Genomic DNA, 72089 nt, shown 5'->3' with positions numbered 1-72089 from the left:
AACTATAAAACTTTTTAGAGCAAACAGGAGAAAATCGTAAGGACGTAGGTCTTGGTGAAAGTCCTTAGAAATAACACGAAAAGCATGACCCATAAAAGAAAAATTGACAAATTGGACTTCATCAAAATTAAAAACTTTTGCTCTTTAAAAAGGTCTAAGATAAAAAGACAAGCTACGGACTGGGAGAAAATATTTGCAAACCATCTGACAAAGGACTTGTATCTAGAATGTAGAAAAAAAACCTCTCAGAACTCAGCAGTTTAAAAAGAATCCAACTATAAAATGTACAAAAGGCATGAACGGACATTTCATCAAAGAGGATATATGGATAGCAGATAAGCACATGAAGAGACAGTCAACATCATTAGAGAAATGGAAACAAGCAAACAAAAACTAGAAAAAAAAACACAACAAAATAGAAAACCACTACATACCTATTAGAAAAGTGAAAATAAAAACTAGTGACAACCCCAAATCCTGACAACAATGCAGAGAAACTGGATCCCTTACATACAGTTGGTGAGAATGTAAAATAATACAGCAACTCGGGGAAAGTTTGGCAGTTCCTTATAAAATAAAACATATACTTACCATATTACTCACCAATCACCACAGTCCTAGGTATTTATCCCAGAGAAATGAAAACTTACGTTCACAAAAACTCATATACAAATACTCATAGCAGCTTTATTAGTAATAGCCCAAACTGGAAACACCCCGAATGTCCTTCTTTTTTTTGAGGAAGATTAGCCCTGAGCTAACTACTGCCAGTCCTCCTCTTTTTGCTGAGGAAGCCTGGCCGTGAGCTAACATTGTGCCCATCTTCCTCTACTTTATACATGGGACGCCTACCACAGCATGGCGTGCCAAGCGGTGCCATGTCCGCACCCGGGATCCGAACTGGCGAACCCCTGGGCCGCCAAGAAGCAGAAAGTGCAAACTTAACCACTGTGCCACCAGGCTGGCCCCGTCCTTCAACAGATGAATGGTTGAACAAACTGGTACATCCATAGTAATAAAAAGCAAAAAGGAACATGTAATAACTTGGATGGAATCCAAGGGATTATGCTGTGGGGTGGGGAGGCCATTCTCAAAAGGTTACATACTGTATGATGCCATTTATATAACTTCTTGAAATGGCAAACTTACAGTGATGAAGAGATTAGTGGTTTCCAGGGGTTAGGGACAGTAATGGGAGGATGGGGGACATGGTGTGACAAGGGTTCTTTTGTGGTCATGGGACAGTTCTGCATATTGATTGTGCTGGTGGTTACATGAATTTATACATATGATAAAGTTGTGCAGAACCACACACACACGAGCGCATGTAGAAACTGGTGCAATCTGAATAAGGTCTGGAGTTTATTAGTAATGTACCAGTGTTTTGACAAATGTACCACGGTAGTGTTAAGATGTTAATATTAGGGGAAACTGGATGAGAAGTATACAAGGAGCTCTCTGTACTCTCTTTGCAACTTTTCTGTAAACCTAACATTGTTCCAACATTAAAAGGTTATTTAAAAAAAGCAAAACACATTTTCTTCATGTGACATCATTGCACATCTACTAGAATGGCTAAAATTAGAAAATAGCAGGTAGGCAAGGGTGTGGTGTAATACCAAGGGTGTGGTGTATATCTTTATCCCAGTAATTTCATTCTTAGTTTTATACTCAACAGAAATAGACACATATGTTTAAAAAAAGACATACTCTAGAAGGTTCATAGCAGCTTTATTCATAATAGTCAAAACTGAAAACAGCCCAAATGCCTATTCACAGAATGAATAAATTGCAGTATATTTATACAATGTAATACTATCCAACAGTATGAATGAACAAACTACAACATGCAACAATATAGATGAATTGCACGGACATATGTTGAATCGAAGAAGCCAGACACAAAACACTACATATTATTCTATCTATTTGAAGTTTTAAAACAGGCAAAAAGAATTTATGGTGTAGGGTAACAGATGTCCCTGGGATGGTGGCAGAGTGTGACAGAAGAGGGCATGCATGCATGGGGCTTCTAGTGCTGGTGATTTTCCACGTCTTGCTTTCTTGCTATTTTGTGCACGTATGTGTTGTGTGTGTGAAAGTAACAGCTGTACACATGATTTGTGCACTTTTCTGTATGTAAATATTTAAAGTTTACCAAAAGGCAAACAAACACAAAGTGAGATACCACTACACACTCATTTAAAAACCTAAAATTAAAAGGATGGCGCTGGAAAGGATGTGGAGCAACTGAAAACTTCATTTACAGCTAGTGAGAATATAAATTAGTACAATCACTTTGGAAAAGTATTTGGCAATATCTATTAAAGCTGAATATATACATATCCTATGACCCAACAACTCCACCTGATTATACACCCAACAGAAATGTGTACAAACGTGTTCTCAAAAGACATGTTTAAGAATGTTCATAGCGGTATTATCCTCAATTGAGAATAATCCAAATGTCCTTCAGTGTTGCTGGAGCCTTGTAAGATCAGTTACAGCCCGGAAGTGCAGGGAAGTTAACCTCCTTGCGGCATCCCTCAGTCAATGGGGAACGAGAGCCAGTGGATAAATAGTCCAGCCTCCTGCTCTCCCACCCTTCAGACAATTCTGACAAGTATCATGAACCCAATCTCAATAACACACCTTTATATTGGCTTTTCCTCCTTAACTGTCCCTCTCTTCCCACTTCCTTACTCCTGTCTCCTGGAATCATCCCCCAAATACACTACTGCATCCAGGTATTTCTCTCAGGGGGAGCCCAAACTGCAACAATATGATACTATTCCATCTACATATAGTTCAAAAACAGACAAAAACTTTTATGGTGATAGAAGCCAGAGTAGTGGTTACCTAGTGAGGTAATGATTGGAGGGGGCAAGGCTTCTGGGGTGCTTGTAATGTTCCATATCCTGATCAGGGTGGTGCTTAAACAGGTATGTTCACTTTGTAAATCTTCATCACCCTGTATGCTCAGACTATATGCATTTTGTAGTACATGTGTATATTTTCATTTTAAAAATTAAAGAATTCAGGTGTTGAGGAGTAGGAGAGCTGCTCACTAAGGGGAGAGTGGGCTTTGTAAGAGAAATTGGACTTGAAGGTATTGACAAACAGGTTAATTGCAAAGACCACACCCATCTTTTGTGACTAAAGCCCTCTCTCTCTCATCCTTGGCATCAGACACAGATTACTGAGGGATCTGTTGGAGGCTGACATTGGTAGAGGATTGTGAAACATTACAGTGAAGGTAGGGGCGCTGAAATCCACCTATAAGAATGCACCCCTTGAGATGGGCACAAGGCATTACATTTCTCCAGGTGTATTGTGAGGAATCAGTTCTTCAGCCTTGTGTGGCATTCCTGCTGCCTGCTTCCAAGACTGTCTTACCCACACTAACCCTTCCCCACTTCTTCCTTTCCCTTTCCCACTCATTCATTCAACATATATTTATGTTTCAGACACTATTTTTAAGCACTTGGGATATATTGGTGAACAGTAATAGATGTGGTTCCTGCTCTCATTGAGTTCCACTATAATAAGAAAAACATATTAATCAAATAATCATACAAATTCATAAGTGTGACTGTAATTAGTGCTACAAAGAGATCCCTGGTTCAATGAAAGCATGCTGGCCTACCTAAGAAAGGCAGGGGAGGATTCCTGGAGGAAGCAACACTTGAGCTGAACTCTAAGGATGAATAGAAGTTAACCAGGGAGCCCAATGAGCAGAGATAGAGGAGAGCCTGGGGAGTAGGAGGGACGAAGAAAGGTCCAATACGGTTGCAACAGGAAGCATAAGGTAGAGGCTGGACAGATGGGCAAGAGAAGACCACTTATGGCCATGTACACTGTGTTAAGAAGTTTTGTCGTCATGCTAAGGGCAAGTAAAGCCAGAAGGATTTTAAGCTGAGAAGTGCCATGATTGTGTATATTTTGAAAAGATCACTATGGCTGTTGTGTGGAGAAGTGATTAAAAAAGGATCACTGTGAATGTGGGTATACAGGAGGGTATTGCACTAGGCTAGGAGCAAGGTGATGGTAGCTTGGACTGGGATGGTGGCAGTCAAGACAGAAATAAAACAACTGAAGATATTTAGGAGGCACATGAACTTCAACAGTAGCTATAAAACATGGCATCATCTTTATTTCTGAACAGAGCAAGTATAATCATGTGTTTCATCAGTTAGATACAGGAGGATGCATTTTGTTAACCTTGGTTGTTGTTATTTCACTAGCACATTTCTTCTTAGGGAAAAAGGTATGTGGCCACGTTGCAACTAAAAGATGCCTGGGATATTCTGAAGCTGCTAAGTACAAATGTTGCTCAAGGAGAGAACTGAAGCTTGCCATGAAGTTGCCAAACGGGAGAGGGGCATAGCTATGGAATTACCAATGGGAAAACACACCAAAACAGGGCTCTTCAGATACACCAAAGCTAAGACAAAGCTTCCCAAGGTCTGGAGCGATCTAGGGAAAATGAACCTTTGAGTTGTTTGCACAAAGACTGCAGATCCCTCGGAAAAGTGAGGGACTCCGCTGGGGGGTTAATATTTTGAAGGAAAAATGTGTATCCTTACACTCAGGTGGTGCTTAAGAGGACAAGACAGCATAAACTTTAGAGTGCTGCCAAGTGCCTGATTCACGGGCTGAGGGGGAGATGGTAGGACCCTGCGTATGTGTGTACTCAGGTAGTTGGGCCCCACCAGGAGAATGGATCAGGATTGTATGTTCAGGTAAGAGGGAATGAAAACACCGACAGTAAACACTGAGGCCGTCTCCAGAGGCAGTCAGATAACACTGAAAACTCACTTTCTAGTGAGCATGCTGCTAGACTTTCCCTGGGAGAACAGATTCTACCAAGGACTGCTCCTCCCTTTGCCCAAGTCAGAGAGAGCTGGAAGACCTCTAGCGGGAAAAACGCTGAGGGTCAGTCCATGATGGAGGACCTAGCAAAGACAGCGGAGACTACTGCATCATTTCCAGCAGTTATGCAGACAACTTTCTGGCAACTAAACCCCAGCAGCTCCTGGAACAGCTTTTGTGGAGAGTGCAGAGAAAGTTCTAGGAAAAGGGGAGGTTAGGCTGGATGAGGAAATTAACAAAAAATGGTAACAGGTTTCAACTAGAGAGAATATTGTGGGTGAGGTTGGGCAGGCAGTTGGCTCTAGCTAGCTATTTAGCAGACCACCTGGCCCCACTATAAACCCTCTGATTGGGATAATTTCCCACAGCATGGCCAAGAAGGGCTTTGAAGTATCTCATTCACACCTCTGGAGCAAGTATCCTTTAGGGCAGGGGAAAAACAGACAAACAAAATGCATCAGACACCAAGGCTTCACGGGCCATCGGACGATTTCTAAGTCTGAATGGGAACTAGTAAAGCGGTTAACCAAGGACGAGGCTGGAAATGGGTGGGATTTTTCTGAGTCATTGAACTTGACAGGTAGAGTTTTTTGTTTTGCCCCCAACTTAGGTCCCAAATTCACACCAGAAATTCATTATTGTGGCTTGTGTGAGTCTGCAAAGGTGACTCAATCTGTGTCACTGAACCCCTTTCACATTAATAAGTCCTTTTGGGAAAGACCAGTCTTTCTTTCTTAGGACACTCTTGCAAGGACGCTACCAGGTGCTTCTAATGGGCCAGGCAGACATCAAGGTAGTACCAGAGTCGTGTCATCAAGGGTAACATCCTGAGCCAATCCTTGACATCCTAGTGATTAAAGTTCGGCACTCACTGCTTCAGTGGCCCAGGTTCACTTCCTGGTCAAAGAACCACACCACCTGTCTGTTGGTCGCCATGCTGTGGTGGTGGTTCAGAGAACTAAAACCACTTAAAACTAGCATGTGGAATCATGTACCGGGGCTTTGGGGAGCAAAAACCCGAAAGATTGGCAACAGATATTAGCTCAAGGTGAATCTTGAAAACAACAAAGTAATGTCCCACTAAAGAGTGATTTTTACAAGATTTTTGTGAAGTTTATGTTTGAGGTGGAAAAATGGTTTAAAATAGGGGATCTGGGTGCCCTAGAAAGAACTAAGGAAAATGAGTGGAAGACTGTCTTCCTTCTACATTTCCAAAGCCCAACCACGTTGCATGAAACAGCAGCATTCCAGCTTCTAGCCAGGCATTCTTCAGTGTGCTTTGCCACTATTAGTTCTACGAACCACTCTAGTATTCAGTGTACAGAATGGAAGGAAAAATGGTAAAGGTATTTTTCCTCTTTTGGTAGGAGAGAAGGTGCTGTAATCATAGTCTGTTACCATAGTTTGGAAATAGTTTTGTCACTTTCTAGGATTAAGGATGTGGATTTAAAGACACCATTTCCTCTCCCAAGGTCAAAAATCCATGGATGTTAAGTCAGATCATAGGTTGAAACATTAACTCAACCATTTAATAACTATGGGGCTTTAAGGAAGATACTTAGTCCTTCTGAAACTCTTAGAAGAATTACTACTTCCATATGTATGTAATAGAATTGTGTGAGAATCAAATAAGATTGGTATATGTTAAATGTTTGCCCAACATAACGCCAGACGCAGAGAAAACCTTCTGTAAATGGTAATATTTGCATGAGCCTTGGGCACCCAACTGACAAGATGGGTTCCCACTTAAAAATGTATTTTATCCTGCAGGAAGCATTGCTAAATGAAGGCGTGAGCCAAATGGAATAGGCCGGCAGTTGTAGATGTCCTCATACTAGGGAAGTCTTCAATGTTAGGATCTAGGACCTAGAAACACATATTTTCAATGAACTGAGAACATGAAACATTTTGGAAAGAGTCACATTTGTTCACATAAGTTTCAGTTAGTAATCAGTATCTGTACATGTTTAGAAATTGCTCAGTATTCACTACTACTACACTATCCAATAAGGTAGCCATATGCTACATGTGACTATTTAAACTTAAATTAAAAATAAAATTTAAAATCTAATTCTTCAGTTCACATTAGCCACATTTTAAGGGCTCAGTAGCCACAGGGCTACCATATTGGTCAATGCATTATGAAACATTTCTATCATCATAGAAAGTTCTGTTGACAGTGTAGTTTTAAGAGTGGTAGGCAAATCAAGTTTGGCTTACTTTAACAAGCTTTCTGGCAACCTCAGAGAACAAGATTTTGCCTCTCCCTCAACCTTAGATTATTTTTTTCCTGAGGAATATTGGCACTGAGCTAACATCTGTGCCTATCTTCCTCTATTTTATATGTGGGACCCCTGCCACAGCATGTCTCAATAAGCAGTGTATAGGTCCACTCTCAGGATCCAAACCTGCAATCCTCCAGCTGCTGAAACAGAGCACACAAACCCAACCACTACACCACTGGGCCAGCCCCTCTCTCACTTTTTAACCCAGATGCCTCGGAAGGTGCTTTTCCTATCTTGGCCATAGATTTCAATGTAGATTACACCCTCACCCTTTCACCAGATGCTTGTTTTTTAACTAGAGCATACCACCATGCTTTCCTCTCTTATTGCAACTGCAAGCACTTGTCTTAACCTACTCAACACTGGCATTCTTTTGCTAACTTCCTTATTAGCCAGTCACCCAGACACCCTCTCTGAAAACTGTCCTTTCATAACCCTTCCACTTTATTTAGCACTTTTGCCTCTTGGTGCAGTGGCTCTCCATGCTAGTAGCAAACTGAAATTAAGGAAGCTTGAAAAAGACTGATGCCAGAGTCCCAACTGCAAAGACTTAATTGGTCTCAAGTGCACACCTGGGCATCAGGATTTCTAAAAGCTCCCTTGGTAGTTCTAATGCATAACTAAGATTGAGAACCACTTGACAACTAATTCGGTAATATACTAATAATTATTGTAATTACAATTTTCAGGTTTGTGAAAGGCCTGTAGGAGTTACTTTTGCACAAACAAATTTTTGTCAGACCTTCGGAACATCTTACTTCCCTCAACCTCTTTTATTTGTATGACACCTTAAAAAATAATCCGGCATGCTCAGGACTGGAACTGAGAGCAACATGCCTTTTTATTCCCATTCACCTTGGGCTTCAACTCCTCCATGTTAACTGCTGTCTTTTTGACACTCACCCCATTACACTATCCCTTCTCTATTTCCGTAACGTTTTGTAGTTCTAATTTGAGCAGTGGGGGAAAGAGTCCCACCCTAGCTCACAACAGGGCTCTAACTCTTTAATACTCTGAACAGGTCCTGCTTTTCATAGTTGGGTTAAAAAACCTTTTCTTTTTATTAACTTGAAAGTTACCAATACAACCACATATTGTTTTGAGGCTTTCTCCTTATTTACTTCATTAGAATTGATTTGATTAACAAAAATTTAAAATTCTCCAACATAGTGCTCCTTATTAGTGTAATAAACACCACAGTATGATACCTGTTCTCTGTGAGGTACAGCACTACTGATGTAGCCAAGCGGGGTTCTTTAAAGTCACTTAGGTAACCCATATTCTGTATACTATATGTAACTCATTTACTGATCACTACCATTTCTATGTCATATCTATGTTTACTACTGTAAATTGGTTTCCTCGAGTTATAGGGGTCTTTTTCTTTGATCCCTCTAAATTCAGCATTTTCTTGGTCAAGGTGATCTGAAGTTTCCTCATATTAAACTTAAAAGGTTGACTGTCAGTAGGAAAGATTATGTGGCTAAGTCCCTCCTTTTCTCAGACAAAGTCAATAATGATGCTTTCTGGTTCTCTCCTGAAAATAAAATTAGTGCACTGGTGGTCAGTCAATGATGTCCAGGACAGCCACATGTTCTCAGAACAAAGTACATCTTTCAACTGGTCTCACTAAACACATAGCTATTTCCTATTCCCCAACGTACCCCATCATTTCACCTAGGTTACCTAAAAACACTAGTACTTGTGATGTATTATTTGTCATCTGTTTCTTTACTTTCCATATCATGCCCCTTGGCTTTGCTTCCCCTAGCTACTCAGTCTTTTGAACGAACATATTGCCGCTAAGTTGTCCAGTAAATTCTTTCACTGACATTTTATAGTTACCGTATGACTCGAATAATGGTAATTTTTGTTCTACTCCTTCCACTATATTCTCATTCCTCATTTGACTTGTTCATTCCTTTGCAATTTACCATAATCTTACTGTTCCACTTTGTATTATTTTCCTTTTCTGTTATACCTAGTTCCCTGTAAAACAAAGGCTTTAAAACACTCTGGTACTAATCTTATAATCCTTGCAAGTTTAAGATGTTGGGGTAACATCTGAAGTGAAATCTAGTGGGAACCCTACTTTCAAGCACTCCAAATTTGTCATCCATTCCAACCTGATACGTTTAAGTTAGCTCCTTTCATTGGTGAGATAGTAGCAATTTAGAAAGTACCCCAGCCAGTGAGCTCCAAATGTTCCATCAAAATTATATAGCATCAGAAAGAAATGTTTCAAAGTGATTTTTTTAATCATCCACCTTATCATTTGCCTTCCAATATTCACTCGAAACTGCATTCTTGAAAGCCTCCAGGCTATTTTCTTAGATTCATGGAATATTGAGAGAAAATCCATTGTCCTGAATTTTATATCTAATAAATGCATTCACCATTTTTCACTTTAAACCTTACTTCCACTGAATCGTGTATACAAGGCCCCTGTCTTTGAGATTGTCAAGTTACCCAGAATTCCCTCTAAACAATTATTAGCTACTCCAAAACTGCCAGGCCTAATCCTCTGCCTCTGTAATTTCTATTGGACCTACTCTAATCTCATTTCTCAGAGCCCAGGGTTAAGTAACACAATAGTGACTATAAGTCTACCATTTGATCAATGTCTTTAAGAACATTACCCTCTTTTTAAAAGCCTGTAATATCTGCGTTTGATTAGATTTCAAAAGACACGTAACTATACACTATTCACTTTGCTATAGTTTTGGCCTAGGGGCCTGAATTTCAAAGTACCTGTGACTATGCAAAGATAGAGTACTGTTCTCTTAGTTACAAGGAGATGGTTAATTCATAGTAGCCTGAGACCTAGAGTGTGAAATGACTCTTCCCAATCAAGACAAACTAGAGATATCTTGATATTTTATCAATAACCCTGTGTGTGTATATACAGATTTTCTAAGAGCATGTATCTTTTCTTTAGCTATTAAAACGGGTTTACCAGTTTCTGTCGATACTTGGTTTCATATGGAATTAAAATTAAACACTTTCAGGCCTAGACTAATTGGTCCAGTATCTTTTAAATACTGATGGCTAACATTATAATTTTAAACATGTTTTATTAGCATTTTAGAACTCTGACCCTTTCCTATAGGCATCCAGTTTATATTCCCGCCATGAATTACAAGCTAAAAGTGACTTTCTGTAACATATGAGATCACATAAACTCAGAAAACAGGGTAGGTAGAACTATTTTTGACCAAACTAACACACAAAAGCTACTTTTATACTGTAGATCTGGGATCCAAGGGTAGTCCGATAGTTCAGTCTCTTCTATTCTGCTCTGTTATCTGTTACATAAAATGACTTAGGAGATCCTTATAAATAGGACATGATTTCTGCCCATAGGAGGCTAGATATAAATGCCTTTGCTGCATGCTATGAAACAGCAGCAATGTTCTGGAGAATCCAAGGTTTTTGTAAATGATAAGAGTTCAATTCAAACTAAACTAACTATGTTTTTGTCCTGCTCTGGTAGAAAAACTGAAGTATAAAACAAATAAACTGGACCTTCTCAGACTAGGCAAGCATCACAAATCTGGAAGCTGTTTAATAAATCCATTGTTACAAGTTTGGGTGCTAACTAGTACCATGCCTAAAAATCACTGCTATTAATCAAGTGGGGGGGGGGAGATATCAAAAAGTAGTTCATATGGATTAACTAACTGAAAGTAAACTAAGTGTATAACCCTCACTATGTTCTCAGTTACCTGGGAAGGCACAGACTATATAGGAGACCAGGAAAGAAAGAGCTTTCCTATTTTCAGTAATGTTGTTGAGGCATGGACTCAGAATCCAGAAGGTAACTGGGGCTATAAATAGCAATTAAGAGAAGAAAATAGAAGTTTCCTTCTCTAGTTGTTTCAATTTTCCGAAAATCTCAACATGTTTGTGCCTCTTCTATTTAAGGACAAAACAATTTAGCACATAACCAAAGTCTCAAAAAGGGTGCCAACTGGACCACAAAGCATTGATGAGAAGGCTTAAGTAGTTCTTGAACTTTTTCATTTGGGTATAAAAGCCCTTCTGCAAAAGAATCTCCACTCCACATCAAAGTTCTTGTCTCCTTAATGCAACACCCACCCCAATGAAATATAATTTGAGTAATGTATGTTGGTATGCATAATGATTATGACTCAAGGAAAAATACATCTACTACATTCTAGGGGTTTTGTAGAGGCCGCTGTGAAACAAAGAACTTGAAGTAAACAATTATAAAATACAAAAATAAAAAACCAGGGTTTTTTTTCTCCAAATTCCTGGTTTAATAAGGACTTGTTTATTTTGAGAAAAAAAGGTCTCAAACATCAGGCTGTTCACAAAAATAACCCACAGTATCAACTTTAGAAAACAAATCTTAAGACTATTACACTAATTATTTTTCTAGAGGATGCATTTGACATGCCAACTCTCATTCACAAAAATACATTGTTACATTTGTGTTGAACAGCCCCACACAGCACTCTTGTGTGGGGTATAACACACATACCTCTAACTCAAAGCTGCTCTCAAGGTGCTACTCAACTAATGAGATTGCCTTTGTAGTTAGGGAAGCAACTACTGAACTCATGTATGAATGGAAAGAACTGTACTCCCTGCATAACAAGAGATTATTTTGGAGACAGTTGATAAAAACCATACATCCTTTTTATTGTTAAGTCATAAAGAGGTATCAAAATTAAAAGCAAAAATTACAGGGTAAGACTTAACATAACTACTAGGAGCGTCAAAGGAAGTGAAAATGGGACTAGGCGCAGGGCAATATGAATTAATGAACATGGGAAGGACAAGGATGGGGAGAACAGTGAGCATGTGCTGAAGATACTAGGGGAGAGGATCTGGTGAAAATTTTGATCTTAGACAAGCGCCTAGGTAAAGAAATAATGGGACAAGATTTCTAAACCCCACTATGTGCTTAAGAGTCATCCTCGCCATTGGCGCTGTCTCTGTCATCCTCTCCTTCCTCAGCCTCTTTTTCATCATCCTTGATCAACTCCAGCTGTGAGAAACAGACACAAATAGGATGGAGTTAGAGGCACTCCATGTGTCCCTGATCCCCCCTCCACCACCTCTTTCTTTCCTTTCCCGTGGTTTTCACCTGGTCATCCCCCCGATCTTCATTATCATCATCATCCAGTAGGTCCCCCTCCTCAGCAGAGTCATCTGCACCCCCCTCAGACTCCATCTTCACATTAGTCTCATCTTTCTTCAGGGAGCTGCTGCTCTGCTCCTCTTCTGACTTATCATTCTTCATCTCTACTGGGGATGAGAAGGACAAGTCTGTCTAGGGGCCAAGTAATGTCCACAGGATGTAGACAATCCCCACTAATGATCATAGAACTGCAGCACAAGTCTAAATCCTCCCACACAAATGCCCTTCCCAATTCAAACTTCCCAAGTTTCATAATCAATTGCCTTATATCCCAGTATTCCAACATACACTTTCAACTAACTTAGGTAACTAACCCAACTTTACACCCAACAAGCAGCAGAACTATTTACCTGCTTGTTTGCTCTGCTCCTTTTCAATTTTTTCCAGGCTTTCCAGCAGAGAATCCACCTTTTGTTTTATCTGGGTCAACTCCTTCTTAATGGCCTGAAGGTCATCTCCTTTCACTTTAATACAAAAAAAATCCAAGATTAGAATCAAATGTACCAGAAGCTACCAGTTACCAAACACATTCCCACTAGACTATATAACCAGCAGCCAATGTCTCTGGGGAGAAATGGAGCCAGTCCCGGACTGTCCCAGTAATGAGGACCTTCGATCTTTTAGTTGGTAGTCAAAAACTGAACCTAATGTGCTTACTCCCTCAGCAGCAGTGTTCTGACTTCTGTAGACCTCAATTCTATTTTTAAGCACTTTCTGTACTGCTTTACTGACTAACATTATTTCATAAATTTAGTAAGGTGCCTCAACTCCCTAAAGTCTAATGACTTTTCCCAAATTACCAAAGTCTTAGGGATAGAAGGGAGTTAAGCGTTGGCCCCTTAATCACTATCTTCTCTTCCATTATTTTGATTACGCAAAACCATTTGTACAAAAACTGATCATTATTAGCTGCATTAACGAATTTCCCTATTTCAACACACAAGAAATATCAGAATTATCACAAAGCTGCAATAATAATACATACACTTTCCAGACTTGGAAGAAGATCCTCGCTGTCCACTCTTAGAATTGAAGCCACTTTTGCCCCTTCGTGAGGTGTTTCCTGATACACGCTGGCGTTTTGAGGGCACTACAGCCCGAGCAATAGGAGGAGGAGGAGGAACACGTGCTGGGTAACTGTACATCCTATTGCGTAAAAGGAAAACAAAATTTCTTCACAACCAAAATTAAGTTAACAGATCCAAACAGCGGTGATCCAAACTTTTTACTAAGTTACTTTCATTCAAAAGGCCTTTATTCTTCAGTAATTTTAATACTGCAGTTATTTTTAAGAAAATACTACGTATACATACTTATACCCAATGATATGGTTGGCTGGCCTTATGCACTGGATACAAAAGGTTCCCCTGTAACTATGGCAGGAATAAAGAACACTACTTTTAAAATAAATGGCCTTTATCTTGATCTTACTCTTTTCATAACCATATAAAATTGCCAGTGTTAAAAGCATTCTTGCCCTATAAAAACAGCCATTTCATATTTGCCAGCTGGGAGGAAAATACCACTAGCAATTTTAAAAACATTTAAGCATAAGCTCTACTCAAAGTTCCAAGGAGCAGAGAATATTGTCTATCTTGTTCACCATTCACTAGTGCCTAAATCTACTGCCCAGCACACACGTAGCTCCCCAAAAATCACTGGTTGTTCAACTGCTGCTTCCACTGGATAAGTATCCCAGTGATTGCTAAAGAAACACCAAAAAGAGAGCTTGGTACTGACTCTTACATTTGTAAAGAAAAAATTCAAAATACAACAAAAAACTTCTTACATGGACATCAGTTCTAGAAACTCTCTACATTCCATGTTATTTTTACAAGAGCCTGTGGCAGCACAAGAAGGTTAAGACACAGCAGTAGGAAAAAAAAATTTTGTTAATTCTAGTTCTGCACCTTTTTAGCAACTAATTTAACTGCAAGGCCCAGGTGTTCTATAAAAAACAACCTATCAACTGCTGCTCTGCCTAAGTGGAAAGACTTTAATGAACAAATGTTATGTATTAAACAGCTCCGAAATTTTATAATTCATATACAACGTGATGACTCCCTCTTACATATCTCATTAGTAGCTAGTCTTCTCTGAATTTGTAACAGTCTCCAATCCTCCTAGTAGTGAAAACATTGATTTTACAAGCTCTCATAGATAATTCTCTCTTATGCTCAACCCAGCTTAATCTAAAATGTTTCTTCCCTACTTTAACAAGGTAATATTTTATCTTTTCTAGGAGCGGCTATGAGAGGAACATTTCCCTAAATTAACAAAGAGCACATGTACAGTGCCAGACAAGTGAGGGCAGGATTTACTAATCTTCACTTAAGCAGTCTTTAGTCACCGACCACTTAACCCTTTTCCCCTCGAAGCACAGGATAAACGTGCCATGAGTCAAAGACTCAACAATGTAGTAAAAGTTACAAAAGCACTCACATTACGTTTTGTTTTAAGCTCCAATAAAGAATACTTTTAAGTTTGAGTCACAGGAAAACAGAAAATTTATGATTCAGAAAGCAGGAAGCCCTTAGAGTTTCTACAGAGGTTTCTTCCCAGTAGACAAGCATTAGCTCAGCTGTTAATTAGTCAGTTTTAATCTGTTTATGGAAATTAATGCAAAGATACTTAGTAATATTTTATTATCAAGATTATCTTCCATTTTTACATAAAGCTTTTCATCTTTTGGCTCAAAATTTTCCAAAGTATAATGATTCAGAAACTACTCTCTTTTGTGCAAAATAATGGTACTTTTCAAACAATTTCTGGAGGTAAACAAAAGTGAGGTATCCGTATCTTTGGGCATGAACACAGCTCATGCCCCAGCCCTGTTGGATTCCGAGATCTAACCTACCTCCCAACTCACTCACTCACACCACATCAATGTCTCAACCAATGAGCTAGCCATTCTAGATTCCATAATACTTCCTGGCACTAGAATTTCCTTTTGAACCATACTATTTCAGCTGACTCAGATCAGATAGTCACTATAACGAAAATGAGGCAAGAAATGCAGTTTATTTTCAATCTACGTAATGGTCCCATGAACACAAATGGGAGTCAAACGCTCTAGTTCTTGGACAAAAAATGTATTTCAAAAGATCAACTGGTAATGCTGAAGGGCTTTTAGTGCCACCTAATTAACTCCTGCTCAGGCAAAATTGGACTCTTGAAAAACCTCTCAAAGATTCCTCTAAGAAAGTTAAGTAACCTTGCTTTGTAGACCTTGCCTTGTAAAATGTCAAAGTGCATGAATGTGAAAACATAAGGAGGAGAAAACCATAGCTACCGAGATAATGCTTAAAAGTCAAAGGGATAAGAGAACAGCTTCAAATTAAGTAACCATTTTCCCCATGAGAAAGCCATACAGTAAATCACATTGGGCAACAACAGCTGTGGATCCCCTACTTATAAAGCCCACGTCACTAAAAAGTCTTCATGAAAGTTTCATTATTACCAGAGGAACAAGCACTAAACCTTAAGAGAATACGACTGCACCCTGAATCAGGAATCTGGACACTACATGTTGGCATAAAATCTACTCCAGAATAAAAGGGAATTAAAATACCATTTTGAAGAAATGAAAATATTTCTGGATGCACTTTAGCTAGCTTATTATCTGAACAGGTAAGACAAAGAATCTTGATCTTAATCTCCGAGCTAAAACATAAGCATTACAAGGCATTTATTAAATACACAAGTTGTCAAAGAAAAGCCTCTTAAATGACTAAATATAACACAGTGATCTTCTTTGGGTCTCAAAACCCTTGATTAATAATAACACAACTCAATCACTAAACCAAAGTAGAAACAACTACAATTAACATAGTAAAAATATACATTCTCCTGAATATATCTAATGTACAACAGCTGTTTCCTCTCTTAAAAAATAATTTTAGGCACATTAATTATAAAATAGGTAATTCTAAAAACCAACGGTCAGATATTGTTGCCCACAAAAATTTGAATAAAAAATGCCACATGAAATAATTTATAGGTGAGAGCAATCTAGTAAGATTACTTCCCCCCAGTACAATATTTATCAAATTCAGTTTAAATATGCAACCCCATTATAATTTCATTCAAGTGTTAGGAGGTATTTTCTTCTGCCTCATTTTTTATCTACAATGGAAAATTTTCAAGACACAGATTTTCCTGATGCCTCTGATTTTCCTAGAAAGGGACTGATTTTACAGGCTACTATGTTTGGGATTCAGAATGTCTGAGAATCCCTGAAATTGTCTGTTAAGATTCTGTGAATGTACCTATTTACAAAAAGTTAAAAATCGCTGATAGAGAAATTGAGGAATATTCCATTCCGTTTGAGCTAATCAGGACTAAGTCTAGAATACCACGTGCTCATTTCTGAGAAACATGCTTTTATATATTTAGAGAGGGACAGAGAAAAATATGTGCAAATTCACGATGAGATACAAAAGGAATGATTTTAAGAAAGTAAAGATCTCAATGAATATGTAACTGTAAAATATAGTCTGTGGGATATATCTAGAGGAAACCATGGAAAACAATGTGACATAACTGCAAAAGTTACTTACGGAGTTTAAGAACCAAAAGAGCAGGTTTTTCCATTCTAGCTCCACTAATTACTAGTTAAAAGAACTCCCAAACTGATGACAGATACCTGCCTCAGTCTGTCGCCACCAGGACTCACTATAGATTAAACTGTTCAAGAATCAAGGCCTTCAGTAATTGGTATCTTTGAACATTATAAAATGTATTTCTGGATATTTCTTTCCCACTCCTTATAAAATCTTCGATGAAACCGTATTTCAACGATTTACACAACTATTTCCCAATCTCTTTAAAAATTACCATAACTTTTTCACTGGACTGTAGATCTATAGTAGAACCCCTCAGTAGAGTTTTTAAATCTTGTCACCCCTTTTTAACGTGCTAATAATTAACACAATGAAATTATTTTAAATGTAGAAGACTATGGTATAAAATTCATTTTAACATATAAACACTTACTAAAACCCAAAAAATTTTAAAGTTCACCCTAAAGTAATTTAAGTGTATTTCTTTAAATCTCAAAGCTTTATTCTATTTGAGTAGGCTATTGACTTTGCTTTAATTATGTAAGAAAAAAATGTGCTAAAAATGACTGTGTAACATGTTTAATTCAGGTTTACATTAAAATGAAACCACATGATGTCAAAAACTTACCCCCCAAAACCTGTATTCATGATGTAGTTGGAATTCTTGCTTTTGTGCTTAAAAATAACTAGCTACATTTTTATGATTTGTTTAATTTCTAAATAAAGAGACAACTTTAAATGCTGTTTGTAGGGACCCCTCCACAAACATGTTGCCTTGGTGAGTCTGGGAGAAGCCAAACTGGATAAAACTGTTAACTTACACTTGTTTTGCTAATTCAATTTATGGATGGAGTGCTAATTACCAAAGTAAATGTGCACACTTGCACTTTATGTTCCTTAACTTTCTTCGTGCTGCCTTTATCCAATGGTTGTCAATTAAAGATCAGATTATCTGCATGAAAGTCAAAATTAAAAACAGCAAGCACTGCTCACCTAAATGATAAAGGGACTAAATGGTAAACCAGTATGCTCTATAGGATTATTCAATATATAGGGGCACCTAAACTATTAAATTTTAAAGACAACACAATTACGTAACTAAAGAAAAAAAAAGAAACACAGATTATCACCTCTGTGGGTTTAAGAACCCTGCCTAAAGAACAAAGATTGAGGCTGAAGAACACCACATACATTCCTACTTAGAAAGAGCAGCAATCAGCAGCCCCTACATATGTAGAACTAATGGTTTTGTCATCTTCTTTCAAAAAAACATTGTTGATATTAGTAATTAGCGGCACTTCTGCAAGTTCAAAGATACAATTTGACTGAAAACTGTACCACTGATTGATTTACAGCACCTTTGCAAGACAGGAAAAAACCAGTAAATTTACACACTCATTTTAAGATGCACCCAATTTTACAAATTTTAAAGTATGAAAAGCTGCACCTTAAAATTAAGAAAATATAGTGAATTGTCTTGATGGATTCATTGGGGAGCTATGTTAACACAAAATTAGATGTTTTATGGGAAGACACTTCCTAAATGAAAAATAATCTGGGCAATAATATGCAGGTTGCTTTGAGTCCTAGATTCAATTCTTTCAGAAACAGGACTGGACCCAAGACTATGTTAAGAAAAAAAAAATTAATCCCTGGCACTGCTTTCGTTTATAAAGCTTTCCATCCAGGTGATAATCTTTTCTAGATTCCTCAATTTCAAAAGAATTATAACATTACTTATTTGTCACGATGTTCTCAAGAAATTTTCCAAAAATAATGTCTTAAACTGTTAGTGTGGTCCAACGCCTGTTTTTAAAAAGCTGAAACTATATTCCAGTATTTATCAAGAATATTGTTTATAGACCATATGTTAAGAACATATAAGCTTATTCCTATATTCTCACTTATCAAGCCAGGTCAGAAGAGTAGACTTCTCTCCTTTCACTTACAGTAAGATTTCTTTCAAGGAGTTGTCTGAGAAACAGATTTGTGGCTACCAGGGGATGGGTGGAGAGAGGAGGTGACTACAAAGAAGTTTCTCGGTGAATTTATGGGCAGTATGGAAGTACCTTGATTGTACAGGGGGAGACATGGCTATGCATGTCAAAATTGTATACCAAGAGTAAATTTTACTGTACATGAAAGTTTTCTATACTGTCTCCAATTTCTTTCTTTTTACTCTCTCTTGAATCTCCTTGTAAAGTCTCTGCCTCCACCATTATCAAAACCTACCCTTGTCAAAGTCACCAAAGATCTCCACTTGCTAAATCAAAGGGACATTTCCAAATCCTATGACTTGAACTACCAATAACATTTCTCGGTTCATCCCTCTATAGTCTTTGGATATGTATTCATATAGCTTCCAGGACACTTCGTGCTTCTGATTTCTCTCCAATTTTTTTATTTGTGGCATTCTCAATCACCTTTGCTCCTCATTCTCATCTCCCTCAGTCTTTAGAAGTTGCAGTTCTCCAGGGAACTCTATTTTCTATCTCTACTCATCCAGCATCATGGTTTTATGGACCTATAAGCATATGACTACTGTAGTCCCATATAAACAACTGCCTTAACATCTCCCAAAGTGGATGGAGCTTAACTTAACATCTCCACAACTGATTTGTGAACAGTCATCCCTCACCCTAGTTCCTCCTATGTTCTTCCCCATCACTATTTCCATAAATTCCAGGTCTCTACTTGTCCAGGCCAAAACTTTGGTGACATCTTTGATTCCTCTCTTAGCCCTCACATTGACCTGTAAAAAGCAAATCTGTCTGTATTAACTTCAAAATTCAACTACTTCTCATCACTCCCGTTTGCCACTGCCCTGAGGCTTGCCCAGATGACTGCTTGTCTAGATAATTCCATGGGTCATTTATTATCTATTCTTAGAGTAATCTTGTTAAAACGCAAATAAGATCTTACTCCTCTGCTAAAAACTCTCCAACGACTTCCCATCTTATTCAGAGTAAAAATTAAAGATATACAACACCTTAACATGCTCTATATGATGTATTCAACCCATCCATCTTCTCTGAGGTCATCTATTTTCCACTATAGTACTCCTGGTGCACACAACAATGCCTCATAGTGCCATCTTAACAAGTATTTGTTGAGAAAATAAGTGACTTTCCTAAACTTGCCTCCAGGAAAGAACTTATCACAAATCCTATTATCAATAGGTAACAAACCAAACCTATCCTTGTAGCTGGAAAGCCAGGGGGACAGGTCTGCCTTTTTTTAGCTTTATAAAAACCAATGGGAGAGTTTTTCCTTAAGAAAATAAGATAAAAGTAAATTGAATATAATTACCTACCACAAAATTGAATCTTTTTTCAAGCTATTTATTACAAAATAAAAATCCTATCTTGTGCCTGTAATGGATGTGATTTGAGACCGTCATGTCATACTTGCTGTAAGGAAATCACAAACACAAATTTCCATAGATGAGTTTATCCAATAATATTTTTGTACCCCATTAATCTGTTCCCCTTGCTGAACTCCACTCATCTCACAGGAATAACACATTCATCACTGTAGGGTAATAAAGGTCCTGGGAAAACACTTCATCTGCCTGAACAAGTCAAACTCTATTTGATGGACTTTGTTTCTCGTTCCTAGAGTACAGTTCTTAAGAGGTATCAAAAGGGTACCTTCTTGCTTTCCCTGAAAACCAACATTACTGCCCTGGATATTCTTCCAATACTCCTTGTCAGCTTTGTTCAAAAACCAGTCTGGGTTCTCTAATTTCCTGCCTAAAGAGCAATCTTTTTTTAAAAAAAAGATTTTATTTTTCCTTTTTCTCCCAAAGCCCCCTGGTACATAGTTGTTTTTTCAGTTGTGGGTCCTTCTAGTTGTGGCACATGGGATGCCGCCTCAGCGTGGCCTGACAAGCAGTGTCATGTGCGTGCCCAGGATCTGAACCTGCAAAACCCTGGGCCGCTGAGGCAGAGCATGTGAACTTAACCCCTCGGCCATGGGGCCAGCCCCTAAAGAGCAGTCTTTAGTCATTACAATTCTCATACTGAACACTACTCAAAATGTATTGCACCCAGTAAGACACACTTTTCAGCATTCTACACCTTTACTGTTCAAATGAATAACTCAAGCCACATATGGCTATTTAAATGAAATTGAAAATTCACTTCCTCACAGTTGTACCAGCCACATTTCAAGTGCTCAACAGCCATATGTGGCTAATGTCTACCACACTAACAGCACAGATATAGAATATTTATATAACATCACAGAAAGTTCTACTGAAAAGCACTGTTCTAGTTTGTTGCTTCCACAGACATTTATCTACTGCTTATAATTTCCAAATAGCCCAAAATTCTGTAATTTTTTCAGTTCTCTAACAAAATCATAATCCTTACAAATCAGTTAGATGTCCTTAGTATAAGACGATAGCTACACATCTCCTATAATCACAAAGCGGGATGGTGAAGCTATAAGACACTGCAAATAGTAACTATTTCAAAAATGTCAATATCAGATATTACATTCAGAATATATGAAGAAGCCTTACAACAAAAAAAACCCACCCAATATAAAAATGGGCAAAGAAAAAATACATTTCTCCAAAGATAAACAGTCAAACACACGAATAGTCAACATCATCAGTTTCTAAGAAAATGCAAATCAAAACCACAATGGGATAACATTACTTACCCTCAAAACAAAATGGCTTAAATAACAAAGAGATAATAAAACAAATGTTGGCAAGAATGTGGAAAAAGAAACTGGAATCCTTATACACGGCTGATGGGAATGTAAAATGGTACAGCCGCTTTGGAAGACCGTATGGCAGTTTCTCAAAAGGCTGAACTTAGAATTATTGTAAGACCCAGTATTCTACTCCGAGGTATATACCCAAGAGAAAAGAAAACATATGGCAATACAGAAACGTGTATACAAATGTTTACAGCAGCAGCATTCAAAACATGGAGACATCTCAAATGTCCACCAACTGATGAATGGGTAAACAAAATGTGCCATTATTCAAACAATGGAATTCAACAACAAAAAGAAATGAAGTACAATACATGGTACAACATGGATGAATTGTGAAATATTCTAAGTGAAAGAAATCAGTCACAAAAAAACCAACATATTGTATGATTACAGTGATATGAAATGTCCAGAATAGACAATCTATAGATAGAAAGTGGATTAATGGTTGGTAGGCTTGGGGATAGAGGAAGAATAAGGGATGATTGCTAGTAAGTAAGGTGTTTATTTTTGGGGTGATGGAAGTTCTAAAATTAGACCATGGTCATGACTGCACAACTCTTAAAATACTAAATATGTGAATTATCTCAATAAAGCTAAGTTTAAAAAAAGAAAAAAATTAACAAGAAACTTGACAAAGTCTATCCAGATGAAGAATGTTCTGAAGTAGATTCCTAAAACAGCAGAGGCTACCCTTCGGATCAGGTAATAATATAACCAGAAGACCACTTAATTCAAAGCCATATAGCAGGTTTTCTGATCCAGGCTCAAATGATTCCCCTTCAAAGAAGTATCTCCCACCTACTCAACAAGAGTTCAGGACACAATAAAATTAAGAAAACAGCCCAAAACGAATGCTACGTAAAATAAAGTTTAAGTGCAAAAATATCTGGTTTATCTTCAAAGTATATTCGTAATAATCTATGCCCTCATCTAAAATCTTCCTGGCAACTATAACATGATCAGATTCCCACAAGAAAGCCATCAACACAGAGGCTTTGACCAAATGCAAAATTTCTTATGCCTAAAATGACATCTAAAATCACCTAAAGCAGCATCTCTCAGCTTTTCCAGGTAGCCAGAACCCTCCTGCTCTCAATCACATGCCTTTCCGAGCAGATGGTCTCACTCAATTATCCAAAACCTCAAAATCTAAATATTTCACGTACTCTTCCTTTATGCACATATACAAATGCTATCTCTCAGGTCCAGTGCTGCTCAGGAATATTAGAAAAATGGAGGAGGAGGGAGGCAAGATGACAGCTCCTCGAATTCCATTAAGATTGGGGGAGAGGGGGGAGGGTGTCCTCCAATCCAAATTCTGTTTTTAGACTTGCTAATCCAAAACCTAAAACTTTGTGTGCCTACAACAAAATTAAGGGCTCAAATATTAGTTGAAGGAATATGATGGTTAGCCTCTTTCACTTGTCTTGCATTTCAATGGAGACTCCTCCAATACTGTATTTCACCTCAACTACCTTTCTCCACTGTCTACCAGGATACCTTCCTGGAAAAGATCTGTAGGGTAAGTATCAACAGCAAAACTGCTTATTTCCCAAAATTGTAACAACTCAAACCCTCCAATCTCCCTTCATGTAACCTTTAACAGCATAATCCTAGTCTTAAAAGATAAAATCTCAGCTATACTTCACTACCCTCTCCTTACAAAACATCTGGTCTTACAACTTTAACCCAGTAAATCACACCAGAATCAGTCTACTTCAGAAATTGCTCTACCTCCCCTCCATTCCAATGTGAACTACTGAACACATCCCTTTTCCCCTCCAGTTTCTTTTCTAGCCATGGGCCTATTTCTAAGCTATCTCTGCCTAGAGGACACAACTCCTTAATGCGCCATACAAAGCCCTTAGGACCAACATTCTTTCCACTTACAGCTGGCTGCTTCCCCAAATCCACGAGGGATACTCACAACTCCATATCTTTATTGCAGCTGTACCCTCTGTCTCTGCCTAAAAACCTCCTACTTAATATCAAAGTCAAGTCCAAATATAGCCCTTTGTGAAGCTACCCTGGGGCTCTTTAAATCTTAAAGAGGAGCTTATAGCCCCAAAGGGTGACACAATTCATCTTTCTATGAGACAATCCTGTTCAATGCAGGGGACACAGCAACCCCTATTAATTTCACAGCACTTCTTCACTGTATAATACAGTGCTTGTCATACATGTGTTCTATTTGATCTGTAAGTTGATGTTATTTCATTCCTCTATTCATGGTACACTGTCATATCTACTTAAAATATTTAGAGTAGTTAACAGAACTCTGAAAAATTTCTAATGAAAGAATTTTTAAAGTCCAGTCACTTACACACTTTGTTTACACTATTATTCATGTACCATATGCAACATGTGCTAAGTTATTTATTATAAAGTCCTCAAAGACCACTGAACTAAAACCAGGATCATTTTGAACCAGATCTTTTGCTTACCAGGTGTTTACCATGTATCAGCTATCTACCAGCTAGCTGTATTATCAAATCTATAGTCTATTATCAAACCTGATTAAGCACTTTGTTTCCTGTGCTCCCAAGTTCTCTATAGAACTACTTGGTTGTCCATAAGTGAGTGATGTTTCTTTCATTTAAATTGAGATATGAGTCACATACCACAAAAGAAACCCTTTGAATGTGTACACCACAGTGATTTTTAGTAAATCACAAACTTCTGCAATGATAATCACTATGTAATTCCAGAGTATTTTCATGAGAGATCTTGTAAGGGAAAAAAAAGCGGGACTAAAATTGACTACAATCTACAGAAAGTCTATCGGAAAGCTTTTTCTAAACATGAATATGGTTTTATACTTAAGAAAACACTGTAAATATCTGTGGTGCAAATCAGAAAGCACTTATAAATCAAGCCTGATTATAATAATGCCAGGCTAGCTGTGACAAACATCAATCCATGTATACGTCACCCTACCTAAGAACTTTCAGATCTACTTTTAGTGTATGTATTCCAACCTTCTTGCCTCAAAGATAAGACTTCTCAAAAATTATAGCTTTAAGCCTGTGTATCTCCAACAATGTGTAAACTCTTACTACAACACTTTTGGGGGTGACCGTACATACTGCCTTCTAATGATCAACAATTTCAAAAGTGAAGAACTGAAAACCAACGTGGAGATTTTAATAAATTAGAGCAATAAATTTAAGAATGAAAAAAGAAATCACTACTAAGTATTTCAAAGAAACTGCTCACACCAGAAGTCCTCCAGTAAGAACTGCTCCAGCAACAATTTTACTAGAAGCAACAAAATTCTCAACAGGACACAAACAGAATTGAATCTTTGTCAGGAGTTTGTAACTTAGCAGACTTTCAACATCAACAACTAAGGTTTTGCACACAGGGATGACTTATGCAATTCCCCTAGTTTTACGAAGCCCCAGTGAATATTCATTCTAAAACAAAAAGCTGCTTCTGGGCTTGTATTCCTACCAGAAAAAAACGTATTGCTTAACCAATCTTTCAGTAATTATAAACTATGTATGAGAGTTTACAGCATTATTTGAAGCAAAGCTGACAGTGTATCTGATGTTAGATATTAATAAATCTATCTAAAATGGTAGGTTCACATTCGCAATTTATACTAAATTCATCTAAGAACTTCCAACACCTACGTCATCAGGAATGGTCTAAATTAAGAATAAAAAGGCCTAATTTACAAAAAAGGTAACTTAGTGGAAAAAAAAACCCTAATAATCATCATTTGGGTTTTTCATCATTGAAACGTAAAATTTAACCACTGAAATAGAGACTACTAAAATATTAACAAATACATTTAGTTAACTTTGGAGGAACAGCATGATTTCTGATAGTCTTATTTAAATACTCGGAATTCAAAATTCTACAAGAACAAGATGGCAATAGCAAAAACCTGCACTAGTTCTTCCAAACTAAGGGAATCTTTAATGATCATAGGTAACAGTTCTGAACTTTTTTCCCCACTCCCCCGGCCCAATGAAAATCAGTAACACTACTGCAGTACAGGTGGTAACATCAAGCCTATAAAATCCAATCCTGTGGTCTCCTTTTCAGAAGACAGCATATTAAAATATAAGTAGCTCAGTTAAGTTTTTAAGTTATGATTAATGTCCAGTTTTAAAGGTATTTACAAACTTTCGGATTTCATTATTAACACCCACGGGAACGCAAGCAAAAATACAACTCACTCTAATACTCCTAACAAAACACTGCTAATCACCTATTTCCTAATATCAAAATATATGTTCCTCCTTACAAAATATCTAATGCCTACATTCTTCAAATTTCTGTCAAGTCAGGCTAATGAATGACTGGAATGCATAATACCTTTATGAAGGATTCTGGTCTCCTCTCTCACTGCCCTCATCCCCTCCCCCCTAAAAAAAGAACAGAACCTGAATTCAATCAAGCCTTCAAATCTACTCATCAATTCACAAGAAATATAGGTAGCAGAGGAACACGCTAAACAACACAAAAATACAACCTGCTTCAAGCCTGTGGAAAAGTGAGATTAAGGAATTTTATTATTTTAAGTATAAACAATATTGTGCCTATATTTATAAAAGCAGTCTTTTACTAATATATTATTCTCTTTTATATATATTTGAATTTAAATGTTTCATAACAGAGTTAAAAAAGTTGAAATAACTATTTAAAAAGGATGTCTAGAAAACAAACACCAACCAGACATTCTTCATTTCACTATGCATTATTAGTTTGGAAGACTGCTGTCACTCATAAAGAAGCCTCGTTATGCTAGAGACGTTAGTTTTTAGAGGGAGGAGTGGTGGGGTGTCCATGATTCCCTTCATTTGGTTATTTAGTGTCAAGAAAATTACGTAGTAATAACGTATGTCAATGTTAATAAAATATGGCTAGTAAAATACTAATTCAGAAGTCTAATTTTCAGTAACTTTAGCATATAAGAAATCTGGAGATTTTGATAATAAACAGGAATCCTCATGCTCTAAAGATTGGGAATTCATTCTATCTTTTTTTTTTAAACATTGGCACCTGAGCTAGTATGTGTCGCCAATCATCATCATTTTTTTCCCTCTTCTTCTTCTTCCCCCAAAGCCTCCCAGTACGTTAGTTGTATATTCTAGCTGTAGGTCCTCCTGGTTGTGCTATGTGGGGATGCCGCTTCAGCATGGCCTAACAAGCAGTGCCATGTCTGCACCCAAGATCCAAACTGGTGAAACTGGGGGCTGCCGAAGCAGAGTGCATGCACTTAACCACTCGGCCACAGGGACAGCCCCGGAATTCTTGATTATCAATAGTTATAATAATATTCTGGGATCATTTACAATGCAATTTCTTATTTTTTATGTTTCTTTTAGTCTTCATAGCAACTCTATTACCAGGCATTATGACGACTTTGGTCATAGCCTTCTTTGCTAAATAACAAGTCTGTGGATTCCTAAATTGTTCTTCTCTCTGCTCCTTATCAGCTAGGTAGTAGAATTCAAGATCCCAGAAAGCTGGATAATAAAGAAATGCCAAATTTATGTCCTGAAATGTTTATGTGAATTTCATATTCTTAAGGGTATGACTAAAGGACTAAAGTGACTAGGCAGATACTGATTTAACCCCATTTACAAAGGAAGACCCAGAGCCTTCAGCAAATCTCAGAGCCAACTTCTCATCATCTTTTAACAAAGAATCCAACATAGTTGATTCAGGATCACTATGTTACTAACTAGAAGAACAAAAATCTTAACCTTGTGAATAGAGTATCTTCACGATGACTTCTAGAGGAAACTAATACCATTTTCCTGAGTAGTTTTTCCATTCTTGACTAAACACGTTCATTTTCCCACCAAAGACTTCAGTACCACACTTCAGCTACCACCTAGTTGCTCCATTCATCATCAAAAGTCTTTTTCTACTGTCTGAGATTAGAATGCAAGGGGGAAGATATTACTTTTCACTGACACTTTAATATCAAACAATACATCAGATAATATCTAAAGGTACTCTCTTGTCTCTTGAAAAACTGAAGACTGAGGCCAACAGGGGTGTTGTCACCAATTTTTAGGACCAAATAGCAGTGGTAAGAAATTTCAAGCTATTTCTGCAAACATATAAATTTCTTCATTATTCCTTGCTTATCTCTTTTTTTCAATTAACCCTTTCAAAATTCCTCACATAAAACAATTTTTTCCCAAACTTATTTATTACAGTTAAGACGATAGGGATGGTCAAAGTTTCGCTGCTTCACCAAGACAACTAAAGTAAAACTTTAGAGGACTATTCTCATGAAGATAGAAGTCTACTCTTTTAAAACGTTCGATGCACTCAATTTAAAATAAGAGTTTCTTATGCTGGAGTCCACGATACCCCAGAAATTATCTCAAAAATTCAGTGTATTAGAATTTTTCTAAAAGGAGCCATATCAAAGAAATAGCATAAGAATCCCAGAAATAACATTACTTCTTCGTTCTTTCTTATCAACGATTCTCCGCCCTGCCTGGACATTAGAATTCCTTGGGAAGCTTAAAAAAAAATACACCAATATTTAAGAGTCTATTTAGACCAGTTGTTTAAGAATTCCTACAAGTGTAACTGGGCATGAATGTTTTTTAAAGGTGGCCAAGAAATTCCTATGGGCGGAGAGAGTAAAGGACAGTTACTTCAGACAAACTCACTAGGTTTCAGTGCCTTCAAGTTGTTCAACCAGTGACCAAGTTTTCAGTGGCAAAGAGATGCCCAGATCTGTTCTCTCAACTGTAAGGTCTGCCATGTTAATATTTTCAAAGTACAGAAATCATTAGTTTTCGAAGTATGTCTTCAAACATAGACAAACATAACGTAGATTCAAACTATTTTGCCAGTCTTATTCTTCTGATCTTTTGATGACTAGCTACCATAGTCTATGTGATATTTCTCAAATACATCAAGTGTACACAATCAGGTCTTTGCTCATACTGTTTAGTGGCTGACTTAATTCCTTTACCCAACTCCCTTGGCAAGACTGATCAACTCAATTCAAGTATTTCCAATCTGTGAAACATTCCCACATCAAGCTATTACTTCTATTCCAAAAGCAAAGACTGATCTAATCAGAATTCTTAAATACACATTAAAGTTTCCTTAACATGCATAAAGACCAATGTTATCAGAATGCCAATGAGATACTCATAATTTTTGCATATCATGCCATTCTCTGCCAACTAATTCCTACATCATGTCTAAATCCACATTCAAAGCCATCCACAAACTATCCCTATATCTTCCAATTTTCAATTTTATTTCTCATGACTCTCCAACAAATACTAACTCTGTTCAGAAGGCACATGAAGAAATCATCATTATTCCAACCTCCTTGCCTTTCAGAATCATATCACTACCATGCCAATCTACAATACAAATCTTAACACTTTAACATTCACTCCTAAAGCAATTTGTATTGCTAATTCATTATATATACTCATTGTTTCTTATTTTGTTATTAGTTGGTTTGCTCAAAGGAGACTGAGATTTTCAAGGTTAGGGATCATTTTTTAGCTTTGCTGTAATCCCCTACAATGAAAACCCAAGTGACAACTATACAAGAGGGAAATAATGAAGAGAAGATGGAACCACTAATTAAGTCCCATTTCATCATCAGGCAAGTCAGTCAGTCCTTACATTTATTTGACACAGAAATTAAAACAAAAAGAAAACTGACTTGTCTCAAGAAAAACTGTTAGTCCACAAAATATTGTATATATCCCCATATGCCCCGACAATATATAAACTGATTCTCTGAAATCAACAGAAATGTCACCCTTCCTAGTCTACTACTGACGATTTGTGGGAAAGTTTTTTCGTCGTTTTGGCAGAAAGGGAGGAATTTGTATGAAAATGTTTGTAATTACAAAAGGGAATATTAATTATCACAAAATAGAAAAATAAAATGGTTCTCACTAGATGGCTTTTTACCAGAATAGACAAAAACATCCTTAACATACCTGTCATAATAATCCCGTTGAAAGTCATAGTCCAAGTCAAAAGAGGAGCTGAAAAATAAATACCAAAGAGGATCAATCTGGAACTGTTGATATAAATTCACAACAGCAGATGGGAAAAACAAAACACAAACCCATGCCAAACCAACCACAACAAACAGATCAACAGTTTACCATGAAATAATCCCCAATCATTCAAATAATAGATCACTAAATTCTAATCACTTTATTCCACTGGACATTCAGTGGCCAATTGCAAATGTAGGCAAAAGTTTGCTAAAATTTCAACACACAACATAATAGCTAAAATAAGAACAGTGTAAAGTACAACAGTAAACTAAACATTCTTATGCCACCCTCCCACCCTTTCTTACTCCCTAGCTTCTTAGAAGATTTTAACTCCTCTTGCAGGATTTCAATTCATGCTATAAATACCAAACTACTCTTCAATAGTACAAATCTCAGGGAATTCTAATAATTCTCTGGGAAATGGGTGAAAAGGAGGTACATTAACACAAAATTAATAAAGCATTACTTTTACACAGATAAAACACACTACAGTTAACCCTCCCCACATCCAGAAAACAGATAGAGAAGATGCCCACTGATGGACACAATGCAGTTATAAATAATAAAGTTCCGGACCTGAGTAGAGGGGACGGAGAAGGGTGTTCTGGTACTGACCCGTACATCTCCGCTGCAGATCGTTTCACACCTGCTTTTCCTCGGTTCACTTTTGGCTCTGCAGCCAGATTAATATCTGAAAAAACAAACCCCAAAATTTTAATGACAATTGGGGGGGGAGGGGTAGTAGATCTCAAACTACAGCTTTTAAAAGCGAACAGTCATATAAATCAACAAAGGTCTAACAATGTATATTATCTTTCCTCATACAAAAACGCTCAAGAATTTTTACAAGGTTAGGACTCTCTTATGTTCCACAGTAAAAATGTGTTCTTTATTCATAACACATTTTGTCTTTGGTACCTTCCACCATTAGCTCCAACTTCAATGAAACTCTCATCATTTAGAACACTCACTCTGCTCACTCAATTACTATCATAGGAGAAAGGTATCAACGACTAACAGTTGCCCAGAGATACAGTGAACCCCTTAAACAATATTTACATGCACGTGTGTGAGCACACACACACATACCAAGAAAAGGGAAATAAAGGAGCAAAAGGAAAACAAAATCCTAGTTTCCAAATACAACATAATTTTTAAAACACCTATTCCAGAGTAGCAGGCTACTTATCCTGCCACCCACTGCCGATCAAACAGGAGTTCATAATCTCCCTCTTGTTCTAACAAAAGACCCTATTTGCCAAAAACCAATTAGCCAAGAGCTAGCTCTCCAAAACTAAGCTCATCAAATGACCAACTGAAAAACAGACTTTTACTATACTGTTTGCTAAACACCCTTTATGAATAATCTTCAGAGTTCTTGGTTCACTAAACTCATTTCTAATCTTTACATCTAATATTTATAACAACCTTGCTTTTACAGTGTTAACTTTGGACTCATATAAGCTTTTATAAAACTAAAGATATAATTAAATTTTTTAAAAGTAATTTTAAAATGTTAAAACAAAATGAAGCAGAACTAAACTATACATCAAGTTGATTACACAACTTTATAGAATTATTTCATGTGGTTTTAAACTAGAGTGCTGAGTCAGTATCCAGAATAGAACACACATTAATAAAAAAGAGGCTCAAATCTAAAATTGCATTTAATCATCTTAATTTTGGTAAAAATACAGGCATGGTTATTTTGAAACTACAGCACAATACACATATAAAATTGCATCTTTTCTTTTCTTAAAAAATTACTGCCATCAGGGCTGCCCCAGTGGGGTAGTGGTTAAGTTTGCATGCTCCCGTTTGGATCTTGGGTGTGGACCTACACACCGATCAACAAGCCATGCTGTGGTGGCAGCCCACAGACAAAAAACAGGAAGATTGGCACAGATGTTAGCTCAGCAACAAACTTCCTCAAGCAAAAAGAGGAAGACTGGCAAAAGATGTTAGCTCGTGGCAAATCTTCCTAACTCCTCACTCCCTGAAAAAAACTACTGCCCCCTGTTCTGCCCAGTGAAACTAGTCAGAAGTGATTAAAATTCAGAAATAAACACTGCTAGTGTTCAGACAGTGGTTTCTAAATAATTACCATTAAAAGGAGCCACGGCTTTTAGGAAAAAGTGGCAAAATTCCAGGTTTAGGTCAAGACATATAGACCCCAGACCTGGAGTATTTTGTGGTGCCAGAAAGCAAAGAATGCAAAATTACACGAGTAAGGTCTCAAGGACACAGGAACACCCTTGATGGTGAACCACTGGCCAAACAGACAATATTTTGGGCTCTAAAGAATAATTTGCAATGGACTAAAACTAAATAAAAGCAATGATTATATTTAAAGGTCGCTACAGTATCATTTGAAAAAGATTTATCCTGCCTTTCAAATGTGAACAGCATTTCAGAAAAACTAAGTATTAATGAGAGAAGTTGCAAATTTTAGAAAAATTACAGTTAATAAATGCAAGAAGAATTAGAAAAGCCACTCTTTTGCAACCCCTAATGAAATACCTAAGGGATGATCACCATAAGGTGAAAAATTCATAGGGAACTTTACCATGGATGAGTCAGGATGTAAAACCTGAACCCACAAACTATTCTTAACATCATTAAAAACGGGAAAACCATGTTAGGCCACTTGATGTGATATAATATGAAGTACATAACGCTATCCATGATATATTTTCACCAAAGTAAATAGAATCTGAATTGAATCAAGTCTCTAGATCTGCAGAGTCCAAGACAGTAAGCTGTTAGCCACAAGGGGCTATTCAGCATTTGAAATGTTTTTTAGTCTGAATTCAGATGTTTTAAGTGAAGTATACACACTGGATTTCAAAGACTTCGTATGAAGAAAGAATACAGAAATACCCCAATCATAATTTTATACGATTATATATTGAAATGACAATATTTGGGGTATATCGGGTTAAATAAAATATATTAAAATTAATTTTACCCATTTCTTATTACTTCTTTTAATATGGGTATTCACAAACTTAAAATTAGGTATATGGCTCACATTATATTTCTATTGGATAGCACTGCTCTAGATCTACCAGTATCGGACTAAACAGGGGTAGAAAAAAATAAATGACATCACAAGGAAGCAATCAGTACACAGTGTGGGAAATACTAAAGATTTCTTCAACAAATAAACGTGATGAATCTTTAAAATGAGAAAGGAAGGGATGGGGAAATTCAGATTTAAAGACATCTAAGAGGCAACTAACCAAACGCATATGTGGACATGGATTAAATTCTGATTTGAATAAAGTCAAGTTATAAAAAAAAGTTTGAGACGAAGAAGAAATCTGCATATGGACTACTAGATAGTACTAAGGAATTACTGTGAATTTTTTGTGTTAATTACTATAAATTATATTATCATATAATTTACAATCATCAGTGTAGTTTGCATTTTGTTATTCTGAAGTCTTAAAAATACTCTAAGAAACACTAAAAAAAAAAAAAACAAAACCCAAAAGACAGAAAAGAAACATTGATAGATAAAAACAAGATTAGTCAAATGTTGTATCTGTTGAGCTAGGTGAGATGTATCTAACATACAGGTTCATTACATTCTTCTCTCCATTTCTGTGTTAGAAAATTTCCCCAACAGTTAACAAATATAATAAAAACCTGACTTTAAGACCTCTCATAAAACTCCTGTTTTAGTTCATTTTTCCCACATCCATTTTACAGATGCCAGTTTTATATATTCTGAGTTATTGTGCACTTTGGGTGTAGGACAAATAAGTATGAAAATTTCTTGTGTATTCTCAATTACAACTGCCCTGCTCTATGTGTCTTAAACGTCAAGGATTGACATCCATCTTGAATGTCAAGGTTCTCCAGTCTCCAATATTCTTCCTTCCCAATCCATTTGGATTGGAACGCCAAAAATTAGCATTTTGAGAAGGGTTCATATGTGTTACACAAATTACACAAAATGTTTATTCTAGAATGAAAGAACTATAATGAAATAATCACTGAGAAACCATAACCAAATGTCCAAAACAGTCTCAAAAACTGTTGAAACTTTTCTATACAACATGTGGCAAAGATTTATAATCATTATGAAATGCTAAAGTTTTGAGTTCTATTCTAGGGAAATAACAACATGAAAACACTTAAGAGGGAAAAATCCTCTCCAATCTGAAGAGAAGAATCCAAGTAGGAAACGAAGCATAAGCTGCACTTTAAATCTGTTGTACATTATGTATTTTAAGAAATTGAATAAAGACTCCCATTTATTTTTTTGGTGAGGAAGATTTTCCTGAAGATTGTGCTGAAAACAAAATGAAAATTGCACTAAGCAACCGCAGGAATCTTCCAAAAACTAAAAAGTCTCATTTAATTATGAATGGCTATCACCTTTATAAATCTATAGTAAATAATTTGTTAATTTGGTAAACACAATATATTACCCACAATGGAACTAGTCATTCTACAGTGCTTGACATCTCTGTGTTTATTCTTTTTTATTCACAAAAATCAAAAAGAAACTGACTTATCTTACAAACCCTTCAGCTTCCCTAATATTCACACCCGAGAAAATGAGCTATACCAAATTACTACAACTCTGACAGCAAATCCCAGAAACTGATAAGCAATTAGAAAAATATTCAAGGAGATGAAATTCTACGATCATCAGGAACATACTCATGTGCTCTAATAGTCTTAATATATAATGAGAGCTTCTAAAGTTGAGAACATAAACCATTATCTGAACAGAGCTCAGATCTCATTTCTCAACATTTGAACACCCCAGATCACAAAGTAGACCCCTATTGGGGGAACTAACATCTAAAAGATAACCAGAGTTTATGCTGCTAAAACAGATGTAACATGCAAGACTTATACTAAAAACTTCTGACGAATCATCTCAATTTATCTATATTCTCTTGACAACCCCAAATTACTACTACCTCAGATAAGAATAGATAATAAACTCGCTGAGGTACTGTTCTTTCAATTTTAACAGATCAGGAAATTTAAGGGTCAGCCAAGCTATGCAGGGCAGCCCATCACACAGTTGTGAAGTCCCAATGCAGAGCCAAGCAATCTGACTCCAAAGTCCATGAGTGACTAAGCTATACAGTACTACCATGTTTACAACCCACCATTGGTTGAATCCTCGGATGCGGAACCCATGGATAAAAAAGGCCAACTAAGGGACGTGAGGTCCAGGAACCCATCCCCTGCAGATACCAAGGGACGACTGTATTGTCTTCCCCCAGTCCACTGTAAGTAGTAGGACATAGCCATTTAGACAGCAACTGTACCTTACGAAATTTCATCCCTACCTCCCCTACCTTACTCAAGACTGCCAAGTGAGTGTTATCCAGTCTCCACTAGACAAAACGACATAACAAACAAAATCCTTATTTAGCCTTTTATACCTATAAACGTAACATTTTAGGAGGAAATCAGTCACAACATCCAGAACATCTCAGATAACATGTTAGCTTTATAGAGAGAGAAGAAGAGAAAGAGAAATATGAACAGAAAAACTCTCTCATCTGAATTACGTAATCAATGAAAAAATTCAACCCAGACCTTACCTAAAACCTGGCCGGCGATCATTCTGCCATCCTCTCCTGCCACAGCAGCACGGGCATTTCTCTCATTAACGTACTGAACGAAGGCAAAGCCCTTATGAACAGAGCAACCCACGATTTTGCCATATTTCGAGAAGATTGCCTCCACATCAGATTTCTTGACCACAAGAGTATTGAGATTCCCAATGAATACACGGGAGTTCATGGAGCGAGGATCTGTCTTGTTGGTAACATTGCTGGCCATTGTTTTTGATGATAAGGTTTCTCACAAAGCCGAAAAACTGGAAGAAAAAAAAAATGTAGTCATGTCAAAAGATGCTAAAACCAAAACATTCCTTGATAAAACTTCTACTCATTTTGAACCACTGACTACCGAGAGTATCAGTCAATTAAAGGGATCTCACAGTAGCCAAGTATTCTACTATTCAGAGACTAGAGTCCCTGAATACATCCTCATGGAAATTCAACTTCCTCTTCTCTAGGCTATTCCAGTAACACTAGACTGTTATTTAAAGGGGGGAAAATCCTCATCAGACTATTAGCAACACCATCTTCTTGGACACTAATTCCAAGAATGCTTCTCTATTGTAAAGTCCTCAACCAAATTAGAACTCCTTAAGCACTCTACTATCAATTTCTCATGTTTTTCACCTTCCCAGCCAAGGAATCGAACTTAACCATTCCTTGCCATCTATCAATAAAATTTCACCTTCTTGCACATTGCTTTTACACTAAAATGAGTTTCACTGATTCACCCAGAGATATACAAAACTCCAAATTCTGCCTACAAACCATTCTTTAGCTAGATGAATGTGGACAACTGACACTCTACCCTTCAAGTATAATCCTATTATACAAAGGCAATAAATAGAACCAATTCATTCACTCTGGAAATATTTATTTCCAAGGACTTCAACTGATGTACAATACGCCATAGACACATTAAGTATCAATACCATCTTTTTATGGAAAGCAATGATTCTTTACTTACATTTTATGTAATAACCTATAAAATACAGCTGGGATATTTAATAATACTGGATGGTGATGATGATAAAACTAGCAAGTAGAACACTGCATGAATCAAAAGACAACCAGGAGAACTAGGAAGAGAATACAACTTCCCTTAGACTGTTTTCATTGAACATTTATTGAATACTGTTTCAGCTAAGTGCTAGGTACCAAGGCTACTTCAGGGGACAAACAGGAAAAGATATGATCCTCAGAGTTTACATTCCAGTAGTCCGGCTGCTTAAAATTTTACTGAAGGGGGAAGAGACTTCCCAAAGCCTTAGAAATAACCAAATGATCTGAGGTCACACTTCACCCTACCTCTGATCATTAAGGCAGCTTACCAGTGAAATCTGTTAAGGTAAGAAAAATGGTCAGTACCCTAAATGCAAAAAACCTACTGGAAAAGAACTGGGATTCCTGGAAGACAGCAGCAACAGAAGAGGATAGTTTCTGAATCGTCACATAAAAGCAACTAGATAGTAAAGCCAAAAACCCATGAGTAGCATTTATAATAAATGGTGTCAAGGTATCCCAATCAAACTCCAAAATGCAAGCTGGTTAAAGGCAAGACAATAGCCAATATGCATGGTTATCTATCACTGAGAGAGAGGCAAAAAGCAGCAATAGTGTGTCTAGAAATTTAAGAATCCCAAAATATCCAGGTAGTATTTACTGGAAATCAAAGGGAACTAATTTTAAGAAGAGCACTTGAAACAAGGAAGGTTCTGCCTGCTCCAACAGCAGGTAAGTACAAGGTACTGCAATAAAAAGGCCTGAAAGGGCTAGACCAGCTTAGTCTCTATAAAATCTCAAAACTCAGAAGCCCCACGTGCACCATTCAATTCTTAATCCCTTTCCTCCCCCTAAAAACTACTACTAGTCTAACTTCACAGTAATCACTTTCTTTCTTTTAAAATAATCCTATCACCTAAACGTGTATCCCTAGATAGTATAGGCTTACCTATTAAAACCAATCTGAAGTGCCTTTAAGGCTCTTTTTAGGTAAGTTCCCCTTCTATCCCTTTAACTTAAAATTTATCTCATGAAGAATGCAGGGCGTTTGAATTGCAGTTTTCCAGTCTGAATTTTCAAGAATTTCATACTCTTAGAACAATTTCCACGTATTTCTTGAAATTGGAAGCTGGGACGAAAAGTTTGATCAGACTCATGTGTGATCCCTTTGAAAGACTATATATAGGTAGCACTGTCTTTCTGTGATGTTATGCTTAAATTCTACCATCTCTCTCTAGTACTACAGTGTTACAGGCTTCTCTCTTAATACATTACTTAGAAATAACTCACAGTACAGTTCTCAAAGTACAAATAACTCAAAGTACAGTTTCTCAGTTCTTGCATTGTTAATAACAGTCTGCCCATGCCCTTTATACTTGTCAGTTTTACTGGGTATAAAATCACTGGATCACATTTTCTTTCCTTAAATCTTACTCCATTTACTTCTGGACTATCAGAGGGATCAATCCAAAGTGGAAACCCTGCCGGCAATGTTCTATTTTTCTCAACTTGAACAGCAGTTACAAGAGTTTTTGCTTTTTAACAACTCATTAAGCTGTTTGTTTTTTTTTTTTTTTAAGACTAACAGAAATGTAATAGAGCTAAATGAGTACATTTGAGGCTATCTCATAGGTCATAAAGGTCTACACTTTAAGGTAATCTACCCTTATAGAACAGGTCAATTTCTCCTAGCTTTTTACAGCTAAATGCTAGAGAAGGAAGAAATGGGAGTGACCGCTCTGACCAGCTTAAAAACCAGACCCAATGGTATAGTCTCAAATAAATAAATCAGGGCCAGCCCTGGTGGCCTAATGGTGAAGTTTGGCATGCTCCACTTTGGCAACTGGGGTTCGGTTCCGGGTTGTAGACCTACACCACTCGTCAGTGACCATGCTGGGATGGTAGCCCACAAAGAAAACAGAGGAAGACTGGCAACAGATGTTAGCTCAGGGTGAATCTTTCTCAGCAAAAAAAGGAAAAAAAAGGAAGAAAGAAATGAGATTTCAAGTGCAAAAGCAAGTTGTAAAAGGAATGGCTCAATTTTTGCTTTTGATCTTATTTAGATTTCTAGCATTTGGTTATATTCTACATGCATTTTTGTAAACAGAATTTTAACAACTCAGTATTCTAATTACCAGCAATTTCAGTCTTCAGAAAATTTACAGATCACTTTAAATGATGTGGGAATTATGATAAAATGTTTAAGTCAAAAAGCAGTACCTACAATTTGTACAATATACAACAAAAGGCATATATAAACTATCCTCATAAAAATTATGTGCTTCGGATATACGGCAGAAATATTTAAATGTTCTGTGGGTTCCCTGCTTTTGGTTAATCTTTATTATCACTTTCATAGTTTTTCAGTATTGTCAAAATTTTGTATAATGAACATGAAAGTTCTTTTATGGGGGAGGGGGACAGGAAAAAAATCATTTTTAAAAATCAAGCACCAATTCCTTAATCAGGAAATGCATTTGAGAGAAATAAAAAAAGTTAAGTCACATTAGTAATAACAATTCCGGTCTTAAAAGCATTTGTTTTATAAAACCATTCAAATGTTTTGAGAACATCAAATGTACTAATACATGTACCAGTAGTCTAATAATGCTGTTAAATAATGAAGCAATGTTCTTCTACACGAATTAGTATTTACTTTAATAACCTAGTATCTTCATGGAGAATAACAGCCAGTTCATGGACTACAGTTTATAAACATTACAACTTTCCACATTTTTTGAAAATCAAAGTTTCTGGCACATCCTAAACACTCCATAATTCCTCATAAAAGATGAAAGTAGTCTAGTCATATCTTTTAAGCTTCTGCAGCAAAATCATTTTTAACTCAAATTCATTAAGATAAATTCATTCTTTCTTAAACTCAATACTGAATACTATAGAAGATCTAAGTAAATAAAAGCACAAAGATTTTTAAAAAACCAGACTCAATTTCTTCCTTAAAATTGATTTTAAATAGAGTAAAACCAATAGGGAAAAGATTTCTGAACTGATTATGTTCCGTTGTTACTCTGCATCCTATTTATTCACTAGCAGAGATCAAGTGGATGTGGTTTCTGGAAAAGCAGAATTGCACCACAGTACAAACAGAAAAAGTAAGACTGAGTGTTTTCCTACAGGTTGCTGGGTGGTAGCACTCAAATCTCTAGTTCATGGACGCACGTGCAATTATGTGTTTCTTTAAGACATTTTTTCATCCCAGGTTCTTATTCCCAAGATTTTTATCATCAAAGGATCACTAAGCTTTGTCTTTACCTTGGTGAGTAAAAGTCAAAACTAGGAATAGAGTTACTTTTACTGTCTCATTACACCAAAGGATCTGTGTTGTGTGTCCATTTGATCTTATGCTTTATTTTGAAGTAATAAAAGCAACAAGAGATTTTAGTGGCAGCCTGAAGGACAAGAAATGCTGAAGATTTGTGGATACAGAAATGTGTTTCTATTCCCACTTTTACCATCCCAGTCACATCCTAAAACTAAAATAAATAAATAAAATCTACATCTGGTTGGTATGCAAGCAAATGTCAATTTTATTTCCAACTGTTCATTCTAAAGTTTGAGCTGGTATTATAACTCTTTGCCCTCTTAAGAGAGGCAAACCTAATCTTGTATTGTCAATCTAGGTAAAAATTTGAGAAATGTTTCTAACTACTCCTCCATTTCTCTTAAGTTCACATTACATCTCAAGTAAATTCTCCTGGGAAGAGGTATAGCAAGGTGGGAAAGGCAGGCTGCACTATGTGATGACTGAGATCCAGAAACAGGTTATGAAGGTTCTGGAATGTGGCTGGGCCAAAATCAATTCATCACGGGAATCAATTCTTCAGCCCACTTGCCTTTATATCCTGGGCACTAGAACTGCACCTTCAGTGCAAAGGGATTGAGGGGCTGGAAGATAAATACTTGACAAAACAATGCCATGCACTCACATTGTGTTCAGTATCATATCTAGGCATATTAACTTAAAAAAAAAAAACACCTCCACAAAACACAGCAGAAAAATAAGTAAACAAGCCACAAGTTGTTTCTACTAAGCAATTCAGCTACTCCTCTACCTGTTCACCCTATTCACATTGGCTCATCACATTATACTCCCTCATATCACATTATCAACTGGTCCAGAAAAAAAGAAATCAAAGATGGCACCAGTACGGCTTATTAGATGTCAAATCTTACTAACCAGAGAACAAGGGAAATAAATTACCTCAGACTAGAAATTCCTACCTTAAGAATTTTCTTCAGGGGCCAGCCCTGTGGCCGAGTGCTTAAGTTTGTGGGCTCTGCTTTGGCAGCCCATGCTTTTGCCAGTTCAGCTCCTGGGCACGGACACCACACTGCTCATCAGGCCATTCTGAGGCAGTGTCCCACATGCCACAACTAGAAGGACCCACAACTTACTGGGGGCATTTGAAGGAGAAAAAGCGAAAAAAAAAAAGAACAAAAAAGATTGGCAACAGTTGTTAGCTCAGGTGCCAATCTTTAAAAAAAAAAAAAAAAAAATTTCTTTATTACTATCCCTTAAACCTAAATTAGCCTCTACGTTCAATTCAAATTAGATGCAGGGGCCAGCCCTGAGGCCTAGTGGTTAGGTTTAGTGGTTAAGTTCACGCTCCGCTTCAGAGGCCTAGGGTTTTGCCGGTTCAGATGCTGGGCGCAGACGCGGCACCTCTGATCAAGCCATGATGAGGCAGCGTCCCACATGCCACAACTAAAAATATACAACTATCTACCGGGGGGGCTTTGGGGAGAAAAAGGAAAAATAAAATCTTAAAAAAAAAAAAAAATTAGATGCAACTGCCATATGCCTGCTATGCTATTTCCTATCTTTCTTTGAAGAATTATACAGACGGAAGTGTCACTAGATGGCAGCAATGAGTTGGCAAATTTTTTAAAAGATGACTAAATCTTCCTGAGTCCAAAGATTTTCTATTTCACTGTTTCACAATTTGTCAACAGTTTCTCAGTATCTTTTGAATAGTATAAATAAATTTCTCTGCCTACTCAGAGCATCATCTAGTCTAAGCTATTTTCCTTTAACACATTTAAGCTATTTTGCCCCTTTATGCACCCCTTCGCACACTACTTTCATATTACTCTATCTTGCCCCTCTTCTTTGTTGTCTGCCTCCTATGTAATTTTCCATAGTTGCATTCACCAACTATTTCCCTCTGGCCTCTTCATAGGCCAACAATGAACTGCCATTGTGTCTACAAAAAGAACAATGTACTTTAATTTGTTCCATACCCAAAGCATCGAAATACAGACATAATCTCAAGGTAAAGACTATCATCTAAAGACGATTAGCGCAAGAAAATAACACATCGAGGTATTTTCAGGACATATTCAGGCCACGAAAAAACAAAGTTGCCTACTTTTAAAAATTATGCTGACTGCTATGTTTAAGAATTAAAACTAAGAGAACACTCAAGATATTACAAATAATAGGGGGAAATGGATAATTCAGTAAATGTACCATGTAGCCATCTAAAAACAAAAACTGAGGACCAATCTCACTCGCTACACCAAAATAAGTTATAGGTGGATCAAAATTTTAACGCAAAGAATTACATATGCCATTGTCAAAACCTAAAGACGACAATTGGCCAGCCCTGGTGATCTAGCAGTTAAGATTTGTGCCCTGGCCCGGCTTTGTTTCCCAGTCAGGAAACCACACCACCCATCTGTTGGCTGTGAGTGTAGGGGCTGCACATTAGCCAGATGCTGAAAGCTTTGCCACCTGGTATTTCAAATACCAGGAGGGTCACCCATGGTGGACAGGTTTCAGCAGAACTTCCAGACTAAGAAAGATAAGAAGGACCCAGCCACCCACTTCCAAAAAAACTGACCATGAGAACCCTATGATCATCAGCAGAGCACTGTCTGACACAACACCAGAAGATGAAAGCACAGCACAAAAAGACTGGGCAGGGTTCCACTCTCGTGTATACAGGGTCACTAGGAATTGGAATTGACTTGATGGTACTAACAAAAGAAGAGAAAATTCAACAGTCCCCAAAAGAAGTATGAATAACAGAAGAAAAAATTGGCAGGAAATCCAAAACAAATCATAAACATGAAAAATTGTTTTAAGAAAAACATTGAAATTTAAAAATTTAAAGATACCATTATTTTAGACTATTAGATTGAAGATTACATCAATATAATAACTGATTCAGACAACTACCAATGTAGGCTAAAAGCACAGGATGAAAGCTTGTTGGGTGGGAAAGAGGATTTACGTGATCTCAAAGTATTACCCAACAGATTACTCACTGATTATAAAAGGGAAATGCACCTTTACAATGGAGACATGGAGCTCACCACTTCAAGTGATATGACATTATATGCTGCCTGATGTGACAAAATAAGAAACATACGTCACCAACGCAATATTCTTGATAAAATATTGACTTCAATCTATACAAAGGGAAAAAATTTCAGGTTTGTAAGGACATCATGCAACACAACCGGTTGGGACTCCTCAAAAAAAAAAGGTAGGAGGCCTTTTCTAGACTAAGCAAGCATACATAGTAAGGGGCCTTTTCTAGACTAAGAAAGCAATGTGTGAACCTTCCCTGTATATTGGATTGGGGAAAAGAGACATTTTTTTGTGACAACTAGAGAATTTTAATATGAACTGTATACAAGATAACACTGAATTAATGTTATTTTCCTAATTATTTGGTAATTATTTTGATGATATAAATTATCTTTATTCTTGAGAGACACAGCCACGTTGAAGTTCCTAAGTGAGGTACTGTGCCTATAACTTTAAAATCATTCAGGAGGGGGAAAAAAATCATACAGAGCAAACATGGCCATCTAGACAGTTGCTACCAGAAGAACAACAGAGAATCTGAAACAGGGATGGTGTATTTTCCATATGTACACACTACCTATTCAAAAGCTGCTTTAAGATCCTATCACACAAATGGAAAAAATGATACATACCAGATCACACACTTTAGCAAGTTCCCAGAAAACAGCAAAACTATCTTTCTGTCAGATTTGCTACTATAAGAATAATCATCCAATGGGGTGGAGGAGGGAACTAGCACTTCCAGTGCCATAACTATAAACCAGTACAAGTTTCTGTAAGTTCATCTGAAAATTCCTAACTATATGTAAGTGCTGACCAATGGGTAGGTCTACATACTTGTATTAATTAAGCAATTGATGATCTTAAGTTGTCAGGTCTCCCTATGTTTGGAATTGAAAAAGAGGACTCTGACCATTTATAGTTGTAGAAAATTTACTAAGTGGAAAATATTTACAATACAGAGGCTCTGAAACAATATATGGTAATGATTCCATATGGGTAAAAATGTATTATAAATATATAAAATACATATGTAGGTGTATACATACATCTATAGCTATGAGACAGAAAAATCGATCAAAATATAAAAATATTAATAGTGGTTATCTTTGAGCGGTGATGCTGTATTTTATCTGCATGTTTCCTTCAAGTTTTCTTTAATAAGCATTTTTATAATAAAAAATGATTGTTCCTGTTAAAGTATAAATGGATAAATGTAATGCAACAGAAAATTTAAAAGGGTCTTTAAGAAATATTTCCAGAATCTCAATAATGGAAGAAACTAAATCACTTAGTTCAACACCCCCAAAATTCTTCAGAGGATGTTAAAATTCCCTTATAACATACTTGGCTAACTCACCAAAGATCAAGCCTCTTGAATTGCCATCAAAGTCAAGGAATCACAACCTGAAGACATTCATTTCTAAAACATAACTGGGGGGGCTGACCCCGTGGCCAAGAGGTTAAATTCACGTGCTTTGTTTCGGTGGCCCAGGGTTTGCAGGTTTGGATCCCTGGCACCAACCTACACACTGCTCATCATGCCATGCTGTAGTGGCATCCCACACAGAACTAGAATGACTTACAACTATGTAGTGGGACTTTGGGGAGGGAAAAAAAAACGTTTAAAATAAAAAGTTTGTAAGATTAACACAATTTTCTTTGAATAGTAAGTTTTTTTTTCATGCTATGTATTAGTTTTGGAACAATGATAATCAGTAAAATCAATCTCAACTGAGAAGTCCTTCTGGAGATTTTCTGTACACCGAAAAGCTCTACCTTGGTTTAGCTTTGAGCAGGAACCAGGTTAATAACTTGCAAAACTGTAAATCAAAAGTTTAGGTACAGGGGCCGGCCGCATAGCCCAGTGCTTAAGTTTGTGCACTCCACTTCGGGGGGCCCAGGGTTTCACCGGTTTGGATCTTGAGCATGGACATGGCACCGCTCATCAAGCCATGCTGAGGCAGCATCCCACATGCCACAACCAGAAGGACCCACAACTAAAAAAAAAAAAACAAACACACAACCATGTACCGGGAAGTTTTGGTGAGAAATAGGAAAAATAAAAATATAAAAAGGGGCCACCCAATGGCACAGCGGTTAAGTTTGCACGTTCTGCTTCAGTGGCCCAGGGTTCGTGGTTTGGATCCCAGGTGCGGACATGGCACCGCTTGGCAAGCCATGTTGTGGCAGGTGTCCCACATATAAAGTAAAGGAAGATGGGCATGGATGTTAGCTCAGGGCCAGTCTTCCTCAGCAAAAAGAGGAGGATTGGCAGCAGACGTTAGCTCAGGGCCAATCTTCCTCAAAAATAAATAAATAAATAAATAAATAAAAATAAAAATAATTAAACAAAAAGTTTAGGTACAGCCTATTTCTATGAATAGATAAACCAAAAAGGTAGATACAAAAATACCTAGCCCCACAATAGCGACTAAGCTTGAGATGAGAACTTCCTAAATAGAAGATAAAAATACACATCCCCATACCAAAATATCATAAATAAAAAACTGATGTCTACAACATACTTGTTCACAATTCAAGTCCTTAATATTGTACATAAAAATGTATGAAAATAAGACATAAATACATGCTAATGGTTAAGAACTCAGAGGCTTTAGGGTCAGACAGATCTGTCTCAACTTCAAGCTCAGTCACTTACGAGTGGTGTGCACTTCCCTTCCTGAAGCCAATCCCTTCAAAAACCAGATTCTTCAAGTGTAAAATGAGTATCACTAATAGTATCTGAAAGGTATGAGACTAAATGAAGGTACAGAAAACACTGAACATGGTGTCTGGCACATTCAAGTGTTGCTGCTACAGCTGCTGCTACTACTACATCATTTACTATTATTGGTACATAGCAACAAAAAAATGGGCCAAGGACACAGTGTAACAAATAGTAATAAAGGTCTATGGAGATTTAAAAAAAATTCAACATCATTTATAAAGGAAATATAAATTAAACCAAAAACCTTACTTCACCTACCAAATAAGCAAAAACATTTTAAATTGAAATGGTCATTATTTCCGGCAGTACAAATCAGTACTACATTTTCAGAGGACAACTGGATTATTTTATCAAAAGCCTTAAAACCGTGCCTGTTCTTTGACTCAATATTCTCACTTTTGAGAACCCATCTGAAGAAAATAAGGATATGGACATGTTAACAGCAACACATTAGAAAACAAGTGCACGACAATATGAGACTGGCTAAATCAATTTCAGTCCATCAACCCAAATGAATACAAGCAACAATTTTAAAACTACAATGTAGTGACACTGAGATGTTCAAGATGTTAAGGAGCATATGCAATATACAAGTTTAGAAGATTATACACTAAAGCCTTAGACATGTCAGGATGTGGTAGGATTGTCAGAGTTTTAAGTGTTCTTCTTTCCCAATTTTTCTTTAGTAATGTATTACTTCTGTAATTTTTTAATTCAGCAAAGATAGCTTAATGCTACCCTGGAATTCAATGATTATGATATACAGCTTGGCCTGGAGTCTGCAAAGCTTTTATGTAAACCCCTAAACAGAAGCTGGAAGAGTTGAGCACTTCCCTTCCTCAAGAGCAATTCAGAATTATATAAAATCAAGGAAATGGGCAACTCTAGAGCATCAAAATTTTCACTGGATATTGTGTCCCACAATTTGGGGCCTTCTCATTCATCTGTAGTCCAACAAATATAGCTATTTCTCTCTATTCTCAACCCTCATAATCAACTGTGACAATTATTAAATGTTACTTGTCTGTTTCTGTGAGTTACATCAGACTTAAGGAAAAGAAAAAAACGGCATTTTAGAAACCATCATATTCCTAACTAGAGCAACTTCTATGTAGTAAACTCCGCATCAACAGACATCTATTTTCTCTGGGAATATCTTAAGCCATTTGGAAGAAAGGTTCTCAAATCTAAAAGTATCAAATAATCATTAGGAATATGTAAAAGAATGCTTTTCACAGGAAACAAATTAAGATCAACATTTCAAAATGACTTCCATAAGGTCAATAAATCTTGACTGGGAACTATAAAACAATCAAGGGCACATGCAATACACCTAAATAATGAAAAAACAAAAATACAGGAAGGTCTTACTTCTAATACCATAAAACCCGTATGAACAATAACAATAAAACAGTGTATAAACCCCTGGTCAGAAAAGACTCTGTACTTAAAGATTCATACTTAAGAATTTAGGGGTCTTTAGGCTAGCCCCAATGGCCTACTGGTTAAGTTCAGCAGCCCGGGTTTGGCTCCCAGATGCGGACCTACATCATTTGTCAGTGACCATCCTGTGGTGGTGACCCACATACAAAATACAAGACGACTGACAACAGACATTAGCTCAGGGCTAATCTTCTTCTTCAAAGAAAAAAGGGCCGGCCCAGCCGTGCAGCAGTTAAGTGCATACATTCCACTTAGGCAGCCTGGGGTTTGCCGGTTAGAATCCCAGGTGCAGACATGGCACCGCTTGGCAAGCCATGCTGTGGTAGGTGTCCCATATATAAAGTACAGGAAGATGGGCACAGATGTTAGCTCAGGGCTAGCCTTCCTCAGCAAAAAGAGGAGGATTAGCAGATGTTAGCTCAGGGCAAGTCTTCCTCAAAAAAAAAAAAAGAAAGAAAGAAAGAAAGAAAATTGATTTAAAAAAAAACCCCAAACTTATCGCTAATTAACAGAACCTCTCAAATTCCAGAAAGGACTAAGCAAAAAACAATCATCCATGTTACTACTCCCATAGAAATATAACACAATTGGGGAATGCCTTACTCAGTCTCAGAGTAGTATTTTAGGGTCTTAAAATATATTTAATTTATTAAACGTTTTTGCTGTGATAATGACTGAGGTTAAGTCCTTATATTTTAAAAATACATAATGAATATCTACAGAGAAAATATATCAAGTATGTACTTCAAAATAACATGCTAGGGAAAGGGGGGTGGGGGGAGGGCACTCGGGGTGAAGTGGTGTAACTACAACATGACTAATAATGTACAACTGTAATTTCACAAGGATGTTAACTTTTATAACCTTAATAAAAAAAAAAATAACATGCTAGGGAGGGGGTGGATGCAGCTATCGATGAAACAAGATTACCAAGGATTCTTAAAGCTAGACAAGTTTGTGGAGATCGATCATACTATTTTTTCTCTTTTGTGTACGTTTGGAAATTTTTCACAATAAAATTAAGATAACACCAAATATATGCATACACATATCTGAGAATAAAAATTACATATGAATCTCCAACTAGACACAGAAATACAGTCAACATGGTGGCAATTCTTCACTCGGCAAATCTGTACTCTATAAACATTCTTACTCTTCAATTTTATAGACTTATCACTATAGACACCGGATTTCAGGGTCAAATCCTGAAACATAAGCAAAAGATTCGAGTAATTCCCAAAGCTGGAAATTATTAGTGGTCTCTTACACACTACCAGTAAGTAGATAAACTGCCAGAACCTTTTCGGGGAGCAGCCTACATTAAAGTTTTTAAAACATGCAAGCTTTTGAATGATTATACTTCTGGAGCTTAATTCTAAGAAAATAATTAAGAATATAAAATTTTAGTTCTAAATTTCTTCAATTGTTTATAAAATTTGTTTCTAAGAGGGAAAAAATGGGGAGAAACTCTAAGGGCCCGACAATAGAGTACCGGTTAAGTAAAATATTGCACAAGTATGCAATGTAATACTATGAGCTATTAACACTTTTACCTCCGTGTCTACTAACACCTTATGTTAATGTTATGTTCATGGTAAGTTAAAAAAAAAAATTTCGGGGGGCCTGCCCCGTGGCAGAGTGGTTACGTTTGCACGCTCCACTTTGGCAGCCCAAGGTTCCGGCAGTTGGGATCCTGAGCGCAGACAGAGCACCGCTCATCAGGCTGTGCTGGGGTGACATCCCACTTGGCACAACCAGAGGCACTCACAATTAGAATATACACTATGTACTGGGGGGCTTAGGGGAGAAGAATTAAGAAAAAAAAAAGAAGATTAGCAACAGTTGTTAGCTCAGGGGCCAATCCTAAAAAAAAAAAAATTACGACTTAAATGTATGTGCTCTATCTATGTCGTGACTTTCTGAAAAGCCTATAGTATATGGGAAAGCCTGGAAGGACACACCACAACTTTATTTTTGAATGGTTTAAGTGTCTTTTTTGGGGGGTTGGTTTGCATTTTCTAAATGTTATATGAGCATGCACTGCTTACTTAATTTGGATTAAATGTAAAATAAAGATGGGGTACCTTAACAATCCACATCAATCTTAAATCCTATGATCAGCCCTCCTTAATTTCACCAAAACTACATCTTAACACAAATAACTGCATAATTCCCACACAAGAAGCCAACAAACTTCAAGGAAAACAACAAAGGAAAAGTTTGCCTTGGAGAAAACACTTTCTTACCTCAATTTTAGCCATAAGGTTTTTAAAGTTAACACCAAAACCACTTAGGTGAAGATGACTATATGCAAAGGATTAATATAAAGAATGAGAGTGCACTATGAATAGTTACGTCATTTTCAGAATACAGAATTTTAGTAAGAGGGCTAGGGGAAGATTTACAATTAACATGTATTCTATTAAACTATTCCTAAATGTTATTCTGGACTAGCCAGAAAAGCCTAAGGCTGGTTCGATGAATTCCCAAAGAGCTGGTCTGAAATCAACTGAAAAACCCAAAGTTAAACGAAACGGGAATGGGAACAGTATTTCAGACTGGTGAAATCAGAATCACATTGGGTAGGAAGAAAAAATTAGACGGCCTATAATCTTACGATTATCTCTTAAAAACAGCTATGCATTCTCACTGGAAAATAAATTTTTAAAAAAATGATAAAGTTCTTCCAAATTTTGATTATAGCCCCATCATAGACAACACAGCAGACTATGCCCTCAAACGCCAACTTGACTCACTTTGTCGCAACTAAATCTACTTTAATTAAGGCTGTTTTTTCAACTTAACTATCAAAACTCTTTATTGAACCCCTACTATACAGGCTGTAGTTATGCTATTTATAATTAGAAGCAAAATACTGTGTTGCTCATTATTATACCTAGTCTTTAACACATAAAGCAAAAGTTTTCTTCTAAACTTCCTAAATCCCTCTCCCTTCCCCAGAGCTAATCAATGTTATTTCACATGTATCTTTCCAGATATTTCTCTGTACCTTTACATATTAGAAAATCAAGTTCAATAATACATGATCTGGTGAAAAGTACTAAAGAGTATTTAGAGAGGGAGGGCTTGAAGGGCTAAGTGAGGAAAATACCACTGAGGTGCTAGTAGTTTTTGAACAAGAACCTAAATGAACTGCGGAACCTAAACCTTATGAAAGTCTAGGGGAAGAAAATCTGAAGGCAAGGTTTTGAGGTAGGAACATCTGGTGCGTTCAAGACACAGTAAGGCAGCCGTGTGTGGCTGGAGCAGAGTATACTATAATAAGGGAGAAGGAGCACCACAGATCATGTAGGGTGTCTTGGAAGTCACAGTAAAATTCTGACTAACGCTGAAATAGGTAAGTTTCAAGCAGAAACTCTTTCAGGCAACACTTATCAAGCATTACATTTTAACAGGATCAATCCAGCTACCAAGCACTGGTGGGGAGGGGGAAAAGAAACATAAACCTATTGCAGTAATGGACAAGAGACAACGGTGCTTGAAAGTGGACTAAGAGATGGTAGTATGCTATATTTTAAAGAAAGAGGTGACAGGATTTTCTGCAAGGCCAAAGGCGAGGTATAGGGAAAGAAGTCAAGGATGGCTAACCAAAGTCTGACCTAAATGACATGAAAACTGGAGTTTCCATCACTGAAGTGGGCGACACTGCAGATGAAACTGGTTTGAGAAAAGAACAGCAGGAGCCCAGTTTTGGACTTTTAAGTGGATATACTAACATTCAAGGGAGTTGTCATGCAGCTAACTTGATATATGGGTATGTCATTCAAGAGAGAAGTCCAGGCTACTGATACAAGTGTGGGAATCAGCTTACAGATGGTATACAAAATCACGTGAATGAATGAAATGATCCAGGGAGTGTGAACAGAAAAAGGAAGTGGAAGGACGGAACCACAGAGCACTCCAATGGAGTGGGCAAAGGAACAGTTAGAAACACAACAAAAACCTGGAAATGAAGTAAAAAATGCTTCAGGTGGAAAGTGGCTCGACTGGTTAAAACACACCAGTAGGTCATGTCATGTGTGACGAGGATTGAAAAAGGACCGTTGCATTTAGCAACACATAATTCGGGGGGTGTGTTTTTTAAAACCATAAATACATTTGCTTTTTTTCTCAACTAAAATTCACTTTTAAAATGTGTTTACCTCCCTAAAAGAACGCTGTCACATCCAAAGATTCTATAAAATTATACTATGAAAGCTACATCTACCAAAATAATTTATTACCTTGGACACTTCTTTTTGCCATTTAAAGTGATGTGAATTAAACAATACAATATATAATGATGATATTTAGTTTAAAAGTCTTTAAAAATAGAAGTCCAAAGCAGTTTTTCCTTTTTCTGGGTACTTTAAAAAAATTAAAGATTTGGGTTTTTTTTAGAATACTTAACATGTCAAGTAAAGTATAGTCAGTCTAGTATGATTAAGAGTCGAAATCTGCAGGCTTAAGTGAATCCAGGCTTCACTGTTTATTAGGTATGTCTAACTTTGGGCAAATTATTTAAATTCTGTGCTTCAATATTCTCATCTCCAAAATATGAACGAGGAGGATTAAATAACTCAAGAAACTTAAAAGTGGTGGACACGTGGTAAAGTGCCCAATTACTTCCAAAAGAAGAAATTCAGGTTCTACTTCATTTTCCCTTTCAAATAGGAAAGCGATTATATCATGGTCAGCGCAACCGGGTGTTACAGAAATAACTAGTAACTTCCTAGAACCTGACCAATCTATCCTCTTCAAACTAATTTGTTCATTAATACAAAGAAAATTCATTTGAAAAACCAGGGCAAGTACCCTCAGGCCTAGGATTACTACTTTCTTCAACAGATAGTGGCCTACTCTTATAGGTCTTCTAACTTACTGTCCCACTTGCACTTAGTCCTCATTACTGACATTTCCCACATAACAGCCAGAAGGAAATTCCAGAGAAAGAAATGGTATCTCTCCAAAGTCCTTCAACAGATTCCTATTGTGCCCAAGATAATCTAGATCTTAAACACGGCCCTACAAGGACCTGTATGTTATGCTTGGTACTTGCCTAACTTTCCATCTTTGTCTCATTCTATGCATTCTTGGTGACTATTCTCCAGGACTATTTCTTGCTCTGAAGCTAACTTTTTCCCATTACCTGTGCTTTCAGGTATTTTCAGTTGCTTTAAGATCTCTTCACTGGCAGCACCCTCTCACCTCCAGATTCTAAATTTGGTTCACTTACTATCATCTCACCTGTTCTTTTCCTTCATGCATGTAAATTCTGACAGTACTATTGTGTTTACTTTATTTGTCCCCTCATTGGTCTATAAAACCCAAGAGGGCAGGAGACAGTATGTTTTGCTCATCCCTATATGCCCAAGCCTAATGGTGGTTTCCAGAATAAGCACTCAAATGTTTAATGAACAAACATCTCTATTTGAGTGTTCTAAGAACATCTCAAACATCAGTGTTTAAATTGCTTTCTCTTACTCTCTACCCTAACCTGCCCCCTTTCTTTACCCGACATCTATCCCCATCCAAGAAGCTAGAAATCTGGGAGTCATGCTGAGCCCTCACTCTTCTAAGAGCCACCACCAAATCCTTCTAAATTTATCCCCTCTTCTCCAATCCCAATACCATTGCTTTTGACCAGCCAGGTCATTGCTATTCCTCGTATTTTAGCATCTTCCTTATTTATCATCTGCTTCCAAACTCATTCTTCTCTAAGCCATTTCCACAATGCTAACAGAACGACATTTCTAAAAATGAAAATCTGTTGTCACTCCACAGTTTAGAATTTTCAATAGCTCACCATTGGTTTCTGGATAAAATGACTCCTTGGCATGGCATTAATTTTTTATAATCTGGCCTTAACTCTCTAAGATTCAGTTCAGCTCCCTTTCTCTTACAAGCCATTTCCTGACCTCTTAAAAGAATCAATTAGGTACCCATTTTTGCATGGCTCTGTGCTTACCTCTAATCACACAGTGACATTATCTCATTCATCTGTCTCCCTCATGAGACCGAATCCCTGAAGAACTACTATACCTTTCTGTAGCCCCAAAACTAGAAACATGACCCACAAAAAAATGGATTTGTAGAATTAACAAATAAGGAATAAATTAAACTCAACCTATAGCGAACAGCAGCCACACAATGACAGAGAGCAACAGAGAGGTAGAAATAACTTTCACACAAGAGAAGGCAACAATAAAACTTGGACCTATAAAAGAAAAATTCCCATTGCTCTACCAGATAACCTCACGACATTTTACTTAACTTTCTCCCATTGTTTCCAGTTCACTTTAATTAAATTTAGTACTTTTTCAGTATGAGTAAGGGAAAGGGTCAAGTATGTAATTTACCCTAGTATCAAAGCACTGACTATGCCTTTAAAAATGATTCTACTTTATCTCCCAGCTCTATAAATCTATAGTAGCAAATCTAAACTGAGTAATCAAAGTATTCCACTCTTGTGGGTAAAATACTACAAGTTGCTAAAATTCTCAACTCTGGCTATCCATAACCTTACTAATTTTTGCATTATTCTTGTGAATAGACCAGATTCATTCCTTCCTATCACCCTTTGGAATACACTGGATTCCACACTATCTACCTGGGCCACAAGTCATCACTGAAAAACAGGTCACCCCTAGATCTTTCCTGATCTGGATCCAGAGACTGAATAGATTTCCCTGCTTTCTGAAGTTAAAAAGCCTAACTATCCTTTTCTTTTTTAAAAACCTTCCAGTGAGATAGCATTTTAATATTAATATTACAGCATGTTTCCTGTGGTTTGAGTCATGTTAAATCTTAATGATAAAAACAGACTAAACAGAATACAATCCAAAATCATTGTCACAAACTCAAGGAAGATTACTCCAAATGACACAATTTTTACTAACTGGCAACCGTGTAAGAAAAAGGACTGCCCACTATGTCCTTGTCTTGTTGCTAATTATTAAAAAAAAAAGTCATTTTCATCCTAAAGTATATGTAAACTTCAGCTGCTCTTTTCAATTATCAAAAGCTCTCAATCAGCCCAAGTTAATTAGGGACTCATAATTCCATTACTTTACAAAAAAACTGAAGTGGCCTTCCTTGGGAAACATCTTTTGAGACACACACAAAAAGCCTTAACCCAAACATTTACAAAGCTATCACCTACACCACATCAACTAAACTTAAATGGGTGTATTTCCTAGTCTTTGCAATGAAACCAAGTGGACCTCACACCTCTTACCATCACCCAGGAAGGGTGTGCATCTGTTCCGAAGGCCCCCCTGGCTCCAGGTCATCCTGGCTGCTGCTGCTCCAGGCTGGGCATCCATGTTGCTGCAGCTTGTGGTTTGTGAGGGGTAGTGTACAGGAAAAGCAGGATGGGATTTCAAGGGAAACAGGAGGAAGATGGCTTTCTGGGAAAACGCCATCACTATCATAGGTGTTAAGTAGTACCACACACATTTTATTGCAGCACAGTTTAAAAATTTAACAAATGAAAGATTAAAAATAAAAAAAACAAAAATAAAAAAATTAAAAATACAGACGTCCAGAGATGCTCTAAAACAGTTAAGTTAAAGATCAGGAAAAATAAGGTCACAGACTTAACAGCCAGTAAAATTCTTTCGCATGGGGAAGGGGATGAGGGCAAGGGTGGGGTTGGGAGAGAAAAGGTTTACGTGATCAATCTACTTAAAAATGCTAACGCCTTCACTTTCTCTCCCAAGATGCAAAACTCCAAAGTCATTCAGGAGGCCGGAGAAATTCTTACAAACATTCAGAAAAACTCGATTTTAATCCGGTTAAAAATCATCAGTGTCATTATCATCATCATCATCACCATCATAAGTATAATAATAATAAGTAATAATAGTAACTAGTAACAACAATAAAAAGGAAATCAGCGGAAAGTCAGGAAAAATGTAAAAAAAAAATTGGAATAACTTACTGTAGCTGAAGATCAAAAAAATCTCACTGTAAAAAAACAAAAATAAAAATAGCCCAGATTAGAAAAACGGGAGGTGTAAAAATTCAAGTCAGTAAAGTTCATTTCTTTTCTCTTTCCAAAAGCAGTTTCCACAAAAACCGCAAGGGTAAAGTTCTCAGTAGCAGACAAGCAAAGCCCTTTCCACATCATCAATCAATCTTAAAAATACACGAGGAAGTAGAGAGGTCAGTTTATGAGAGGCTAAAAGGCTCCTCCTCCTCTAACCCAACTGCTGCAGAAAAAATAGAAATAGAAATTTTAAAAATTACATCTTAAATCCAAGTCCCGTGTTTGGAAACAATTAAAAAAAAAACACCTGTAAATTTGCCGTAGTGCACACCAAGTTGCGTCATTATGTTTAAAATGTCTTTATAAAATCAGTTTTGGAATGGGAATGTGTGTGTTCTGGAAGGGTGGGGAAGGAAGGTTAAAAATCAAAGCTGAGCTCCAGTGAGAAGGGATGGGGTTCGCCTTGCTGCCCTGTGAAAGGAGAAGGGACAGATTGAGTCAGAGTTCCTCAGAAATGTTGTGCCCTAAACCCCCAAGACAGAAACATCTGTCCATTGAGATCTAACACATTTTGGTAATGCATAACATTGCACTGGGATGGAGAGAGCCTCTACAGAATCATCACTTCTACCAGTGACGACTTCACAATTCTTCAACATCAGTAGGTGATTAAATTAACTAACTATGCCCCTGGATTTCCTTAGGGTCTCAAAAAAAGGTCTACATTCAAACATTCATCTTGATAATCAGCAGTTTGGGCAAAGAAAATATAGAAAAACCAGGCCAACAGAGATGAAGAAGTGAGCAAATGTCAAATATCAAGATTATGAAGGTAAGTAGATTCATGGGTTTTAAACTTTAAGTCCATGTAGTTTTTCCTATGATACAGATTGAAGGAGAACGGTCTACCATGAAGATACATACTAGAGATGACGTCTATTCTCAAAACTAATGAGTGATCAAACCACAAGACTTGATAAGGTTCAACATTAAGGAGAAAGATGCTTTAAATAAGGAGCACATTATTCCACTCACTGACAGAATGGAAAACCACAGATGGAGGAAAAAAGATTATTATGGCTACTGAATATTTAATGTCATAAAACAGGTTAAAATAAAGTATGGTTCCTGAGGAATTTGTTTCATGGTCCCACTGTTGATAAACTAGTATAGGTAATTACAAGATATGAATTCTAAGAATCTGATACATAACACCACACTAAATAACAACACACATGACGGACTGATTATTTCATCACCAAAAACAAGATGTGCAATTAGATCATAGGTCTGAGCAAATAAGAATGAACTGGTTGCACTCACATTTGAATGTTCAGCCATGATGTTCTATTTTCCTTTACAAAAGTCAGTAAACTAAAAAATTTTAAGCTGACCTTTTAAAAAGCGTTCCTTGAGTCAATTATGTATGAATGACTACACTAGAACAGGTACCATAAAATTTTAACTTTAAATTTTTAAAAATTTAAATGCAAGGGCCAGCCCCACCACCTAGTGGTTAAGATGGGTGCACCCTGCTTTGGCAGCCCAGGTTCAGGGGTCTGGATCCCAGGAATGGACCTACACCACTTGTCAGCCATGGTACGGTGGCAACCCACATACAAAATAGAGGAAGAGTGGCACAGAGTTTAGCTCAGGGCAAATCTTCCTCAAGCAAAAAGAAGATGATTGACAATGGATGTTAGAGTGAATCTTCCTCAGCAAAAAAAATAAAAAAAATAAAATAAAATAAAAAAACATGCAGGTAAGTTTAGGCATGACTTCTAAGTTACTTTTAGACTTGGATCGATGTGTTAAATTGTACAAATGTACAAACTATAGAAAAAGTCACAGAAAATGTACATTTATTTGAATGTTACCTTCTTTGAGTCAGTGTTTGGGGATGTAGTTATGGTGAAATACTCAATTTTCTTATTTGGAGTCACAGCCTGAACCTAGTACTCAAAATTTTCAGGGTATGTTAAGTAACTTTGTGGCTCATCTACAAACAAAATCTCTGCACTTGTCACAAGATGTAAGCTTAAAAAGCAGCAGTTACTATGAAAAAAAAGTATTAACATCTTTCAAAGTTAAGATGTCTCCCAAGATATTAAGTTAAATTGATGAACTATCACTCATAAAAAAAAGACCAAACAACTTTAGCACTTAAGCGTAATGCTTTGCAATTAACAGTACACTTGGATTAAAGTTTGTCAAACCTCTGGGAGATTTAGATCCCTTCTTCTACAGGGGTGTTCTCAAAGGTCTGCCAACCAGCATCACGTGGCACTTACTAAAAATGCACATTCTCGAGGCACACCTTAGACTTAATCAGAAACTCGGGTGAAGAGCCCAGCAATCTGTTTTAATTAGGCCCCTTGCTGATTCTGATGTCAGCTCATGTTCAGAACCACAGTCAAGAGTTTAAGATCGATAAAAAATAAATCCAAGAACATTATAACTTATCATAGTAAATGCACCAAGAGATTTAAAAAAAATCCTATAGCAATCCTTCCCTTTATAAGTCCCAAATTTCTAATAACTAAGAAAATACATGCATTTACATTACATCTAACAGTTCTGGTTCTCACCATGGTCAGTTCTCTAGTAAATCTAATACAGACAAAACCATAATCTTCCCTGATCCCAATGAGAATAAGTATATATATTAAGTACAAGCAACTAATATTCCCCAAAGACAACTACTAATAAAATTACTTGAAGACTAAAATAATGATATTAAGGCAGTTAATGATAACTAATATACAAAAACTGCTTTTAATAATATAACTATTTTTGTACACTTTTCAACCCCCTGGCAACACATGATCTGAGTTACAGAAACTAGAAATTAAAAGAAGTTAAGACTTGTCTAAGCCCCCTTATAAGTATAAACTGAAACCCAGGAAGATTAACTGAATTGTCAGCAGAGGCTAAAATCCAGTTCTCTTAACTCCTAGGCCAAGATTCTTTCAACTGTCACACTACCCAGTTAACATTCACACATTCACTAGCTAATACAACTAATCTTTAAGATTAGAACAACTAGCTGTTTTGGAGTTTATTCCTTGTTCGTTTCTAACAACAATTCCATCCAAGACAAGGTCACATGCTATGTGAAACCCCCTAGAGATCTAATCACAAATATAAGGTATGTTTAATTCTCTGCAGAAGGAATAGCAAACACCACACCAAGCATTCCCCTGGCACGAGCACGGAAACACAAAAAGGTCAGAAGACCTGCAACTTAGTCATCCTACTTAAACCCTTCCTCTCTAGCCAACATGAAAATGTTACTAGTGTCTACCTATTTGGAAGCACATCTAGAATCCAAATATTAATCCTGTGGCCCTATCGTTACAGATGAATATTACCTCAACGGAATTGTTACCTTAGTATATGCCGATCTCAAGGAATCCATAATTCTAACACCTCAAGACAGGAAAAAAAAAAAAAGGTCCTTCAAATAATTTCAACTCTTATCAATAACTGATCTTAAATATTAATTCCTTACATTTCTCTATCTGCCAACAATATTTTTATTAGGTCTACGATTTCCTGAATTAACCAATCACTGTCCTTACCTCATTTCTAACAGTTCCGCAGAGTGATAAACTTCAAGCCCATTTAAACATACATGTTTAGCCTTAAACTAAAGACAATGCTTTTGATCCCTATTAAAATAGCTACAGGGTGAGGGATTAACAAATGGATAGCTATCTAGAATAAGAATACCTTTATTTTCTATAAAGTAGGTTTCCTAAGGGATTAACTTACCCTGTAATACTGGTTTAAATTGTGCTTAAAAACATTAGGTTTTTTTGAGAATTAACACAAAGAAAAATAAAATCAAGGAAATATTACACGAGGACCAAAAAAGCCATTTCTTGGATAAGTGAATGTGATACTACTCAGGAACCTATGTAATTTTGATAAACTTAGCGAAAATTTTTAGTAAAGTTTCAGGACCTAGCAAATAGGAGGCACTATAATACGTGCTTTTAAAACCACGTAATTATGCATTTTCGCCAAAGTTTAGATGGTCTGGAAAATTAATGCTAGAATATCCTGAAAGTCAAATTTTACGTTCATCAAGACGTTACATTAATATACATCAATAACAAACGCAATTCTCTTAATTAAATATCTTTCCCAAATACAATTTGGCAATTTCCAGTTACCGCTAGTGGTTGCTGTAACTGGGTTCCTGTAAAGATTTCAAACAGTAATAGTACTTTTAGTACCTAGTATTCCAATAGCTAAGTAAAACCACTGGACTAACCTAGTGGTCAAATTCCTTACTATTTCCACTGATTTGACATGACCCTGGCAATCAACACTCTTACGCCTCAGTTTCTGTCTGAGAAAGATAGTAATACCTACCTCAAGCAAAGCTCCACTAACTTAAATATTTCAAGTGATTTGTAACCTGCAGATAAAAAGTAAGCCAGCTTTAATTATTACTGTTAATATGTAAATGAGATCACAATATTTTTCTTAAACAGAATTGAAAATAACTTTCGAGGTCCATCATCTGCTCAGAGAGAAGTCAAACAAAAAGCAATCAGTAAAAATTCAATCCATTGTTATAATATTCATTATTCTTACGCCCTGCGGTACGCTCCAGCATTTACAGGCTTGCGGCACGTTATGTACTCGGCAACCCTCCCCCATCCCCCGCCCAATTTTTAAATTTAACAGGAAACAGCGGCACTAGATTAACTCCAACTATATTAATGAGCATCTCGATCTTCCCTTCCACGATCTCTCTTGGAGTCCTCATGGTCGTAGGAAATGAAAGGAAAATAGCCGTTAACACAGAAAGAGAGCGGAAAAAGCGCATTTCCCCTGCGGATCACGGCCTAGAGGACACTAGGCTCAATCTACGCAAGGGCTGAGGCCTACAAAACTCTCTCCAGCATAAAACCTAATCCCCCAGCGCAAAGAGAATAAATGGAGGCCTGGTTACTCTACCGAGGGCAGGATTCCCTCGTCTTCTCCCCCGCATCCCCTCGCGCTCCCTGAGGAACCCAACGCCTCGCCTGCTTCCGCCCCCTCCACTTACCAGGAAGGGTGAGGGAGAAGAGATTCGATTCTGAATCTCCCACTCCCGGGTTCTACGTGAAGAAGCCGAGGGCTGCTAGAGGTCGGCAACGCGGCCACAACCGCTTCGTCTCTTCACAAAATGGCCCCCGAGTCTCCTCTGCCGCCGAGGCGAAGGCCTAGGCCCCGCCCCATTCCTGGGGAATCTTCCTATTGGCTGCGACTTTTCTCGCTCCCGCTTCTAATTAGACAGTTCTACCGCTCTTCACGATTCTGTCCAATCACAATCAGTAGTGGGTTAGACTAAGGAAGAGAATTTCCACATGCGTGAGAGAAACTAGTTTGTAACTGGTTATTTTTCCTGTCATTTATCGCCTGAGAAATGCTTATTGGCCACTGTACCTGACGAGGCGCTGGGTGGAAACTCGCCTTTGTATCGCGCACCGCTTCACATCCGGGTATCTGAGGGGTCTGATTGGCGGCCGCGGTGTCCTATCTCTGCTCTGTAGAGCGTCTAGTAGAAGGCCCGCCCAGATCTCGGAATTCCCGCGGCGCGGGGGTGGGGAAGGAGTGCGGTGTTTTGTTAGGTAGCTGTCTCGAAGGATCTGCCCCAGCCCTGGGCTTAGGGAAAGGGAGACGCGCCGAGTGAATCCTCCATCGTGCAGTGTGGATACAGAAAGGAGTTTTCTTGGAGTAGGGTGGGAGCAGTGAAGACTAGGCCATGTGTAGAATACTAACCAGCCCTGCCGTTTTTCCAACTCTAGATCCCTTCTCAGTTCTAGACTTGAATGTCACCTCCCTCATGGACCACTCCACTTCACAGCCTGTCAAGCCCTTCTTTAGAAAACCCATATCTCACCCAAACCAACTGACTTCCTTATTCCTCTCCACTACAAAAAGTAAGGAAAGTCCAAAATGCTGGCCTGGAATACTACAGCGCCCATCCTCTGGCCCAAGTCATCTCTCTAATACCCTACATGCCAACTAAATAGGCTTACTCCTCTGTCTCTTCCCCCGCTACAAATCTGGTCTCTTAATTCCCTTCATCCTGAAATGGCCTGTCTCCCATCTACTCGTTTGGGTCATCACCTGCTCGGCTCTCTGGTTGTAGTATAGCAGCCCTGCATGCAATGGAATAGGACCAACTCCACTAAGAATGAGGGAGATTTCTCTGTGCCATTAGGGAAAGCAAGGTGTAAAACACTAGATAACGTGATTCCATCTGTATACATTTTTAAGGGATATATATATATATATAATATATATGTGAATTCAGTTTTATGCATTAGTTTTGAATTAATTCTGAATTCCAGAGAGATTGGCGAGGAAACTGTTACCTGTCCTATGACAAAACTAAAACAATTTAGTAACGACTTTGATGTCCTTTATTCAAGGGAAAACAATCCATGGATTGGGAGAGTACAGGGCCTCACCAGCAGTGGAGCTCTCTTCTCGAGGCCAGGAGCCAGTTTTAGATAGCGATGGAAGCCGCTGGGTGGAAACAGGGCAAGATTGGCTGGGGCTGCATGTCTGTCCTTATTTAGAAAGATCAAGGAACAAGGAAATAAGTACAGTATAGAGCCCACAGTTAGCTTGGCGTTTGGGGATTGGCTGACGATGTAGTGCGTTTCTGGTCAAGCAGAGCGTTTACAAGCACACGAAAATTTGGCTTGCTGACATGACACACCCAGCAGGAGAGACTCCATCTTGGGCCTAGAAATTTGTTTCAACATAACGTTTGGGGAGTGAACCTGCTACCTTTTTCAGTAGTATGCCTTTCTATACTGTTCGAATTTTTTGCCATATACGTGTTTTGGTTTAAGCTAATTTAAAAAGCAAAAACGAAAAGCATGTAAGAAAAAATAGACTACAATGTTAATAATGGGTCTCTCCTGGTGGGAGAATTGTGTGTGCTCCCCCCCACCACTTCCTTGTGCTTTTCTGTATTTTCCAAACTCAACTTTGAAGAAGAAATCAGAAGGAATACATTCTCCAAATGCTTAAAGCCTCAGCTCATTTGCCACATTACAATTTATTTAAAACTATTTCATAGCACTGTGATTAATTTTACACTCATCTCCTCTCCTGGATGGTGTTTTTTTTTTTATTCTCCCCAAAGTCCCCCAGTACATAGTTGTATTTTCTAGTTGTGAGTGCCTCCAGCTGTGCCATGTGGGACGCTGCCCCAGCGTGGCATGATGAGCAGTGCTGTGTCCACACCAAGGATCCGAACTGGGGAAACCCTGGGCCACTGAAGCGGAACAGGCGAACTTAACCACTCTGCCATGGGGCCGGCCCAATGGTAAGTTTTTTGGTGGCAGAGTTTAATTCTTCTTATTCCTCTCTGTATTCCCCTTGCTTTTTACATATCACAGGGCCTTAAACAAAGAGTGTTTTAAATTTATATTAAATTAATTAATCATTAACTTTTATTTGTCGGGGGAAATTACTATTTTCCCAGGACAACAGGTAGACTGTCCTTTCTTTATGATATATTTTATATAGCACTTACTCAGAGGGACCCAGAGACTGTGAGGCTTGGTAGACATGTAATTCTTGACGTCAGTAAACACAAATAAACACTAACATGTTTTATTATTCATTGTTCTCATAGAATAAAAATGTCTATAAAATGTTAATGAAAACTACTTATTTTCATTTTACCAGAAATCAGTTTTACTGCATGATCATTGTCATGAACTACTTATTAACTAGCACTGTATTTGGTGCAAGAGAAGTCCTTAAGAGACAGCATTTATGTTTTCAAGGAGTTCACTCTTATGCTAGGTGGGGTGAAAATGGAGGATACATGAAGAATTAACTAGTCCTCTGTCAGGTAACTCACAGTTTACTAAGGATGAGAAAACAAGTACAAAAATAGCATAATGCAAGGCAGAATGCTAAGCACCATGTTGATGACAGACATTCATGACTGTCTAGTTTTTAGGCTCTGTAAACCTAGGCTGGCGAGCTGGAGAGTAGGAAGTTCCCTTGATCTCTTCTGCTTACTCTAAACACCTTTACAGTTTCAAAGGTGAATGCTTCTATTGGATGGCTGTGTATAGTAGAAAGAAAGCCATTAGCCAGACTCCAGTAGTGGAGGGAGAGTGGAGGAAGAGATAAGGAAACAGAGAAGCAGTAACTCCTTATGTTGGGCTAAAGAGAAAACACAACAAAAGTGAACTTTTGTTTTCAGTTCAAGAAGTAATTCTCTTCAAAGAAGGTTTTATGTGGCTTGGAGGTATTACCAGAATAATGTACCCCCTGCAACTTCTCTTCCAGTTCCAAGCCACCTATCAAGAAGAAGAAAGGAAAAGCAGTAACAGCTATGAAATGCCATGCTTTTTACCTGTTAGCTGAATATTGTCCTCGGTATCTATCACCCTACATATCCACAGCGATCTACCTTATCCCATTTAACAAATCAAATAGGACTTAGCTAGTGCAACCATCATTGCCTCTCTTCCTCTGCATCCTCCATCATCCGGGGATGTCATAAGCATCTTCCGCTGGAAAGCAAGGAGGTGATCTCTGATGAATCCAGACAAAGCACTTAATTGAAACTTCACAGAGCTCTCTAATTTACCCAACACTATTTATACTTCTTTATGATAATTTGGAGACCTTTCTGACTGCAACCTATCTTCTACAGACAACCATATTCTACCTAGAAGATAATGTTATACAGATATTACACAACTCTTTCAAGACCATTACTCTTTTACTGCATCCTGTTTCTCCCACATCGAGTCTGTCCCCCAAGCTGATTCTGCAAACTGCTGTCATGGTAATCATCTGAAAGCATTCACTTTTACTGTGTGACTCCCACACTAAAATCCTATAATAGCTCTCTATTCCAGTCCTGTGTTTTCATTGTTTCATTCACAGCTCTTCCCTGACTGGGTCCTTGTTACCTATCAATGTTATCCCCTCCACAAGACCCTATGCCTAGGCAGCCCCCGCTGTCCCCACTCCAACAGGCCACATTGCTTTTCCCTTTCCCCATAGTCCAACCATTCTTTAAAACCCAACTCAAGTCCCAATTAATTCTTTTAAAGAATATATGATGATTCATTCAACTGCTGTTTCAATCAACCAATACTTTAGTGGGTTATTTTTTAACTTGAACCGTTTTATATGCTCAAGGCGTTGACCTAAACATCACAAAACGAGATATAACATAGTTCCAGTTCTCAAGCTTTGCACCCTTTCTCAAACTCATTTCGTAGTCATTGTTTACCCTGTAACAAGATAGTACTGTTTTGTTCTGTAATCCTTTTATTTATGGACCCCATTTTGTACTTGGTGTGTGTGTGAATCACAATATTTAATAGGTTGATTGTTTTGGTTTTTTTTTTTTAAGATTTTACTTTTCCTTTTTCTCCCAAAGCCGCCTGGTATGTAGTTGTGTATTTTTAGTTGTGGGTCCTTCTAGTTGTGGCATGTGGAACACCGCCTCAGCATGGCTTGATGAGCAGTGCCCTGTCCGCGCCCAGGGTTCGAACCAGCGAAACCCTGGGCCTCTGAAGCAGAGCGCGCTAAGTTAACCACTTGGCCTCGGGGTCGGCCCACAACAGGTTGATTGTTTGACTAGTTATCTGACATAGCATTTCATTATACCCATTTCTGTTTTCATTCCAAAAGCCTTTGGCAATGGGTAAAATCATGCTAGGGGAATTTGGAATACAGAGTCCAGAGAATAGATTAATGATAATCTGACTTCTAGAGTACAGATTCTACAAAAATGATTTTACACACTGCTAATAAAATTGTTGGTCACTTTGGATAATACACACCTTCTCAAGGCTTCCAGTGGTTTCTTTCCTCTCTTATTATTTTAAAGTTTTCCAAATAGAAATATCCTACTTGCTTTTTTCTGATGATATGTGATTATTGTAAAAACTTGAAATACAGAAAAAGTAAAAATCTCTATGTGATCCATCCTCCAAAAACATCCATTCTTAACTATTTGGTATAGATGTTTAAAGATTTTTTAAAGATGTATATATGGATTTATTTTTGCCTAAGTATTATAATCTGTAATTGGGGACTTTTAAAATTTTATTTTAGTAACCATAACCCTGAGCTTAAAAATTAAAAAATAAAAAAAGAAGCAAAAGATCTTTATCCACAAAGCTTGGAAAAATTAGAGAGATAAAAGAAATTCTGAATTATGACATCTATTTGGTGGTTTGGGGGTTGAGTAGTGTTTGATTTTAAGTGTTACTGGCTATCCTCATATTAATAATAATAAAAATAATAGATAAGTTTTATTGAGCAGATACCATGTGTCAAGCACTTTTCTAAGTGTTTTACATGAATTAGTTCATTTGGTAATTTTATTATCCTCATTTTAAAGGTGAGGAAACTAAAACACAGAGAAGTTAAGTAATTTGCCTAAGGTAGCACAGCTAGTTTTTGGTGGAGCTAAAATACTCATGCTAGGAAGTCTGATTCTAGAATGTGTGCATATAACCATTACAAATTTTAACAATATAAGATTTGCAAAGGTGGAAAAATCCTACTCATTTATTCAACAAATATTTGTGAAGCATATGCTATATAATAAGCATTGTGCCAAGTTTTGTGCCGGGTCACAAGAACATAGTAAACAGAATAGACATGGCCCCTGACTTTCAGAACAGAGTCAAATATTAAATAAATATTACTTGATTAATTGCTTATAATAAGTTGTATTAAGTACTACTACAGCTAAGTACAGATGCTATGGAACCTATAAAATATAGGCCTCTAGGCCCTTCCAGGACATATTGTGAAAATAAATGACTTAATTAGAAAGACTTCCTGTTTCTTTCTTGTTTCCTCAGTTTCTTTTTTCTCCTTTCTACTAAGTGATTTTTATACATCTTTTCCTTTGTCTTCTTTGCTCCCGTTCTAATTTTCATCCCAGCAATGACCTAAATCTGGTTTCTTGTGGGTTAAGCCTTCTTTAACACTGTTGCCATCTGTTCTCCTTCTGGCTCTTGCACAAGATTTTATCCTCTGTGATTTTTCATTAGGCTAATCTTTATACAGCTTACAAAATGCTTTTCAGTTGACAAGCTTTACATTTCATAATTAGTGATTATTTTACTGTAATGGTAGAAATTGACCTTGTGAGCATACATCTAAATGTGAAAAACGTACTATATGAACTGGCCCAGATCGTTTCAAATATGAAATTATATCTCACGAAGTAATTATCCTTCACATGACTGACCCTTATAGTAGTTACTTCTTATCCGAGGGGCATAGATTCCAGGACCCACAGTGGCTGCCTGAAACCTCAGATAGTCCTGAACACTGTATATACTATGTTTTTTCCTAACGGGCTAATAAGCAGGTGGTGTATACAGCATGGATACACTAGACAAAGGGATGATTCACGACCCAGGCAGGACACAGCGGAACTTCGTGAGATTTCATCACACTACTTAGAATGGTGCATAACTTAAAACTTATGAATCATTTATTTCTGGAACTCTCCATGTAATATTTTTCGACTATGATTGACCACAGGTAGCTGCAACTGCGGAAAGTGAAACCACAGATTAAGGGGGGACTATAGTATAAAATTTACTCAGGGACTTTTTCAAATACAGTTTTGGAGACTTCTCAATGTCTGAGGAACATTTCCAAAAGAATGACTCTTATCTTTTATTACTACCTATTCCACAACTTTGTCCCCAGAATACTGCCTCTTGTCATCTCAATTTATATTCAGATACCTAAAACCGCAGAACATACTCCCTTGTTTTCTTCCTTATTGTCCAAAGAACCTTGACTACCATTCCCTTCTGGGGAATGGTGAAAAGAGAGTAGTAGGGGGTCAAAGAATGGTAAATTCAGGGAATGTGAAGAAATGCTGAATTAGGGACAACATCGCAAAGAAAGATAGCACGAATTTGAATTGGCAGATTCGAGCAATGGGAGAGAGATCAGTAAAAGCCCTTCCCCTTTATGTGAGTTCTGAGAAGCAAAAGAAAGCCTTATTAAGCTTATGTGAGTAAAGTTTTCAATAACTGAATCAAGTATCAGTTTTCAAATGTAAATTTAAAGTAAATAAAATTGGTAGACGAAAGTGTCCCAATTTTATTTAAACTGATTTATGGTGATGGTTGCACTAATCAGTGACGTTACTAAAATCATTGTATTTTACACCTGAAATGGGCATGTGTAAAATATACCTCAATAAAGCTGTTTTTTAAAAACTGCAAGGAAAGAAAAGGAAATAACATTAAAAATTCAGTCCCTTAGTCTCACTAGCTACATTTCAGGTGTCTAATAACCACATGTGGCCAGTGGATACCGTTTTGGACAGCATAGGTCTGGTACATAAAGCTTTTTCATGCTGTTAAAAAATTCTTTCTAAAATCTGTTTCAAAATACTTATGCTTACAGCAAACATATATAACAACCAAAATAGAAAACATGCAAAAAACTTAGTATCCTTGACACATCAGGGACTCTTTTTTTTTTTTTTTAAGATTTTAAATTTTTCCTTTCTCTCCCCAAAGCCCCCCAGTACATAGTTGTGTATTCTTAGTTGTAAGTCCTTCTAGTTGTGGGATGTGGGACACCGCCTCAGCATGGCTCGATGAGCGGTGCCATGTCCATGCCCAGGATTCGAACCAGGGAAACCCTGGGCCACTGCAGTGGAGCTTGAGAACTCTAACCACTCAGCAACGTGGCCAGCCCCTCTTTTTTTTTTTAATTTCAAGTGTACATTGTAATATAGTTCGAATTCTGTGTAGGTTACATCATGTTCACCACCCAAAGACTAATTACCGTCCGTCACCACACACATGTGCCTAATCACCTCTTTTGCCCTCCTCCCTGCCCTCTTCCCCTCTGGTAACCACTAATCCAGTCTCTGTCTGTATGCATTTGTTTGTCATTGTTTTTATCGTCTACTTATGAGTGAGATCATACGGTATTTGACTTTCTCCCTCTGACATTTCACTTAGCATAATACCCTCCAGGTCCATCTATGTTGTCACAAATGGCCAGATTTCATCATTTCTTTATTCTTTTTTATTTTAAAGATTGGCATAACTAACAACTGTTGCCAATCTTTCTTTGTCTTCTGCTTTTTCTCCCCAAATCCCCCCAGTATATAGTTGTATATTTTAATTGTGGGTCCTTCTGGTTGTGGCATGTCGGACACTGCTTCAGCGTGGCCCGACGAGCGGTGCCATGTCTGCGTCCACGATTCGAACTGGTGAAACCCTGGGCCAGTGCAGCAGAGCGCATGAACTCAGGCACTCAGCCACGGGGCTGGCCCCAGATTTCATCATTTCTCATGGCTGAGTAGTATTCCATTGTGTATATATGGCACATCTTCTTTATCCATTTGTCCCTTGATAGGCACCTACGTTGCTTGCATGCCTTGGCTATTGTGAATAATGCTGCAATGAACATAGGGGTGCATGTATCTTTGTGTATTTGTGTTTTCAAATTCTTTGGATAAATACCCAGCAGTGGAATAGCTGGATCATATGGTAGATCTATTCTTAATTTTCTGAGGAATCTCCCTACTGTTTTCCATAGTGGCTGCACCAGTTTGCACTCTCGCGTATGAGGGTTCCCTTCTCTCCACATCCTCTCCAACACTTATTGTTTCCTGTCTTGTTAATTATAGCCTTTCTGATGGGAGTGAGGTGACACCTCATTGTAGTTTTGATTTGCATTTCCCTGATAGTTAATGATGTTCAACATCTTTTCATGTTCCTGTTGGCCATCTGTATATCTTCTTTGGAGAAATCTCTGTTCAGATCTTTTTACCCATTTTTTACTTGGCTTGTGAGTTTTTTTCTAGTTGAGATGTCTGAGTTCTTAGTATATGTTGGATATTAACCCCTTATCTGATATATGGTTTGCAAATACCTTCTCCCAATTGTTAGATTGTCTTTTCGTTTTGTTGATGGTTTCCTTTGCTGTGCAGAAGCTTTCTAGTTTGATGTAGTCCCATTTGTTTGTTTTTTCTATTGTTTCCCTTGCCCAGTCAGACATGGCATTTGAAAAAACGCAGCTAAGACCAATGTCGAAGAGCATACTGCCTATGTTTTCTTCTAGAAGTTTAATGGTTTCAGATCTTACATTCAAGCCTTTAATCCATTTTGAGGGTTTTTTTTTTGTGCATGGTGTAAGATAATGGTCTACTTTCTTTTGCATGCGGCTATCCAGTTTTCCCAACACCATGCACTGAAGCGACTTTCCTTTCTCCATTGTATGTTCTTGGCTCCCTTGCTGAGAATTAGTTGTCCGTATCAGGGACTCCTGATGTGAGTTGGATTTTGTTTTTTAACAATTGAATTTTGTTTTTTAACAATACTTACTACTGAACTGTCCATTTAAAGATGGTTAAAATAGGGGGCCAGCTTAGTGTCACAGTGGTTACATTCACGCACTCTACTTTGGTGCCCTGGGGTTAATGGGGCTTGGATCCTGGGCATGGACCTACATACCACTCATCAAGCCATGCTGTGGTAATGTTCCAAATACAAAATAGAGAAAGATTGGCACAATGTTAGCTCATGGACAATCTTCCTCACCAAAACGAAATAAAACAAAAGGGTTAAAATAGTAAATTTTATGCGTATTTTACCACAATTTTTAATTTTTTTTGAAAGATTTTATTTTTTTCCTTTTTCTCCCCAAAGCCCCCCAGTACATAGTTGTATATTCTTCTTTGTGGGTCCTTCTAGTTGTGGCATATGGGACGCTGCCTCAGCGTGGTCTGATGAGCAGTGCCATGTCTACGCCCAGGATTCGAACCAACGAAACACTGGGCTGCCTGCAGCAGAGTGCGTGAACTTAACCACTCAGCCACGGGGCCAGCCCCCACAATTTTTAATTTTTTTAAAATAAATTTTCAAAAATAAAACAAATGATCCTATTTTTTATCTTACATAGTATGTATGCTTTTATGCATACACAAACCAAAATACCAGCAGTAGCTATGTCTGGATGATAGGATTACTAATCCATTTCATTTTCTTCTGTTTATTTTTCTATTCATGTCTATCATGAGCATGTATTACTTTTGTAATCATAAAAATGTTATAATATCTTCAACTCCATTTTTATTGCTCACTTTTTCAATTGAGGTAACATTGTTTTATAATATTGTATAAATTTCAGGTGTACAGCATTATATTTCAACTTCTGTATAGACTGCATCATGTTCACCACCAAAAGTCTAGTTGCCATCTGTCATGGTAAATGTGTGCTCCTTTACCCCTTTGACACTCCTCCTACCCCTATCCCCTTTGGTGACTCCCCATCTGTTCTCCATATCTATGTGCTTGTTTGTTTATTTATCTTCTACATATGAGTGAAATCATATAGCATTTGTCTTTCTCCATCTGACTTATTTTGCTTAGCATAATACCCTCAAGGTCCATTCGTGTTGTCACAAATGACAAGATTGCATCTTTTGTTTTTTTGAGTAGTATTCCATTGTGTATACACATCACATCTTCTTTATCTGTTCATCCATCCATGGGCACTTAGGTTGTTTCCAAGTCTTGGCTATTGTGAATAATGTTGCAGTGAACACAGAGGTGCATATATCTTTTCAAATTAGTGTTTTCCTGTTCTTTGGATAAATACCCAGAAGTGGAATAGCTGGATCGTTTGGTAGTTCTATTTTTTATTTTTTTTAGGAATCTCTGTATGATTTTCCATACTGGCTGCACCAATTTACATTCCCGCCAGCAGTGTACAAGGACTCCCTTTTCTCCACATCCTCTCCAATACTTATTTCTTGTCATTTTAATAATAGCCATTCTGATGGGTGTGAGGTGATATCTCATTGTGGTTTTGATTTGCATTTCCCTAATAATTAGTGATGTTGAACATCTTTTCATGTGCCTGTTGGCCATCTGCATATCGTCTTTGGATTAATGTCTATTCAGATCCTCTGCCCATTTTTTAATCAAGTTGCTTGTTTTTTGCTGTTGAGTTGTGTGAGTTCTTTGTAGCTTTTGGAAATTAACCCCTTTTTGGATACATGATTTGCAAATATCTTTTCCCAATTGGTAGGTTGTCTTTTTGTTTTGTTGGTGGTTTTCTTTGCCACGCAGAAGCTTTTTATTTTGATGTAGTCCTATTTTTTTATTTTTTCTTTCCCTTGCCTAAGGAGACACATTCAAAAAGATATCGCTAAATTATTCACAATAGCCAAGATGTGGAAGCAACCCAAGTGCCCATCAACTGATAATTGGATAAAGAAGATATATATATATTTATATATACACCATGGAATACTATTCAGCCATAAAAAAGTTGAAATCATCCCATTTGCAACAACATGAATGGACCTGGAGGGTACTATATTAAGTGCAATAAGCCAGACACAGAAAGACAAACACCATATGATTTCAGTCATATGTGGAAGATAAACAAACATACTGACAAACGGGGAAGGGGGTTGGAGGGTGGGTACAGGAGGTGAAGGGGAGCACTTATATGGTCATGGACAAGTAATAATGTACAACTAAAATTTCACAATGATGTAAACTATTATGAACTCAATAAAAAATATATATAACACCGAAAACAAAAAGAAGATACTGCTAAGACCAATGTCAAAGAGCATATTGCCTATGTTTTCTTCTAGGAGTTTTGTCATTTCAGGTCTTACATTCAAGTCTTTAATCCATTTTGAGTTAATTTTTGTGTATGGTGTTAGATTATGGTCTACTTTCACTCTTTTGCATGTGGCTGTCCAGTTTTCCCAACACCATTTATTGGAGAGACTTTCCTTTCTCTGTTGTGTGTTCTTGTCTCCTTTGTTGAAAGGTAGCTGTTCATAGATATGTAGGCTTATTTCTGGGCTCTCAATTCTGTTGCATTGATCTGTGTGTCTGTTTTTCTGCCAGTATCATGCTGTTTTGATTACTAGAGCTTTGTAGTATATTTTGAAATCAGGGAGTGTAATGCCTTTGTTCTTTTTTCTCAGGATTGTTTTGACTCCCACTCCTTCTTGATGACTGAAATTCCTTTAACATGAAACAAGGCCTTACATTTCACATTTCGTAGAGCATTAAGCCTGGTGAAAAAAGAACAAATGGTTTAAATTCTCTCTCAGATGTAATGAGAATGCCAAGGGGGAAAAAACGAGGTAACTGGTTGCCTAAAAGGGGCAGGAGGAAGTGTTTAAAAAATCAGAAATTCAGAAAAGAGAGAGGAAGATCACCAAACACAAACTTAGCCTACTTCAAAATTTTGCCCAGCACTATCTCTGGTTAGATCATACAAAAGAAGGAGAGAAGACTCAAGATTCATTGTGAAATAGATTGGCAAGA

The 72089-nt window shown here is 37.3% G+C and overlaps 1 protein-coding gene across 11 annotated transcripts; it reads right to left on the bottom strand.

Annotated features, from left to right (window-relative positions):
* Nucleotides 1-11801: 11801 nt before the first annotated feature.
* HNRNPC (heterogeneous nuclear ribonucleoprotein C) lies at nucleotides 11802-59937 on the bottom strand. Of its 11 annotated transcripts, XM_046652528.1 has the most exons (11): nucleotides 59801-59931; nucleotides 59119-59164; nucleotides 55046-55209; nucleotides 54691-54716; nucleotides 35212-35489; nucleotides 30212-30326; nucleotides 29570-29617; nucleotides 13310-13470; nucleotides 12675-12788; nucleotides 12271-12431; nucleotides 11802-12171 (listed from the first exon to the last, which is right to left on the bottom strand). In XM_046652528.1, the coding sequence occupies exons 5-11, from the start codon at nucleotides 35450-35452 to the stop codon at nucleotides 12088-12090; spliced, it is 924 nt and encodes a 307-aa protein (XP_046508484.1). In that variant the 5' UTR covers nucleotides 35453-35489; nucleotides 54691-54716; nucleotides 55046-55209; nucleotides 59119-59164; nucleotides 59801-59931; the 3' UTR covers nucleotides 11802-12087. The 11 variants fall into 11 exon arrangements, with proteins under 11 accessions (XP_046508484.1, XP_046508481.1, XP_046508490.1 ...); XM_046652525.1 differs by lacking the exon at nucleotides 55046-55209; XM_046652534.1 differs by lacking the exon at nucleotides 55046-55209 and having other exon boundaries at nucleotides 12271-12428.
* Nucleotides 59938-72089: the final 12152 nt, after the last annotated feature.

Source organism: Equus quagga, chromosome 2 (genome assembly GCF_021613505.1).
Source record: "Equus quagga isolate Etosha38 chromosome 2, UCLA_HA_Equagga_1.0, whole genome shotgun sequence".
In the NCBI taxonomy this organism is placed as follows: Eukaryota; Metazoa; Chordata; class Mammalia; order Perissodactyla; family Equidae; genus Equus; species Equus quagga.
Note: the sequence above shows the minus strand (reverse complement) of the source record. Positions and strands in the feature narration are given on the sequence as shown.

Bases quoted from the DNA above. Each gene is read 5' to 3' on its own strand.
- HNRNPC (XM_046652526.1), bottom strand. From the start codon at position 35,452: ATGGCCAGCAATGTTACCAACAAGACAGATCCTCGCTCCATGAACTCC. The intron at 13,471-29,569 runs GTATGTTAAGGA...TTTACGCAATAG, and splicing joins CAACGGGATTATTATGACAG to GATGTACAGTTACCCAGCAC. The intron at 12,789-13,309 runs GTATGTATTATT...TTTGTATTAAAG, and splicing joins TTCTTCCAAGTCTGGAAAGT to TGAAAGGAGATGACCTTCAG.